General features: G+C 40.0%; 3 protein-coding genes and 1 long non-coding RNA gene across 10 annotated transcripts; all 4 read left to right on the top strand.

The window, feature by feature from the left end:
• The first annotated feature begins 17,575 nt into the window (after window positions 1-17,575).
• On the top strand, window positions 17,576-21,239 carry LOC128146891 (uncharacterized). Its single transcript, XR_008236880.1, has 3 exons — window positions 17,576-17,644; window positions 18,744-18,931; window positions 21,185-21,239. It is a non-coding gene; the product is annotated as an uncharacterized LOC128146891 (long non-coding RNA).
• Window positions 21,240-27,977: 6,738 nt separating this feature from the next.
• Window positions 27,978-59,314, top strand: LOC128147260 (pulmonary surfactant-associated protein A-like). Of its 7 annotated transcripts, none has more exons than XM_052799698.1 (6): window positions 27,978-28,248; window positions 43,626-43,711; window positions 44,352-44,477; window positions 52,397-52,541; window positions 53,414-53,491; window positions 54,223-54,784. In XM_052799698.1, exons 4-6 carry the CDS (start codon window positions 52,412-52,414, stop codon window positions 54,597-54,599), a joined length of 585 nt encoding a protein of 194 aa, XP_052655658.1. In that variant the 5' UTR covers window positions 27,978-28,248; window positions 43,626-43,711; window positions 44,352-44,477; window positions 52,397-52,411; the 3' UTR covers window positions 54,600-54,784. The 7 variants fall into 7 exon arrangements, with proteins under 7 accessions (XP_052655658.1, XP_052655659.1, XP_052655660.1 ...); XM_052799699.1 differs by lacking the exon at window positions 27,978-28,248 and adding an exon at window positions 40,666-41,545; XM_052799700.1 differs by lacking the exon at window positions 27,978-28,248 and adding an exon at window positions 40,666-41,651.
• On the top strand, window positions 31,056-34,929 carry SFTPD (surfactant protein D). The gene is made up of 4 exons (XM_052798456.1): window positions 31,056-31,134; window positions 32,526-32,633; window positions 33,262-33,351; window positions 34,378-34,929. The coding sequence occupies exons 1-4, from the start codon at window positions 31,056-31,058 to the stop codon at window positions 34,716-34,718; spliced, it is 618 nt and encodes a 205-aa protein (XP_052654416.1). The 3' UTR covers window positions 34,719-34,929.
• Window positions 59,315-64,402: 5,088 nt separating the features above from the next.
• LOC128147309 (pulmonary surfactant-associated protein A-like) lies at window positions 64,403-66,487 on the top strand. Its single transcript, XM_052799770.1, has 3 exons — window positions 64,403-64,524; window positions 65,248-65,325; window positions 65,965-66,487. Exons 1-3 carry the CDS (start codon window positions 64,455-64,457, stop codon window positions 66,339-66,341), a joined length of 525 nt encoding a protein of 174 aa, XP_052655730.1. The 5' UTR covers window positions 64,403-64,454; the 3' UTR covers window positions 66,342-66,487.
• The last annotated feature ends 4,895 nt before the right edge of the window (window positions 66,488-71,382 follow it).

The raw sequence follows: 71,382 nt of genomic DNA, 5'->3' as shown, positions 1-71,382 counted from the left end.
AGCAAAAGCAATCCCACGAATGGGTTTACCTTTGCCTGAGGCAGGAGTAACCCAGACTGTCTTCCCTAACATATTTTTTATGTGCACTACAGGGACTTTATCCCCTTCTACAGTATGTAAAAATTCTGACTGGGCAGGGCCACCCCGATTGGCAGATCCTCTGGTGTTGACTAACCAGGTGGCTTTTGCTAAATGTGTATCCCAATGTTTGAAAGTTCCACCCCCCATTGCTCTCAATGTAGTCTTTAACAGTCCATTGTATCGCTCAATTTTCCCAGAGGCTGGTGCATGATAGGGGATATGATACACCCACTCAATGCCATGCTCTTTGGCCCAGGTGTCTATGAGGTTGTTTCGGAAATGAGTCCCGTTGTCTGACTCAATTCGTTCTGGGGTGCCATGTCGCCACAAGACCTGCTTTTCTAGGCCCAGGATAGTGTTCCGGGCGGTGGCATGGGGCACAGAATATGTTTCCAGCCATCCAGTGGTTGCTTCCACCATCGTGAGCACATAGCACTTGCCTTGGCGAGTTTGTGGGAGTGTGATATAGTCAATCTGCCAGGCTTCTCCATATTTATATTTCAGCCATCGCCCTCCATACCACAGGGGCTTTAACCGCTTGGCTTGCTTAATTGCAGCACATGTTTCACATTCATGGATAACCTGTGCAATAGTGTCCATGGTCAAGTCCACCCCTCGGTCACGAGCCCATCTATATGTTGCATCTCTTCCCTGATGGCCTGAAGCATCATGGGCCCACCGAGCCATAAATAGCTCACCCTTATGTTGCCAGTCCAGGTCCACCTGAGCCACTTCAATCTTGGCAGCCTGATCCGCCTGTTGGTTGTTTTGATGTTCTTCAGTGGCCCGACTCTTGGGTATGTGAGCATCTACATGACGTACTTTTACAACCAGATTCTCTAGCCGGGATGCAATATCTTGCCACAGTGCGGCAGCCCAGATGGGTTTACCTCTGCGCTGCCAGTTGCTCTGCTTCCATTGCTGTAGCCAGTCCCACAGGACATTTGCCAACATCCATGAGTCAGTATAGAGATAGAGCACTGGCCACTTTTCCTTTTCAGCAATATCTAATGCTAGCTGGATGGCTTTCACCTCTGCAAACTGACTCGATTCACCTTCTCCTTCAGCAGTTTCTGCAATTTGTCGTGTAGGACTCCATACGGCAGCTTTCCACCTCCAATGCTTTCCCACGATGTGACAGGATCCGTCAGTGAACAGGGCATATTGCCTCTCATTTTCTGGCAGTTTATTATACAGCGGGGCCTCTTCAGCATGTGCCACCTCCTCCTCTGGCGACATTCCAAAATCTTTGCCTTCTGGCCAGTCCGTGATCACTTCCAAAATTCCTGGGCGACTGGGGTTTCCTATGCAAGCCCGTTGTGTGATCAGTGCAATCCACTTACTCCACGTGGCATTAGTCGCGTGATGTGTAGAGGAGACCCTCCCTTTGAACATCCAGCCCAGCACTGGCAGTCGGGGTGCTAAGAGGAGCTGTGTTTCAGTACCAACCACTTCTGAGGCAGCTTGAACTCCTTCATATGCTGCCAATATCTCTTTTTCAGTTGGAGTATAGCGAGCTTCGGATCCCCGATATCCTCGACTCCAAAACCCCAGGGGTCGGCCTCGGGTCTCCCCAGGTGCTTTCTGCCAGAGGCTCCAGGTAGGGCCATTCTCCCCAGCTGCAGTATAAAGCACATTTTTAACATCTTGTCCTGCCCGGACTGGTCCAAGGGCTACTGCGTGAACAATCTCCCGTTTAATTTGTTCAAAGGCTTGTTGTTGCTCAGGGCCCCATTTAAAATCATTCTTCTTTCGGGTCACTTGATAGAGAGGGCTTACAATCAGACTGTAATTTGGAATATGCATTCTCCAAAACCCCACGACACCTAAGAAGGCCTGTGTTTCCTTTTTATTAGTTGGTGGAGACATAGCTGCTATTTTGTTAATCACATCCATTGGGATCTGACGACGCCCATCTTGCCATTTTATTCCTAAAAACTGGATCTCCCGTGCAGGTCCCTTGACCTTACTTTCTTTTATGGCAAAACCGGCTTTCAGAAGGATTTGGATTATTTTCTTCCCTTTCTCAAAGACTTCTTCTGCCGTGTTGCCCCATACGATGATGTCATCAATGTATTGCAGGTGTTCCGGAGCTTCACCTTTTTCCAGTGCAGTCTGGATTAGTCCATGGCAAATGGTGGGGCTGTGTTTCCACCCCTGGGGCAATCGATTCCAAGTGTACTGGACACCCCTCCAAGTAAAGGCAAATTGTGGATGACACTCTGCTGCCAGAGGGATTGAGAAAAACGCATTAGCAATGTCAATTGTAGCATACCACTTGGCTGCCTTTGACTCTAGTTCGTATTGAAGTTCTAGCATATCTGGAACGGCAGCACTCAGCGGTGGCGTAACTTCATTCAGGCCGCGATAGTCAACTGTTAGTCTCCACTCGCCATTAGACTTTCGCACGGGCCACATGGGACTATTAAAAGGTGAGCGAGTTTTGCTGATCACTCCTTGGCTCTCCAGTTGGCGAATCAACTTGTGGATGGGAATCAGAGAGTCTCGGTTGGTGTGATATTGCCGCCGGTGCACTGTCGTGGTAGCAATTGGTACTTGTTGTTCTTCAACCCTCAGCAACCCCACAATCGAAGGGTCTTGAGAGAGACCAGGCAGGGTAGACAGCTGTTCCGTGCCCTCCATCTCCAAAGCAGCTATACCAAAAGCCCATCGATACCCCTTTGGGTCCTTAAAATACCCTCTCCTGAGATAGTCTATGCCAAGGATGCACGGAGCCTCTGGACCAGTCACAATGGGGTGTTTCTGCCATTCATTCCCAGTTAGGCTTACTTCAGCTTCCAATACAGTTAACTCTTGGGATCCCCCTGTCACACCAGAAATAGAAATGGGTTCTGCCCCTTCATAACTTGATGGCATTAAAGTACACTGTGCGCCGGTGTCTACTAGAGCCTTATACTCCTGTGGGTCTAACGTGCCAGGCCATCGAATCCACACAGTCCAATAGACCCGGTTATCCCTTTCCTCCACCTGGCTGGAGGCAGGGCCCCTCTAATTCTGGTCAGAGTATCCAGTATTCACTTCTCGTAAAATTGGCTCAGAAGTCCCTTCAAGAGGATCAGAAATAAGATCAGCCCTTCTACTCTGTTTGGAAACCGGAGCGGCATTTTTCCTGGTAGAATCCCCTTTTGTGGTGTTTTTTCCTCGCAGCTCACGAACCCGTGCATTTAGGACCGAGGTAGGTTTTCCATCCCATTTCCTCATGTCCTCTCCATGATCACATAAGTAAAACCACAGGGCACCTCGCGGTGTGTACCTTCTATATTCTCTCTCTTGGGCAGAGGAGCGCTCACTCCTAATAGCTGAGACATTGGTCCTTACAGGTGGGCAACAGGACATATCCTCTTTGAATTGCTGGAAATCCTCGGACAGCTTCTCCACAGCCGAAATGCAGGCTTGTAGGGAGGAGGAGAGATTTTCTTCGTATTGACGGAGTTGGCGAGCCACTTCATCCACTGTTGGTGCCTCTTCGTCTTTCCAGGTCATTATTGCCAGTGAGTTGGCATAGGACGATGGTGCGCTCCGTACAAACTTCCGCCACATGGGTCGTGTGCATTGGACTTCGTCTGGATCTTTGGGTAATTGTGGGTTGTCCGGATCATGATGAATTGTCTCTAGCACAGCTAATTCCCTCAGATATTGGATACCTTTTTCCATGGTTGTCCACTTGCTTGATTGACATATAACATCTTCCTTAAAGGGGTACCTTTCCTTCACACTTGACAGGAGTCGCCTCCAGAGGCTGATGGCTTGTGTCCCTCTTCCAATTGCCTTGTCAATGCCACCTTCCCTGGCAAGCGATCCCAGCTGCTTGGCTTCCCTACCTTCTAATTCCAAGCTATTAGCCCCATTGTCCCAGCATCGGAGGAGCCAGGTGATAATATGCTCACCTATACGGCGGCCAAAATCTTTTCGCATATCCCGCAGCTCACTCAAGGATAGGGACCGGGTTATTACCTCTGGTTCTGCCTCTTCCTCCTGTTCCCGTGATGACCCTGGTTCGCCTTCATCCTTCGCTAAGCGAACTGATTTTTTTGTGTATTTCTTTTTATGTACGGGGGCAACTGATACTGGTGCAGGTTGGTCCGCTGGTTCAGTTGCAGTACCGCTCGCCGGGTCTTGGATAACCGCAGTGTCTGTTGCCGAGGTTTGGGTAGCTGCCGTGCTCGTCACCGGGGCTGGAGGGGCCGCAGTGCCTGTCGCTGAGGTTTGGGTAGCCACAGTGCTTGTCGCCGGGGCTGGAGGGGCCGCAGTGCCTGTTGCCGAGGTTTGAGTGACCGCAGTGCTCATCGTTTTGTTGTTAGGTCCAGAGACCTTCTCTTCCCCTTGAGGGTACTGAGTGGTGTCAAACAGGGCTCAATAGGCATGGGCCAGGCCCCAGCACATTGCAGTAATTTGTATCTCTCCGGAGCTGCCAGGGTGACAGCATACCTTTTCCAAATATTTTACTAGTTCTTCTGGATTCTGCACTTGTTCAGGTGTGAATTTCCAAAACATTGGAGGTGCCCACTTTTCTAGGTACTTGCCCATACTACCCCACACACCCTGCCACTCATAATTATCCAGCCTTGGGGCAGATCTCTGGGTGATCTTCTTAAATAGTTGTTTAACCTTAAATGAGAGCTGAACCACATTCAGAAGCATGCTAATTCCTAGCAGTAGGGCTAGGACCGTGCTGGTCCCAACATCCCAAGAGTATTCAAATTTTTCAAAATTCTCAAACACCATTGTAACTGGACTGAAGGAGAAAGGAGAGGGGAAGAAAGGTATCCCACCCATAGACTGATTTTCCAAGGAGGAAAGGTAAATGGTATAATTATTAATAGTTTCCCACAGATGGCTTCCACAGTATAAAGTTGACAATGCTGAGTGCAAGTACCGGATTAATCCCACAGCCGACGACTTTATCATACCATAAACCAGCGTTATACAATACATCAAAGCGAAAACCTTAATCCACCTCCCTCGGATGATAAGCAGCAGAAGAGGGACTACATACAGCAAGCGAGGTGATACATAACAGAACTTTAAAAACCAGAGCAACAACTCTAAGAACACATAAATCAACATAATGACCAGCGACTATTAGACCGATATAATGAAAGCTTATAACAAATTTGTTTTAACAAGCTCTGGTCAGGTTTGTCGTTATCTCAACCCTTCGAGCCCCACGTTGGGCGCCAAAAAGGACTGTCGTGGTTTAACCCCAGCCAGCAACTAAACACCACGCAGCCACTCACTCACTCCCCCCCACCCAGTGGGATGGGGGAGAAAATCAGGAAAAGAAGCAAAACCCGTGGGTTGAGATAAGAACGGTTTAATAGAACAGAAAAGAAGAAACTAATAATGATAATGATAACACTAATAAAATGACAACAGCAATAATGAAAGGATTGGAATGTACAAATGATGCGCAGTGCAATTGCTCACCACCCGCCGACCGACACCCAGCCAGTCCCCGAGCGGCGAATCCCTGACCCCACTTCCCCGTTCCTATACTGGATGGGACGTCACATGGTATGGAATACACCGTTGGCCAGTTTGGGTCAGGTGCCCTGGCTGTGTCCCGTGCCAACTTCTTGTGCCCCTCCAGCTTTCTCACTGGCTGGGCATGAGAAGCTGAAAAATCCTTGACATTAGTCTAAACACTACTGAGCAACAACTGAAAACATCAGTGTTATCAACATTCTTCGCTCTGAACTCAAAACATAGCACTGTACCAGCTACTAGGAAGACAGTTAACTCTATCCTAGCTGAAACCAGGACACCAGGTAAGCATGAATATCATATTGTATATTATGCTTTGGCTGGAATATACTTCACTTAAGGCGTAATGTTTAATTCATCTCTAATATTGTCAATGACAGTAGAAACATCTTTCCTGTTTATTAAACAGAAAAGGCTTAATTTTACCAGTACACCAGGGTAACAACCCACAATTGATTGAAGAGGCAGTGATAAGTGCTGAATCAAAATCTAAATATCCTACAGCACAAATTACTCCAATTCCTATGTGATGCTTTCCCTGCCTATAGATAAGCAGGTCATAAGCTCATTCAAGTGGAGTCCTGTTTCTTCAGTTACCAATTTGTTCTGATAGCTGCCTTCATTTGAGAAAGCTGTCCCACATCTCCTGCCTTAACAAAGTCATCCTGCTGGCTGAACAATAATAGACCAAACAATCCTGACTGCTGCCAGAATTCAGCAAGGCACAGATGGAAGTTACAGTCATCAGATGTTTGAGCAGCAGAATACCCTGCTTCTAGTCATTTGTAGTGAAGTGTTTCACCTTGGGGATTACTTTATCCATTTGATCTCTTCAGTTTTGGCTTGAAATGGAACCCTGGTGATGACTTTTTATAGTTAATGGTCCATCAGATATCACTAGGACTGCCCTTAACTTGCAACCATGGGAAAAAAAAATTATGTGTTAAGATGAAAATATGAATTCTGTCCTTTTTCAGATAAAAAGCTGCATCTGATAAAGTGTTATGGAAGTACTGAGCAAAATACTGTCTGTCCTGTGAGTAAAACCCTGAGGCTGGAACTGACTGAATCATAACAAATGTTTCACTAACTGCCAAAATACCTGTAGGAAGCATGACCTTGTTGGGTAACTGAGCACATGTAATTTTGAATAAAGTCAATAATATTATGTGCATTACTTGAAAAAGGTTGAACAAAATACTGTAATGTACCGACCCTCTGCAGGCTATGTAGGGTAAGGGGGAATTTCAAGCAAATGTGAGGGGTAAAAAGAAACAATGGAAAGGGTTTGATGGAAAGGGTTTTATTGAATCTGAGGCCTTGACTGGAGAGGAGGGGATCAAGAGAGGGTTTATAAGCAGTGGGAGGGGAAGCTGGTGAATGACCCAAGGAGTATGGACACTGCCCAAAAGTTCTTGGCCTCAATATGGCTTAGTGAGCCAACATCGGTGAGCTATTTCAGTAGGATGAACTGTCATCTGTACATCTCTCTCTCTTTTTCTCTCATTCTCTGCCTGGAAGAAAGAATACTCTTTTAGTTGCCCTATGTGATCTTTTTGCTTTTGCCAGTCTCTGCTGTAAGGGAAAATAAAGAATTGAAAAGCAGTGTCCTTTCTGTGGAACAGGTAGCAACAATCCTGTAATATCTATTTGAAATCTATTGGTAACTAGAAATAGGAATTTGATGGTCTTTCTCTTAGAGTTTAAGAAAAGGTGCTGGACTGCCAAGATTAACTCTCGATACTAGTGTTTGTCTTCCCGTGTTCCTTCTGAAATGTATTTTCTGAAAGAATTCCTGTTACGATAAGCTCAACTTTCTTACTTCCTAATTACTACTCTTAGTAAGGCCAGGTTATAGGTTGGTTTGTTGTTTGGAAAGGTATAGAATTAAGATTTCTTAAAGGCTGTCAGAGGCTGAAAAATACAGAAACAGTTCCAGCAGGGATACATTTGATCAGAACAGTGTTGAAGTCTGTTCTTAAGGGTCAGCCCTTGTGATATTCCAGAGTAATGAGATTCTGTCAAAGTCTAAGCTGTCTAGCAACTTACTTTAATATCTATATACACATACATATATAAATATGTATACATATGTATGCATCATTTTTATCTTAATCTTTGTGCATCTTTAGAATGGGGTGTGAAGGGGAGGAGGAGGGTGGGACAGGAAGGGGGGCACCCTGTTGAATCCCAGAGCAACCTGTGTTTTGCACAGAAAGAGGGTAACAAGAAAAGAACTGGTTTAAATGCAGAGTAGCAAAACCACATCTGTTGAAGTACATTGTACTGAGGACGATTTTTAGAAGATCCCATGACCTTTGTAAATAATTGGTCTTCATTACGGAAAAGCCAGGTGTGTGTACAGGTGACAAAAAGTGAATCATCAGGACAACCTGCAGCAGATGAAGCAGCAGTCAATTCAGTGTGCTTTTTCCTTCTTTACTGTGTCAACACTAAACTTTCTGTTGTTTGTGATCTCTTTTGTGGTCATAGCTTCAAGTATGGTAGGTGCCATTCTTGCTTACTGTAAACTGGCACAGCTGAGAAACCAAAGCTCCCATCACTTAATGCATAATGTACATATATACATGTGTATGTATGAAGAGACAGATTCTAAGGGAAGGGTTTAAGTTAAGGATCCTCTAAAACTCAATTTCAAAATGACTTATCTTTCATGTCTCTCTTAATTTTGTTGTTTACAGATGAAGCAATACATAATTTGCTTTGAACAACGTTTTTTTTCCTTAAAGCATTTGCATTTTAGATATTAAATGTAGAGCTTTTTTTATGCAGCCATTGCAGTATGTGCTCGTATCTTATTTTGAACACTAGCACTGGTTTTTAATTCTTCACCTCTCCTGACAGCAGTACAAAGTGCAGCTCTAGATTTATGCTGTTAATACAGAAAACTTGAGACATAAATGACTGTTAGGGCTGGTGCAAAATTATCGGTGTGACAAGCATGCGGTTGTGACTACAGAGCGTAAATATTGCAAAAATGGTAGTTTTAAAGCATGTGCATGAGGCTGCAAATACAGCAATTCATTTTCTTAAAAATAGCTGCCTACCTAAAGATTGTGGTTGCACAAATATCTCTATAGCATGGAAATGACAGGATGCGAGTACAAGCGTTCAAATGTTAAAAATGTGCAGCCATTTTACTACAAATCATAAATACCTTGGAGGCCAAGTTCAACAAAGTGACTCTTTGTACAGACATGAAGTAAGGAATGCTCAAACATGAGGAAGTGTTCAAACATTTATGATTTAATGGGACCTATCTGAAAGACCAAAGAATAAAAATGTCTGTATGAGTTGAAACTTTTGTTTGTATGTATGCAAATAAATCCTATTGTAGATGTGTAGCATGCCTTTAGGGTTTTTGTAGTACTGAAACACACGTACCTTATTTTGCATCAGGATACTCTGATTGCAAGTAAACAGCCAAATGAACCACCAGTTTCACATCCTCCTGTCCTGGTGCAATTCCTAAATGATAACTGCCAGCTCTAATCCAACTCAGACTTTCCAAAAATAGGAACCAGATGTTTGTGTACTAATTAGAAAATGAATAAATGTAATGGATGGCCTTAAAGGAGAAAAGATAGATTTGGATGTGCAATTATTTATTTTATGTTTATTCATGGCTCTGACTTCTTTTTAAGTTGATCCAAAGGATTAGTATTTTATATCATGTAGCGCTATAAACCTGTTGTTGTGGTTTAACCCCAGCCAGCAGCTAAGCACCACGCAGCTGCTCACTGCCTTCCTCCCCCACCCAGTGGGATGGGGGAGAAAATCGGGAAAAGAAGTAAAACTCATGGGTTGAGATAAGAACGGTTTAATAGAACAGAAAAGAAGAAACTAATAATGATAATACTAATAAAATTACAACAGTAATAATAAAAGGATTGGAATATACAAATGATGCACAGTGCAATTGCTCACCACCTGCCGATTGACACCCAGTCAGTCCCCAAGCGGCGATCCCCGTCCCCCACTTCCCCCCAGTTTATATACTGGGTATGATGTCACATGGTATGGAATACCCTGTTGGCCACTTTGGGTCAGCTGCCCTGGCTGTGTCCCCTCCCATCTTCTTGTGCCCCTCCAGCTTTCTCGCTGGCTGGGCATCAGAAGCTGAAAAATACTTGACTTTAGACTAAACATTACTCAGCAACAACTGTGAAAAAATCAGTGTATTATCAACATTCTTCTCATACCTAACTCAAAAACATAGCACTGTACCAGCTACTTGGAAGACAATTACCTCTATCCCAGCTGAAACCAGGGCACCTGTTTTAAATTGTTGCTCAAGAATGAAAGATTTGGATATCCTTAAATGTGATACATGTTAAACTCTTAGAAAAAAAGCAAAAGCAACGTTCAAAACCCAGAGAGAAACTAGGTATGTTGCAGGCCAGTATACCTGTGGCATAGCACAAGAGGTGGCTTAGGGGAACAAGGGCTCCTGAGGTGGGACTCCAGCAGAGCCCTGCTCAGCCCAGGGAGCCTGGCTGTGGCTGAAGATACACTTGGAGAGGGTGAGGGCAGGCGTTGGGTTAGAGGTAGTATCTCCAAGCTTGTGATGAATACATGGGAAAGAGGCCTGAGGCTGACCTGTTGCCAGACCAGGGAGTAAGAGTGTGACCAGTGTTCCTGGTCCTGTTAACTGTATGACACCCTCAAGTGAAGAGCTGGTTGCAGCTGCAACAGGATTTGATAAGATAATGCTTCAGAAGCACCTCCCTCAGTGTGGCGTTTAGGCAGGAAAGGCAGTGACAATCAGAAGGAAATGTTGCTGAGCAAATTATAAAACCAAAAAAAATTGCTGCTATTTGGAGTATTTAGATTAGGTGCAACAGTAGTGCTACTTTTTTTGTTTGTTTTCTTTTGATATGCAAAAAAAGAAGAATCTGGAAGAAGAGAGATTCGGTGTTGTCAAAATCAGATCAGTTAAACTTAATTGCACCATAAGCCCATGAAACACTAGTGAAAAAAGGACAGTTTTGAACTGGACCATGAGAAGAGTTAGAAGGGCCACATTGGTGTAGATCTTGCAGGCATAATATGTACAAATTAAAATACATAGCTGGCAGATTTCTTTTCTCATCATCATGAATATTCTTTTTTGTGTCTGGAAATTTTTTGCAGACTTTTATTTGAGAACCATTTCTGATTAACGTAAAGCTGGCTGCCAGAGTTTTAGTGCCTGCCAACCTGCTACAAAACTAAGGTAAGCTCTAGACTTCAACCTTGTTGTCACGGCAGTGGTGTAGCTGCTTAGATGCCAAAGTGTGTTTCTTTAGACTAGAGTCTCCTCAGTGTTTCTTTAACGTCAGTGAATTCACAAATGGCATAACATAGGTAAGAAATTCAGAGCATACTCCATTTTTGTTAGAACACTAGCCTACTCTTGCAAAGTGTCTTTCAACATTTTAAAGCAGGATTAGAGAGTCTCCAGGTTTCATTGAAAATACTATCCCTGAAAAGAAAACACTTTTAAGTCTAAATCAGATATGAGAGTAACATAAGGAAGGAATAGGAGGAGTTTAAGATCTGATCTACACCTAAATCTAACAAACATGTTAAAAATAAATTCAGGCTTGTCATTTAAGCCAGATTTTAGAAGGAAGATGGTATTGTATTTAGAGTCTCCATAACCAGATATATGAGGGCAACCTTTAAAGCACTAGCTCCCCTGAAGTCATAGGGAATGACTTGGGGTCAACATTCTCCTCTGACACATAGTATGAGAAGACCTGACCTTTCGGTACTTGAGTGGCTCTGGCTTCCTATAGTGCCAAGACTTTTATTCCTTTTAAACTGTTTTAAGGAAAATCAGCTTCCCTGTCACTTTTCAAAACCTTGATCTTAGGCCACATTATTACTGAAACTGAGTTAGTAACTTAGCATGTCCTGCTTTTGCTAATTGGGGATCAAGGAATAAATCATTGCCATTTAGAAATATGTGGAAATACTCGGCTAGAAGACACTGCAGAAGTCCTATAATGACTATCTGTGGTAGGCAGCCTTATGAAGTTCTAATAATATTTTGTTTATTCAGCTCTGATTGATAGTTTTTGAGCCCTGGGCTATAAATCAGTGAAATCATAAAACCTGACATTTTGATTACAGCGAAAAAATCATGTGTGAAACGGAAAAGAAGCATCATCAGTTCTGTCACTTCTCTGCTGTAGATATGGGCATCTCTGTGGAATGTCCTCCACAGCAGCCCATAATTAGCTATCCATTTTATATAATAGGTGATAAAATGACAGCTGGGAGTGGGGAAAAAACACTGGGAATTCTAGATGTGGTCTGAAGAATATGAACTGAGGTGAATATATTGCAGAAGAAAAATCTTTTCTGATTGTATTTCAGATTTTGGATTTACTGCTAAGTTCAGCATCATGCAAATTGAGAGAGGCATGATTCAGCATTGTTACAGTCCATGGAAATATTTTCCTTGCTTTTATTAGACTTTTGATCAGTCCTAAATGTAGAATTTGGGTGGGCTTAAGCAATAGCTTGCAGTAACTTACACAGACATTGTTTCTGGTATTATCAAATACCCTGGAAGCCTGATTATAATATACATTTGGTCTCTATTATGCCATGAAGTAGGCATATCAGTTAATTAGCTATCAGCTGCGATTCCTTTGTTTGTACAATGTAATTGCTTACCATGAAAAAAATTTTTAGATTACTTGTTTAGATTAATTACTTAAATGTGCCTAAAGTAAAGTGGCATAGGGGAGAAATTTGAAATCATTCTACTAATTGCTTAACAGGCTAATGGAAGGTTGATCTCCAAAATTACTTCTGCTTAAAACTTCTGCAAAGCAACAAAAGTTACAGAGTAAATAACTGTGTGCTCTCTCTGCCTCTAGTTTTCATTTTGTCTTTTTCCAATGAAGCGCATTCAGAGAAGGTGATTTTTTTTTTTTTATAATTCAGAGTCTGTATTTATGTAGATGACATTCTGATGACATATCTAGTGTCATAATGCTGAATTTAACATAACATGTGGCATCCATTAAATGTGCCTGAAGTAATTCATATTTCTGGCCTCCTGTTTTACAGAAGATATGTTTATGTGCACCTTATTATTGAGAGTTTACAATTCTGGACTTGACTTACTTTGGTGTCATTCACACAAAGCAGCTTATCTGTGTGTATCTACCTCTTTTCACGGTCGGGAAGATAAATGTACATTTGATAGATCCAGTCTGTATGTTTTTTGCCTCCTGATTACAAAACCCTAAGCTTAGTAAATTGGATTTTTGTGCAGTTCTGTTTGAACAAACTCAGTGAATCCAAAGCAACTGTGGGCTCAGATGCAATTGGGCATTAGCTATAGCTAACGAGTAAACCAGCAAAAAGGGATTTCAAGAGACAGGATTGTAAGGGCTGAATTTTGCTTTCAAGGAGAAGCTTTAATGGTTTAGGAGAAATACCCCCATAATTATCAGTTAAAGCCCTTGCCAAACTCATCACCTTACATTCAAAGAATAAAGGCTTCCAAGCATGTTGGACACCTGCCCCATTTCTGAAGTCCTCTTATTTTAGGGGACATCACAGACCCTTAACTATGAGCAAGAGAAAATGCATCTGGGAGTACTTACATGCCAAGGCTCTTACAGTGTAATGTGATAACTAAACCTTAGTTTACCGCTATGGATTTCCAAATTTTAGGTGATTTTTACAATTAACTTTTTTTTTTAAGGGCTTCTTTCTTAAAGGGGTTATTTAAGAGCTGTCCAGGAGCACTCATGCTATGTATTAAAAAGCAGCAAGTCAGAATGAAAAGTGGTAATCAATCCATCTTGATTTAATATAGTTACCTTATGGAGCATTAGCAGCTAAAGAGAGCCAACAGCTCTGACAGTAACTGTCATTAACTCTTCCAGACCAGACTGAGCAATGCTGCTGCATGCAATGCTGAGCACATCAGTCCCAGGAACTAGTGCTCCTGGTGACAGCTCCACCACTGCAAACCCACACCAGGCTGTGGCCCTGCTCAGAATGGAAAGCCAGGCAAAGACAGCAGAAATAGAAAGGAAATGGGGGTAAAAAGGGATCCAGGTACACACAAATGCCCATCTCCGATTTGTCTCGTTGGTAACTATGGTCAACTATTCTTCATTAAAATGATGTTTAGTATAGTCCTCCTCAGCCTGCCGAGTATGGATAGAAGGTTTGTGAGCATAGCTGATGTGAAGGTTTATAAAATCTTCTGATTCCCTGTGATTATGTGGTGAAAGGCTACATGAACATCAGAACACCATGCAAGATGCGAGTGGAAGATTCCATAAGTAAGTATTGTTCTATGGATCTTTCAATTCTAGGTTACCATATTTAAACATGCCCTGGTCTGGTAGTGAATTAGATCTGTTCCTGGTTGTGGTGGGTTGACCCTGACTGGATGCCAGGTGCCCACCAGAGCTGCCCCTCCTTAACTGGACAGGGGAGAGAAAATACAACAAAAGGCTCATGGGGCAAGATAAGGACTGTTTAATAAAGCAAAGGAAAACAAATGTGGACCTGTTGGAAGCATCATTTTGACTCCTACTAAATTCTGCAGAAATCTGATGTTTCCAGAGGGCTAAAGGAAAGAAATTTAACTTTAACTACAGAGGTCTGAAAATTTCCCACTACCAAGTTAAGGAAAAAAAAAAACAAAACCTCTAATGCAAATGTATGTGTCATAAGAGATTGAGTGCTCATAAAATGAAGCTGCTTGCAAGAAAATGCTATTAAGGCATTAAACCACTGAAAAAAACCTGTATAGAAGAGAGGGCTGCTGAAGGTTGTGAAAATGTCACGTAATCCATATCGCTGCCTGAAGGAAGGATAGAAGAATAGCGCTTTTAGAGCAAACCTTAAGGCAGTATGCTTTGCTTTCCATCTTCACTGAAGCTAGTTAGACAGAAAACTTTAAACCTCTCTGATTCAAGCAAGCAAGACTTTCCACCCCTTCCTCAGCTTTTTGACACAGGTGGTGGCTTTTTTGCTCATCTGTACTAGCAGGCAGCTGAAGAGGACAACATGGAAGATAAGGGAGCCACGATATCTGGTCACAGACAAGTAGCCTCGTGCATCAGCACCCTAGCTTCAGTGGCAGAAGAGGAGGCAGGTTTGCCACCCCCACCTAGCAAATCAGTCACTTCATTAGTCCTCCCCAAAAGAGCCTTCCGTAATTATATACTCTACCTCAGTTCTTGCAAAACTTTTTATTATTGGCTCTGAATATTATCAGTGTCTTCTCCAGTTATTTTCTAATTTACTTCACTACCAGATATCTAGAGTTTCTCTATGGCTTTGCATTGGTACTCGTTGTGGTTTTCCTGTAAGCAGCCTGGAGAGGATAGCAGAAATGTCTCTCAAATATGCCATACCTGCACACAATTCTTATGTTGCCATTGTCCTCTCGGTACAGATATTTGGGTAATATATTTTTCTCTTGTTTTCCACATTTTCCTCTTTAGAAATGTCATTGACAAGAGCATCTAATGCCATTCTATGCAAATATAAGGAGAAAGGAAATATATTTTTGCACTTTTCTTCCTAGCAGTATTCCTGAAAGCAGCAGAGGTGGCGAAGAGGATACTAAAGAAAGATAGGCAGGCCCAGATAAAACAGCAGCCATTTTCCAGCCAGAGGAGCCCCCAGCTTAGTTACTAATAGAGGCTAAAGTCAAGACATGCTTCTAATAAAGCCAGTATTAACTCACTATAATTATTTACCTTGCGGTAATGTTAATTCATCATCATGGCACTGCTACAAATAGAATATCATCACTTTACATTTTCCAGTAAATTCAATATATTCTGAAATTAAGGTAGTAAAACTTGTGATTCCACACAATAAGATGTAGCAATTGCTATTTCCACAGAAACCCCTCTTAATAAATGCAGTAATAGGGGTTAGTGCTGATTTTAATTTCAGAAGAGAGACAGAATTTTCTCCTGAAATGATAATTTATGTATTTCCAGTATATCTAGGTCAGTGCAGTTGTTTAGTGTATGTGGAAAATTGCCTACTGTGTACATTACCCTACGATGAAAGAAGAAATCTACTGTGTAGCACTGAAGTCTTTTCACTATTGTACGTCCTCCCATCAGGTAACTTTACAAAGCCCGATTGGGCAAACTTCCACAAAAAGCAATGCCTCTTTTCCACTTAAATAATTTTACTAAGGCCAAAAGGAAGGCTTAAAAAGCCATTACTCAGGCAATTACAGGAATTTATTCAAGGAGCATATAAATGCAAACATCTGAACTTTTTGAAATATATTCAGTTCTGGAATTCCAGTTAAGGTCCATAAGGATCAAATCTTGTACTTTGCTTTTGTAGTAGAAGGTTAGGGTTTCCTTATCATTGTTACAGCCTGTGTCTAGTGGTTTTAAGAGCAATCTGCAAATGTTTACAAAGCTATGAGACTAAAGTAATGATTACACTGTTTCTCTTCAACTCATTCTCTTCTTCTTCTCTGATTCAACCCATTGAATCATGAAGTGTTGAGGGTCTTGGAAAAAATGGACTGTGTGGACCAAAAAGGACAATGTTCAAAGACATTAGCGTAGGCTGGCATAGTCCAGCCTTTCCTTAAAGGAAACAAAAGACACAGAGAGTAGCCTACCATTACAGACAGAAGCCTTGTAAGGTAAACAAACATGTTATAAAAGTAGGGAAAAAAGGTCCACTTCCTCTTTTCAGGGTGAGATAAGGTCATTGTTTAGATAGGAGAAGCTGGTGTAGCATAGGTACAGCAGCTTCTTAGTCGCTTCCCTCATACAGATACGTTTTGAAAGGTGACTCAGATTGAGATTGGGTTTGCAAGTAATTTGGGCACCTGTGGGGTTGCAGGTTTTGTTTTGTCCTCAGCTGAGAGATAGAGCCAAGCTGTCGCATGGCTGGTAGTGATACACTGATGGCATAAACAATGGCAAATTAGTGTGTACAAGAAATACAAAATTCCTCTAAGAAAAAACATTTCCCAGAGTTTACTGCAGCTTCCTCGGAGATCTGACTGAAGTAATTCTCCAGGATCATAGTAACACCAGTGTGAAGTAAAGGCCATCTCAAAGGGTTTCTTGCTCCAGGACCCCTTTGATCCTGAACCCCCTAGATTTTTCAGAGAACTACAGAGCTGGAAACCCATTTAAACTTTTCGTTTGGAATAGCAGTACTCAGCTGAACTGACATCAAAGTACATTGGCAAATTAGCTATGCATTTCTATGCAGTGCTCTCACATGTGGGTCACTCAGGGAAATAACATGGCCTTGCTCAGCAGGCTCCTAGAAGCTGCCACTCTGCTATGCTGTGCTGAAAGTAATTTAGATCTATTGTGCTTCTGGGTCCTCCTCATTCTCCTGTTCCCAAAAGGCATGATTGCTGGTGGAAAAATATTCAAACTGATATTTTTGAGGGTGACTTGAGACTTCAAAAGCTCTTCATTGCCAAGCTGCTGGGCAGCTTGCTTCTCTAAGGAAGACAGCGGAGAGCAGTGCTATGGAATAAATAGCAGCTCGGCATAACCATTACCTGAAATAGATGATATACAGGCAGGAGAATTGCTTAGGCATGTAAGTAATAAAATCCTACAACTCAAGCTGGAAATCAATAAAAACAAATAGAGTGGTAAAAAGAGAACAATGGACAAATGCGTAAGTGAAAAGATGGATCCTGTTAGTAATTTCTGACTCCTTAATCAACAGGTCCCTGAGTTATTTGTCACTTGGTATAAATGTGTATGTTGCTTTATATGTTGTCAGTGTATCAAATTTAAGTAACATTTTGGACTATATTGCATAAATGATGTCCCCATTATGGTTGTACTCTATCACAGTAACAAATTCACTATTTTAGCATTCCTGCTTGGATTCCACACTGAAGTTCATCAGCTATATGACTTTCTTCCTTCATTCGTTTTGTCATCAGTGAAAATTAATTTTCTTGTATTCTGCTCTTCTTATCACTTTTAAGCAAACAGAAATCATCTGCTGGGTAGTGACTTACTGAAAGGAAATGAACATTCCTTCTCACTGCAAGGTAATATTAGCGACAATAAATCCTCCCATGACCTTATTTATCTATCATTTACTAGTCAATTCACAGTTATATGTGAAGAGCTGTGATGTATCCTATGATTATCTAGAAACAGGTTAGAAAACATTGGGAGAAAATGATGGTTGTTTTTTAGGGCTTCTCTCGTATGTATGAAAGCTGTTGGGGATCTATTCTATATTTTTCAGAATCATGTCTGTATATAGACATGCTATTTAAACCAACATGTTAAAATTAGGCTTCTTAAAAAAGTGGGTAAGTTTTCAAAAATTCTGGAAACCCACAGCTCTCATTGAGGTCAATGAAAACTTTGGGGTACCAGACTTTTAAAAAAGATGACAAATGTCTTCGGGCTGCAGCAAAAAGGAGCTCCAGAGACTTAATGGTGTAGACGTTGCCCATCTACTGGAGAAATTACTAACAGAAAATAGTCTGTGCCGGAAGATCCTGTTCTATTATATAGCTCCCTTTGCATTATAGTTTATATTCAAACTACTGGTCACGTAAAAATTATTCAGACTATACGAGAGAAGTGACTGAATGAGAGTAACAGTCATTCTTATTGCACTGGAGCTGCAACCCTCCTGTTGGATGGGACATGACTGAGAGGTATTTGAGAGCTAAGGGGTGCTGTCGGAACACATTAACAAACCCATTTTTGCATTTCTGTCAACATATCAAGATATTTTTGGCTCAGTCTCTTTGGAAAGATCTAGCGTTTCAAAATCTTGGGTCTGGAAAATCTTGATAACATCCAGATTTTTGGCAGCTACCTCTTAAGAGCAATTAGGATTCATTCCCTATTATTTTTCAAATACCGAGACACATTTTGTGGAAAGATACTCTACAAATGCAGCAGCTTTGATTTCTAATGAGTAGTAACGCTATTAAAGATTGATGACAACAGCTAGTTGTTTGGTTGGTGCCATAAATTAGCCAAACTGTGGGGAGGGGGTTGGAAACAAAACAAAACAAAAAATTAAAAAAAGAGGGTCCATTTTGGTTTTCATCCATAATGTGGGGAAATTGTGCGTGACATTTACAAAAGGCAAAACTTCATCTCTGTTGTCCTTGTATTCAAAAGAGTCAGGTCCAGAGGAGACACTGGGGAGAAACAGCTTGTTCTGTATTACTGTCCATCTACTACGTAACAGCCTATGGATGTGTCTCAAAGAAGCAAGTAAAGCTCGGAGCGTTTATCTAAGCAGGTTCAATCTGCAAAACGGCATCTGCCCCATGACCTTAAAAGTGGTTTTTAAGTAAAGAAGATGAGTAAGTGAAAACTTCCTATTAAGGAAGTTATTTGTACAATTCATGTTTATGTGTGACAAAGTGAATACAAGAGAACTTGTAAAATATTAGTGGAAAGTAGGTGATAGGAGCTACTGTACAAAGTAGTTATTGTAAGTATTTAATTTCTTTGCAAATATTAGATGTTTGATTGTTTTGTTTAGTTCAAAATTATCCCTGATATGTGCTTAATCCACAGTCCAAAAAGTCAATGGAAAGCTTTACAGTGCCTCAACTGTTGGTCAAGCAGCATATGTACTTTAATTAAATTCAGATTTTAAAAGTCAGCTAACTGTTGAAGCCAGACTAGTTCTTTCCTCTGGGTGATAATTTTGGGGGTTAATAATTGGAGAAGGTGTTCATTTGTAGATATTTCCCATTATCTCCAGCAGTTCAAAAGCATCTGGTTTACTAAGGCTTCTATATAATATAAGAAATTACAGAATAATTAACAAAAGAATATCCCAAAGAACACCAGAAAATAGTGAGGGAGTGATTACTGGAATGACATGGAAATGGATTTGGCATAGAAATACACATATTTGAAGTCTACCTTAAATTCTATAAAGATCAGGCAATTTAAATTCAGTGCAAAAGGTCACACAAAACTGAGAGTGACGCTAGCTACTGTTTTATTACATTGATTTTATTCAGGATACATAAATGTGTATTATTTAGTCATTAAATAAGTCTTGTGTTCCTTTGATATTGCTTCAGCATATTATACACATTTAGTTCAGAGTTAGTGCAGATGAGTGTGGAGTTAGTGCTGTGAAGTTAGTGCAACTCAAGCCCACTCTTCATGCTTTTCCATAGCTAGCACTGAGTTCAGAGAAGTTGGGTGTGTGGGCATGCTTTTCTGTGCCCATATTGGAGAGATTTTGTCAGCAGAGAAGGGAAGGAGGAGTTGAGGGAAAGGAGATCCCAGGTATTAAAAAAAAAAAAAAAAAAGAAAAACCCCCACCCAACTAACTGTCTTCTTGTTGAAAGATTCTTTTTACTGAAAATGACATAGTTCTGGCAGAGCATATAGAAAAATTTTTTGAGACAGCTGTCTAAAAGGCATGTGGAATCTGAATTTCCCAATTGCTTATAGTTACTAAAAAGCGCGGTAACACTGCCAGTATGGCACATCAATTCAAACAGTGCAGATGTACCACATCATATTGCAGTACTTCTTAGCCTGAGATGTTCATTGCTAAATTTAACGTCCAAAAGAGTGCAGCAATGGATAATGCAAGTGCTTTAGTAGAGTTGAAAAAGTGCATTCCTCCTCTTCATTGGTTTACTAAACAATCTGAAATATTGATCCTGGAGAAGAAACGTAGCTGTTTAGCATAAACATACGATTGGCTCATGTTGTTGTTGAACCTTAAATACCTTAAGAATGTTTCAAAAACAATGGTTTCTCTCCCGTTACCTCACACCAGTCCTGTTTAGCAAGAACTTGATCACACCTAAAGTGTTTGTCACTATCCCAACATTACAGGGCTCAGCTGTTAAGACAAGTATTGGAATATATGCTAAAGGAAGCATATGGCTTTGCAAATCAGGGAGGAATTTATTTAGTAATAGAATTTTATTTTAAAATTGCTCATTAATTCTTAAATCAGCTTTTGGTTACAAGTATTTGCTTAAGTTTATGCAACATAAATTGCATAAAAGTACAGCTCAACTTATTTCCTATGAATAATGTATTTGAACAAATATAGGCCTTTAATGTGTTTGCAGTTGATTTGTAGTCAGTTCGTACTTTTTATGCCTGAGCTCATTTTTTCAAGTTGTTTACTCATTTAGGTTAGAACTGGGATTTTACATATCTCCAAGTATTTACTATGCCATTTTCAGGATGTTTGATTTATTGCTTGAGGTGCTTTTTTCCTTTCCTTGAAAGTGTCTGGGAGTCCACCTGGCTAATAGGCTCCTGAAACTTTTACTGTGTTTGAGTTTACTGTGCAGGTAATGGAAAGAGAAGTCTAAACTGATGGAAAACATTTCTCTTCTTCTTGTGCGAATATTAATTCATGCAATGGTTGTGCTATCATCTAATAAACTCTTTTGCATTCCTCCTATATGACAATGCATGTGTTCAAATATTCATGACTAAATAAATAATAGTATGCATAGATTGGCATCACTCAGACTAAAGAAGTTAAATAAACCATGAGAAATATTCCAGGAGGAAATAATTTTATTGCAAAGTCACGTTTTCTGAAACAGGAATGTTTCTTTCAGATCAGTTTCTAAGAAACTGCTGGAAATGCTGCTGTTTCTGAACCTGGATGTCCTGGTGCAGCCCTGCTCACCCTCATGCTGGCCCTTTTGAGCTGGGACTGACTCAGGTACTTCTTTTGTTTCTTCTAACTGATCCATCTCAAATTGCAGTAACTTAAGTTTCTGCTCACCACTCAACCCGCTGCTCATCATTCAGTTGCCCAGAGTCTCCAGTCACACATGTCCTTTGAGAGAGACAGCTCAGGGATATCAAGCCCATGAAAATGAAATGGCTGGTTTCTGTTTCATTGCTTTGCCTAGGCAGCAGGATTTCAAGGCAGCGCAGGTCTGTGGGCTGCATGGGCACTGCCAGCTCTGTGGCCAAAGGGCTGCTCGTCCTCCTCGTGAAGAAGAGTTGCCATCCTTGCAGCCCCTGTCCTGGTGCGAGAGCCCCGTGGCTGTGACCAAGCGAGGCTCACCTCACCTCACTGAGACTTCAGACATTTCCAGGAGGTGTAGGAGGCAAATTGTGCTCCGGCCTCTCAGAGGTGGGAGTGTAAGGGAAAAAGAGAACAGCAGGCTTTGGCTGGGAAATGAGGCTTCCTATGTTCTGCTCTTACACCTGGTGTGTGTGGGGGTGTGTGTGCGCGCGTGCAAATGGTGCTGAAAAGGAGGCAGTTTTACTTTTGTGTTTGTATCCATTTCAATCAATGAGTGCTAAGTATATGCTGTACAGGGGAAGGAGCAGCAATTAACATAGCATGTTGCTTTGTCCCAAAGTGATATTAACTTGCAGTAAGGCCACGTTAGCAGAAAAAGCAATCAAGTCATAACAGGCAATCGGGGAGAGCTGAACATGGGAACACCGTCCATGGCAAAAGACCAGCATTTGAAATCCTCGTTACAAGCCGTAGGCTTCATTTAGGCTCAGGTCTGGGGCTATGCAGTTACTAGCGCAGCACAGCCTTGCTGGAGCAGTGCTAGCCCTGATGAGCACCTGTGTCACTCTCTACGTAAGAGATGAAATCAAAAACCATACAGCTCTTCAAAGCTTTCACACTGTCTTCTGAAAAAGCTACTTAGAAATGTGCTCTGCCATTTTTATCTGTGCTCTGCTTAGTACTCACAGCTGTGTTGAGTTATATTCTGCTGCGATTTTTCCAGTGCAATTTTCCTCTCCTGGTGGAGAGTTAAGCTAGTCCTTAACACGACTATCTAAAAAAACCAAAAACCCCCAACCCCATCCTGTCTGTAAGGATGCTGCCTATTAATATGCCTTGTAATTAGTACATCCTGCATCTATGTTCAAGAGGCAGAATTTCAGTTAACGTCTTTGGCTGGTAGGAGTTCCCTGTCAATGCGAGGGAGGGGGGAAAGCCAAATGGTGGGGGCTCTGCAGCTCTATTCCCCGGCCCCTCTGGTCTCTGAGAAAAATGACTCATGGATCAGTGGCCATCATCCTGTGAGGAGACTTAGTTGCCAAGACAACTGTTGCCAAGACAGACTAGTTTTCCTTGGGAACAATTTCAGTGCGTTATTTCTGTGCAGCAAACCATCTCCCATGTCTGTTGTTAGACCCATGTGAGAAGCTATTGGAGTTTTAGCTCCAGGTGGAAATTAGGAAACAGTAGGAAGGGAAAACAAGTCTAATTACCAAAAGGGAGTTTGTGGTCCTACATGGATCTGCACAAAGTTTGTGGTCCCTCAGGCTGTATGTGCACTCTGCAAACATGGGCCCCAAAACACAGCATTGGAAGCCTCTTCAAGCCATGAGATTAAAATGAATTCCCAAGCTTACATTTCTCTTTTAAAAAATTTAGTTGGGAATAGGATGAGGTCCTTGGGGATATTCTGTATTGTAGTACATAGCTATGTAAGTTTTTATGATTGAGTAGAGTGGCTGTGATCAGCAGCCTGCATGTGCTGGAAGCAACAGATTCCACCACCTCATCTGACCTGCGAAATGCTGGTGGATTTTGGAGCAATTGATGTGCCCTCAGAGGACTACTGTGTTCCCTTTGAAATTGCTTGTGAGTTTTATACCGCCTGAAAGATTGCCTTATCTTCACTTTGTTAATGGTATAGTGTTAATGGTATGTATGCAACAGTCAAGAATCCCTCTTGTTACAGAGGCTTTTAAAGTTTATGATTCAAAACTTTACCATTCCTATATTAGTTTTCAATTTTTTGCATGAAATACTTCTGGTTCAAGCAGAAAATGTCTTTGATTATTGTATAATATTAGATAATACCCAACTGAATGGATGTAAACTAGTTAAATGGATAAACTAATCTGAGAAATACAAAGCAAACAAATATAACACTGTTCTTCTTGTCCACCAGAGGTCACTTACAGGCTGCTTTATTCCTTATTGGCCGTGCTTTCACTTGCCTAGTTAGCATCTCTTGTTTCCCGTATTAAGTACTTCTGGATCAGCTGTGCAAACGCACCTCCTGAAGACCCTACTAATGACTTTGAATCTTTTCTAGAATCATTAACATTAGGAAACAGAAAGGCAAAATCCTGCTGAAACAAGAAAAATCATGAAAAAGTGTAGGGACTTCATTGATCCCATAATGTCAGTAGGTAATCTCAGTAACTACGCCATGCTTCACAAGCTTTGCTGTGCATATTAAATAATTTTCAGTGAGAACAGATTCTACTCTGTACTGCTAAATCTATGTGGGATTCTCATCTGGATTCTTATGTGTTCAATGTTCACAAAATGCTTCTCAATGTGCACCTAAATTGAGAAGCAAAATGTGACTACAGCTTCTGATTCTTCAACTGTATGTGATTCTCAGCTGTTGCATGCTTGCAGAGGCCTTTGCTTCACAAATTTTTGTTGCAACATGAAGAAAACCCTTGGGAAGTCTTTACTTGACCGATCAGTTGTCAAATGTGAACAACTCATCCAACTTTGGCAAAAGATGCCATTCTGCATCTTCTATGGCAGCTAGAGTGAAAAGCTGGTGTTTTATGAGCCCTTAAGCATCAAGGAAAGGCCTGAGTGAGTTTGAAGGAGTCTGAAGGGAAAATAACCCTATTCCATTCATGTTTCATTTACAGCAGATGAAATAAAAGCAAAGGAAGAGCAAGAAGGTTCCTATTCCTCCAAGATGAATGAAGGGCAGAAATTCCCCATTACCCCAACAGTTAGAGTTTGTGCTCTGAACTTTGTATGAATGGCATTTATTTTTGTTTTGTTACTTCTTGATGGTAAGATTTAACCTCTTCTTGCACAGAACAATGTAGCGCTGAACAGTATGGCACCATACACCCATGTAAGCATCAGCATATTTTTTGTTTGATTACCTGAGGAAATATTAAGGTGTAAACTGTGGTTTTATTGTGAAGCACTGTAATTTCTCTTTGTATGTGGGTATGCTAGAGCAGAAAAAACCCCTGTGAAATCCTCTGTCTCCCTAGCTCCCTAATTCTTCTCATATTGGGACAAGACTGTAGCTGCTCTCAAATATAAAAGTGTAAATATGTCATGATTTTACACTGTGCTTAGTTTTCCAGTTGCACTAAGCAATGCATTCTTTGCAGAAGTCAAACAGAAAGCTGGGTGAAAAGTGGCCTAGCGGCTGAATAAAAACTTCTCTTGAGTGATGGACAGCCCATACAGCGATACGTTACAAATGTATAAGGTAAGTTCCCTTAAATCTCTGTGAAGGTGAAGACAGAAGTTGTTTGACTTTATAGTCAAACTTCTACAATGTTAGTAAAGCAGAGCAGCTGACTAGGAATGGTAAGAATAGCATCTTGATGTTATCTTCTTTCTGAATCTCATGCTTTTAAAGCTCAGACTTCTTTTAGCTCAGGTGACAGGAAGCTCAGTCAGCAAATTGTCAAAAGCGGAGGAGAAACTCGGTACATGTGTTCTTAATAGTCAGCACCCCAAGTGAGGGATCCTGTGTGATTTGTGAACTTTGAATCTCAAATGGAACTTAGAGTTAAGCAGGTTGTTTGGGGTTTTTTGGTCTGGTCTGCTTCAGAACTGCCTCACTCCCTTACAGCTTCTGTAAAGATTATATGCTTGGTCTTGCAAACTCCAAAGTACAGACCCAGCATCTCTGCAAAGTCTGTTTTTAATAAGAAACAGGAATAGTTTTTGATTTATAAGCTTAGGTCCAGGCTAATATGCAGTCATTTAAAGTTTGAGGGAGGGGAAGGTGGTACAAAATTCCACTTTGTTCCTAGTTTGTCAGCTGTGTGGCCCAGGACGGAAAAATAAATTAAAGAATATCTGACTCTCATTAATGTCCACTGGAAACTCACTGGGATCTGCTTATTTAGGTCTTTATTTTTATACATAAACATTAACTCAGAGTATTATATATGCTGAAGCTTATGCTGTCTAATTTCTACCATGAATGAAGGGTGAGACTCTGTAATAATAATTACAGTATTATTCCTATTCCTACTTAACTGTGTTATTACTATGACATTGTTCCTAGTGTGTCCCACTATATAAATTCCCTCCTCTCTCACAAGACGTTGATACTTTTACCTTGCTCTTAATATAGAGAGCGGACACAGGACATCCAAAGATTTTATCCTTAATGAGGGCTGACTTGGGGTACTAGCCCAAAACAGGAAGCAATTGTTCATCTGCATAGTCTCTGTGGCAGGCTGACAAGTGAAAAGAAATAAGTGAAGAGCTTCAGCTCTGCTCCATCCTTCTTATTGTGCAGACATACGCATGCATAGTAGGTTACACAGGCAAGGGATAAATCACTACTAATTCAGAAGAAAAAGATCCTGCACAGGACAGCTTCCACCTTATATCTTTCTAAGAGCTCTAATTAAACTCACTGCATGAGCACCTATTAAGAATGGTGCTTCATAATGCCTGGTTTGAGGTTTTTCTGAAACAAGGTTATTCCTAGGTTTTGTTCCTCAAAAGTCTTTAATTCTGACTCTAGTTGTCTCAATGAAAAGTTTGAAATACTTTGTAAACTCCTGGTTTGGGGATAAGAGCACTCTGTTGGTTTGACATCAAAGTAAACCAATGAGCTAGCTGTGCATTTCTATCCACTGCTTTAGCCATATATTCTTTTGCAAGTGTCTAGAAGCTGTCACCCTGCTATGCTGTGATGAAAATAATTGGATATAGTTCCCACTTCTGTTATTCCCATATGATATTGCTGCTGGTGAAGAATACTCAAAACTGATGGCTCCAAAGGCAAGTTTGAAACTTTGAAAGCCAAGTGTTCTCACGTGCTGAGCTGCTTGCTTCTCCAGGGAAATCTGCAGAGACCTGCACCATACATTAAAGAGCAGCCAGACGTAAGACCATTCCCCCAAATGAATGATATGCAGAAAGAAGGTACATTCAAGGATCTAAATAGTGAGGAACTCGGTACTCAAATTGGGAACGAGGAGAACCAAATAATTCTGGAGGAAGGGAAGGCTGTATAGAAATAAGGAAATAGAAAATGAAATTACAAATCCAGTGAAGAAAGACATTTAATAATTAGTGAATACTAAGCCACCTGCCCTTACAATTTTTATTTGTCACTTGATGCAGGAATTTACAATAGTCCTGTAAGTTTGGGTACTGCATATAAACATGATGGGTTTGCCACAGCTTAGTAAAATTTCTACCGTGTGATGAACTGTTTCAGCAAGATGGTGTCCTGACCTAGCAAGAACCTAGGGGTGGGGAAATTGCTGAGAATCTGATCTGCTTCATGCTTCCACTTTTGCAGGCAAGCAACCTGCAGGGAACTTCAACAGACATTCGACAAACCAGACATTTTTGTGGGTTACAAAGTTACAAGATGAGCCCTGCATGCCATGTGTTGACAGCTTATAGATACCACATTTGGTTCTTGGCCAAAAAAGCAAAGGTCAGTGTGGAAATTTCAGCTTCCTATTTAAAAAAAATAGATCTCGAATTCCAAATCTCTGTTTAATGATGTTGGCTCTACAATGTTTTTATCAAATCATAGCTGACAAATAGCACTGCTCTGAACTGATGTTTTAATTTTGTTTTTACTGAGACTAAATTTATTTTAGCTCCTGAACAGGAAAGATACAAAGGCAGCCTCACAGCTTGCCGCATCTCTATCTGATGCCACCACATCAGAGAACAACAGCCCCAGAAATGGGATCGTGGGAACAAAAATCATTCCTGACACTGCTGCAGGGATGGAGAGTTTGAATTGGGTTTTTGCAGCTGGAGATGTCTAACAGACCTTCCTCTGCGTAAGGAAATTTTCTGCAAGCAGAATTGCCCAAGACATCTCTTCCTCAGCATTATATTTTATGTTATTAATTTTGTAGAGCTACCCATGGCAATATCCCCCACACTATTCTTGCTACTGTACTTTTCATGTCCACACAATGTACTATAGCCAGCTGGACAGTGCAAGCTCTATTGAGAAGTTTATTCTAATTACTAACTGTATCACTAGCATTATAAGAAGACAAGTAGTAAGTGATTTACTTTAAAGATATTCCTTCACTCCATGTTGTTTTTCCAAATCCTACATCCCATTTTTAAACATAAATGGGGATGTTTGAGTTGGCCAAGTTTTTTCCAGGGATAATTCAGACTACATTGCAGGAAAGGCAGTCACTGCAGTCAAGGAAGCCTCAAATATCCTTCCCTCTCCTAGGGTATTCAAAAATGAACCCATTGACTGAATAAAGAGGAAAAACCTTACAGTCAAAACTTTCAGTGCCTGCAGTTGTTCTGATTTTTTCATTGTTCATTTGCACTGTAACACAGTCAATGTCTGTCCAAGGCCAGGCAGAGAGAAAAGGGCTCACTCCCAGAATGTCATATGCAGTACCTGTAAATAGGGGTGGTGAGATTGAGGTAGGCAATCGTTAGGATTGTGCAAGACAGAGATAAGCCAGTAAGCAACCTCTTCCCAAATTAAAGCACAAAATTACAGCTTTTAGTAGAAATGTAGGGGATTTTTTTTTCTCCCGGCAGGCTTGTCCTCATGGTAAAAATCCAGCAGGTTTCTGTTCCGTTTCTTCTCTGCTACGTTCTGTTGTGCTGGCTGTCAGGGAAGCCAGTGGTGCGATAAGAGTTTCACTGTGTACTGATCAAGGAAAGGTGTTGGTAAGTAAAGATCTCTTTTGCTGTGATAAGTATTTGACCATACTGAGGCCATGCAACCCTTGCAGGTGCAGACATGCTGGTTAGAAAGGACTTTTGTAGGCTGCCCTACTGGACCACAGCAAGCTGATGAGGAGGACTGTTAGCAGGATGTAATCTATCGGTTTAATAGCATTCTGTTCCTGAGTATTCTCTGTATAAATGTAATATCTGCTTTTGAAGAGCAGTTTCCCTAGTACTTGACTTCAGTAGGGCTGTCCTGTGTTGTCAGACTCTCAGGTTTCGGGCTAATGACTCAGAGACGTCACCTCCAAGACTAGGTCTGGAACAAGGACTCCCTGCTGCCTTTTCCAGGATCCCTTCCCTGCTCTTACCTGCATTGGGTGAATCGTGTCCTAAAGCACTTTTTATGGAGGAACAAAAGTGTTACCTGAGATCTATGTCTTAAATAGGACCTCCAGAACTAGCTACCTCCTAAATATAAAAGTTTCATGGCACCTTTCAAGGCCTAATTCTGATCTCTGCTGAGAAAGTCTGCACCTGTGTAAGCCTTGGGACCTGAGGACTGTCATGCTGTTATTACATCCACTTAGTGTGATTCTGTATGTGGGATTCTCCATCTTCTCTGAATATAAATATGGATTCCAAAACCTGTGGGTTTTATTTCAGCTCCCTAAGATTTACTCCATTTTTGTGAGAAATTTGGAACATTTTGCTTTTTTATCTAAACCATTGTTGGTGCAAATTATAATTAGTCTCTTTGGGAAGTGATTTCATTGCTAGTAAACCCTGCCACCAATTTGCCAAAGGTAAACAGGCACTTTGGCTCTCCTAGAATAAAGGGTTGAGGTGGTCAACTTGGAAAACTTTGGAGGTAAATAGATCTTAGGTCCTGGCAGGCAAAGCCAACAAAGGCTTGTGTGAGGCTGAATCTCCATAGGGAGCGGACTTCTCTGAGAGCTTAACATTTTGTTTCCAAGTTTTCTGTTATAGTGCTATTATTTTAAGCTTGGTCTTGCTGCCTTCATGGGAGACAGCAGCAATATCAACTTCCCTGGTACTGGATAATTAACATAGTATAAATACTCAGCAGAAGGAAATCCTTAGAGGGCTGTTAAGGACTGGCTTGAGTCCATGAAGCTGGATAAGAAATATAAACCAGGATTCAAGTTTTGCTATACTAGTTAGCTAAATACCTTTCCTTACTTTATTTTCATGTATGCTATTGCCCCAGATTTTGATGGGAGCCTAATGGAGGCAGCACAAAGAAGTATAAATAAAAGTGGTGCTTCTTAAACTCTGCTTTTTATCCTAATGATAATGTTCTCACAGTAATATGCTAGTGATTATACTTTATATTGTACTTTATCAGATGAAACATGACAGGGGAAGCTGCTCTCTGTGGATAACCTTTTCTGAAGCTTAAAATAAAGAGAAATAATTAAGGTGACTAGCAAAATTCACGCTGGATTTAATTTCTGTCCTTACCTCAATCTGTCAACCAAATGGTGCTTCCTTAGGCTTGTCTTTCATTTTGACTGGTAGAACTGGGAGAAAATAAGGCCAATTGACTTTAGTATGTGGCTTATTTAACATAAAAGTTTGTCAGCTCTTGTTTCTGGTAGTTTCATTTTGGTTTTTCAGTTAAACACATATTGAAATCAAGGAAAATTACTGTGGTGCAACTTGTCAGAACATCACGCAGAGCTTTACCTTATGATGTTACTGCCTGTTAGTGTTCTGCTCAGAGAGGGCAGCAAAGTATTGCAGATCTGGGATCCAAGAGGACTTCGGCTCTGAGGTGTAATACTGAGGAAGAAATGTATCTTATTAATATACAAGGTCTGAAAGCAGAAATTGGGAGGCAATCAGATCATTACTACTTAAACGCACTAGTAGTGGAAATGCTATCAAGAGAAACAGCTTAATCACTCTAAGCTTTAGACATACAGCAATCCTGATAGCTGTGGAAAGAAGAGTCTCAGCAGAAACACAATAGCTGGAGAGTTCAGGATTCATCCCAGACTGGAATACTGTATGACTCATTTGGCATGAAGAGAAATGCTTTAAATTTAGACATACAATGAACAAAACATTGAAATGGATTTGCAGCATGGTGAGATTGATGACTATATTGCTATATTAAGTATTTTCATTACAGCTTGAGATTTTCAGATTCTTATAAGCTTGGTTGTTTCTTTTCTGGTTTCCATACATAAAGATACAATCAGAGGCTAGATGAAATGGTTCAGACATTATCTCTTGTTCTTGGTCTTTTGCCTGAAGACAGGAGTGTATTTCCTAGGCAATGTAGGCAACTCTTTCCTAGGCAACCCTTTAAAATTATGTAAATGAAGGAATTTATGAAATGACTGCTTGATTTGTCACAGATCTGGGGGCTTAGCAATGACTCTTCTTCAGCCTTTCAGTGCCTTGGTACTTTGGCTTTCACTGTTGATGGTAACAAGATGGTGCAAGTAATTTCTCAAGAGATACTGTGTTGCATTAGGAAAAGCACAAGGTCCATCACTGTTCTTAAATTAACTTGGGAGGAAATGACACAGGCTGCAATTTACCACATCATGAGCATCAGCAGAGTAAAGTCATATAGCTCCGCACCCCTTCCAAGGGGTGTCTGGCCTGGAGAAAGCACAACTTTGAAGCCATAGTTGTGTGTAAAGCCTGTGAAAATTAACCTGAAATTGGGGCAAGGAGTTGAAGAGCACGGAGAGGCTGAACAGCTGGTAGCAGTGACCTCTTTAGCCATCTCCCTTTTGTCCTCCTGTGCTCATGTATCAGCACCCTAGAAAATGGTGTCTGAAACCACTGCGGAGGCTTTACCTGGCACAGAAGCGCAGCAGGGGTTCCCTGCCCACGAGTGTTGTGCTGGTACCAGATAAACCAGAAGAGAAAGTTTATTCCTGCCCAGTAATTCAGTGCAGTGCTCCTGCAGTCAATGGCTTACCAGGCAGAGATGGAAGAGATGCTCCCAAGGGTGAAAAGGAAGAACCATGTACAGAGCTATGAACATTTAGCAATACTGTATTTTTGATACTCCTTATCATCTCTTTAGTCTTGTTTCATGCCGCCTTCATTCTTTCATTTTGTCTTTTTAATTCTCTCCTTTTCTTCTACCCTATTAACCTTTTGTAGGCTCCACACAATTTCAGGAAGCTGAAAATGCTTTCTGCATTTATAATGCTACTCTAGATACCTGGCTTTTAATAAATAAATACAGTACATTTTCACAGCAGCCCATAAAACACAGTTGTAATGAGATTTTAATCTGATTGTACCATTTGTACTCTGAATCACTTAGAGAGTTTCCTACAATACCCTACTAAATGATTATTGCTTTTTCTTTCCAGGGGCCAGCTCTCAAAACCAGAAATCATGCTTGCTATAGTTGGCTCCTAATCTGATGGTCATACCTTGATTGTTTCATACTCACTAAGTCCCAATAACAGAATTCCCCCAAGGCATGATTTGTCAGTTAGGTGACTTTTTTCATGCACTGCTGCAAACAGCAAATAGATCAGCAAGTGCTTTCTGTCATGTGGCAGAACCAAGTCATCTGCTCTCCCAAGCTGCCAAATCATAGTTTCTGTCCAAACTTAATAAGTACATATGGAATCGTATACTTTCTTACTGTATCCTGTCTGTGTTATCATGTTATCCTCCATGCATCCTGGAATTAGATAACTGCTTTTCCACCTCCAAGCAAACTCCCATTGTTATCAATACCACTTGATATGAACTATGACATAAAATTTGAGTAGCATATATTGATATTCTGTATAGACATTTTCTGGTCCACATACCCTCAGTATGTCTTCTGCAATTATATGGTTGAAATAAGCAAAGCCAGCACTATCTGTTTCAACAAACTGCTTCAGAGGTATCCTTAATCTTATGATTTAGCTCATTTTCTAGATCATATACTGTACTGTGTGATTGGATTACAGCTGAAGTATATTGGCTTTCTGGTTTTAGAGCATGGGTACCTCTGCAATGACATGAGACAGCATTTATTTCATTGGATTTTCAGTGCTGTAAGTAGGTGTAGTAAAGAATTTTTCATCAAAAAGTAATGCATTTCCTAGCAAATGAAGCTTTCCACAGGAACAATTCAATCTTCCTGAGATGCTTTTATTTTCCGGGGGGGGGGGGGGAGAAAAAAAAAGAGTCAGTGTTTAGTACTCTCTCTAAGCACTAAGAAAACATAGTGGGAGAAAAACTTAGAAAACATTTAAACAATTTTATTTTAAATCAAACTCTAGGAGAAGAATTGAGAGGTCTGCAGGGTTTCCCTGGAAAAGCAGGACCTCCAGAAATAAAAGATGATTTGGGATCACAAGGAGAGAAAGGAGAAAAAGGAGAACGTGGAAGTAAGAAATAAATTTCTCATGTTTCTATAATCTGGCTTTCAAGCTTTTAGTATATTTTCCAAAAAATATTTGTGTTAATATCTGGTATCCTTACAACATCATTTGAGGAAAGGTGTGATTTCCAGAAGTATAAGGAGTGGAAAGATAAGTTGTCTGTTACATAGGAGATGAGTTGACCAACATAACTGGGGGGTGAAAAGTGTCTGGAATGAGTCACTAGTTTATTGTTGAGAGTGAAACAACAAACCTTCTATCACATTATAAACAACATATTTTTCTTTCATTCTTTGCCTGTTCGTGTGGGTTTTGCTTCAACTTTAATTCATTTAAAAATGTTTACATCTGTGTTTTGCCTTTGAGAACTGGGCTTTTCCCTCTGAATAGAAGATGACTTTGGCAGCCCTGAGAATTCAAAGCCCACCCAAGTATTCATCCCAGTCAGGGATAAGGCTCTCCCACTGGGACAAATTTCCATGGAACAAACCTGCAATGTGACCTGTGGTTTCTGCTCTGGAAACCGAATAGCGCTTTCACATGGCATCAGGTTACAGGAAAGCTAAACATCTCAGAGACAGTTGTTGTGTAGTCATTTTTATATAAATTACTAAATAACATCCTTAACTCCTAGTTCTAGTAGCCAATGACCTGCACAGACAAGTAACTGCTTTGGAAAGAAAAGTACAGGTTTTGGAGGCTGAACTAAATAGATACAAAAAAGGTAAGGTCTAATCGTTGATTAGTTTTCTTTTTGGCCTGGTAAAATGATGGACATGCTTGTGCTGGAGAAGGGACTGAAAACAGTAGGCTGAAATAAATATTACAAATTTCTCTTGTGTTGCTCATGGGAGACAGTCATTAATTAAATGCTGTCTCACTGAATACATCCTTCCTGAACTGACCTGCCCACAAGAACGTTGTGCTGCTACCATTCCCACATCATCAGGGGAAAATTTAACTATGTACATGGCCCAGTTTTTGTATCATTGTAGATGATGTGGCAGACTCCTTTCACACTAATCCCAGAAACCCATTAAAGACAATAAGATAAAATAACTTGCTCATTAAAGACAGCAACTGTGTTTCAAAAGAATCGCTGTTAGTAGTTTTATCTGCTAAATGAACAAGAGCTTCACTTTCACTGGCTTTTTATGAAAGCCTGTCAAGCATGTGAGCTATATATTCCTAATTCTCCAAGATAATTTTATATTTTCTGGAGAAATACTCAGTTTCCCAGGCTTGCTAAAGCTGTCTCTGTCTCCTCTTTCCACTCTGTTGCTTTGAACCCTGAGTTCTGTTACAGTCCTGTGACTGTTTGGTTCCTGTGATAAAGCTGATGGGTACAGAAGATCTCCTAATTGCAGCTCAGTTCCTTTGTATGATTTTAATTGATCTGTGATTTTTGCATTGAAATCTGCCAAGCTATTTTGTCATGCTTGCAATTTGAGTGTGAATTCCTTCAGATCCTGATTCAAGAGCTGTAATGCTATATGAACTGGAAATGAAAAACATTACTACAAGACTTGTGATCCAGCTTCTTGTGAAATTCCCATTTTCTTTAAGTGTGGGCTTGATATTTCTGGGTGTCTATTTTGTTTGACTTCTATTGGATTCTGCCTACGACTTCAAGAAATAGTCTTTTTATAGCTGGTATTAGCTACTTCTGAAGTACAATTGTGATATGGAGAAATTACTATAACATGATCAGTTTTTGGTATAATACAATTATGTTCACTTTTGTTTCTAGCTTTGATTTTAAAGAACATCAAGAGTATTGGTAAAAAAATATTTGTCTCAACTGAAAAGGAAGATACTTTTGACAATGGAAAATTCTTTTGTGCAAAAGCTGGAAGTGCATTTGCCTCTCCTAGGAAGGAGGCTGAGAATACAACTTTAAAAGACTTAATAACACCTTCGAAGCAGGCTTATATGGGGATATCTGCTGAACAGACTAAAAGCACATTCATGTACCTGAATGAAGAGGCTGTAACTTACAGAAACTGGAATGCTGGAGAACCAAATAATCTAAAAAATGAAGACTGTGCAGTAATGCAAGACTCTGGAAAATGGAATGAAGTTGATTGTTGAAATTCATGTGCCTTAATTATTTGTGAATTCTTGAGCTGATGAATCTAAGAAAACCCAAAGCTTTTGCTCTCAATTATGTATGTGGTTGATATAGAAGTTTGTTCCCATAAAGGTGGCCTGAGATAACCAGAACCAGAGTGTATTTATAATTGTTTTCTCTTTCACTTTCAGTTTTGAATCTCCTAATAAAATACAGATTTAATTTTTTCAATCATTATGAATTAAATTGTGTTTATCATATTGATAGTAAGGCTAATAATTTATGGCATGCTCAGCAGGCTGGTTGTTATACCTTCCTATGGGTTCCTCATAAATGCAGCATGAGGGAAGCATTTTTTAATAATCTTGAAACTAATGAAAAATTTTTATATATTCTGTCTTTAAGCTGAGCTGTAAACTTGGAGATATTACTCTCTACATGTTGCTTCTGATACGTTCTTTTATCATGTAGATAATGGACAGTGCATACAGTCTATGTTATTTCAGTATTTAGTGATAGCTTTTCTCCCAATGCGCTTTTACTCTAGTTCTAAAATTGACTGTTAATGATCACTTAGAGCCTAAAGTGGTATTTGTCGTCTGGGTACAGAGGTCCATTGCACACAAGTGATTACTGACATGCAAATAATTTCTTTTTTGAAGTTTCAGCTATTTTCTTGCTGTTTTTTCCATGTGATAGGAAAATGAAATGTGCTGTAACTACAAAGAGGAATAAAACAGTAAAATGTCCAGCCAGATTGCTTTGTGTGTGGTAGAACAATCACAAGAGAACAAGATCTTTGTTGGCAATCTATAGGCATCATTTGAAGTTCAGGAGATACAGATCAAGATTTAAATGCAGTAGAAAGCAGAATATTTTTGTGTTAAATTAAACACAAGAGTCTACTGGTGAAGTGTACTCCAAGTGGAATTTAGCTCATGCAGAAAAACAGCAAAAGGCCTTATTTACGTGAACAGGTCCTTAACGTGAAAGAAGTGATACCATAGGTTTTTATGATTTTCTTGATGGGAGCTTCTTTCACCTCAGGTGAAATACAGACTGGATTAACTAGGAATAGCTGAATACCATGACAACAAAGCCCAATACTAAAAGTTCAACAATTAAGAAAACTGTTTACATGCAGACTTTAAATTTTTGACCATGGAAGAATAGATTTTCAATTCCTCTACCACTTAGTTTAAGACATGTAAGTACCTCTACGGAGAGAAGGTCTCTGTCTACACTGGCAAGTTATGTGGACCCACAGGAACATAGGAACATATCTGTACAGAGGAGCATTTGGTGTCCAGCTCTTCTGTTTTATAGCTGTTATTTTCATTGCCTAATTCCATGTCTACCTTTGTAAGTAATGGCATTTCTTTTCTCTGCACCAGCTTATACAGGTACAGCAAAAAAGCAATTACTGAAATTGGTGAAGGGCATGAATTTTCTAGAGTATGATTTATCTGCTGATCTGCATCATGTTCTCCTTGTCATTACTGGCAATGTATCTTTGCAGTTCTCAAGTGAACTGCATTCCTTTTCTTCATTAATTGCTGCCCTGTAGCTATAAAAACAAGAACTTTTTAAATTTTGCCTGGGAGTTTTTAATCAGTATTTATTATATGAAAACACAGGATATGGTGCAATATTTAAAAGATAGATTTGGGTTAATTTAGGACAAGAAAGAGACATTCTAGAGAGTAGGTACAATCCTGTTGTGCTTCCAGGTTTAGGGATCAGTGGTAATTCAGTCTCCAATGCATTTATTTGGAATGATTAGGTAAGTCTACTTTGAGATTGTATCAAAAAAACCCTGTGATATGTTTTGTGACCATTTCATTTGGAGCTGGACTAACAGCAATGACGTGTTATGCCCCCAGTGCATCATCCAGTAGGTTACAATGACTAAACTGCTGGTTTGAAACAGATTTGGAGTAGTATTTTGCAGATGTGAACAGTTGTGTTCTTTTAACTGAATTTTTTTAGAAATACTATTCCTAATTGCCATATCAGTCACTCTCTCAAGAGTCTAGCTCTGAAATATAATTTAGACTAATTTTTACATGATTTTTCCAAGCAAACCTCCAATACGGTTTGTTAGAAATTTATGAAGTTTCTTGTAACCTTATGTTAAGATTTTTTGTCTTTGGAGAGCACTACACTTCAAATGGGATCTATACAAACTGCAAAACTCTTTGCAGGTAAGTGCAAAAATATTCTTGTGCTAAAAACATTGGGAGTTCACGAAGGCAGAATGGGAGAACATTCATATTGTATGCTCAGTTTCGTACAGTCCAGTTACCAGATAACTAACTTTTCTACCAGGCTGTGTACGTGAAAGGTGTATTTGGCCCCAGCAAGGATGGTGTATATAGCAAATCCGAGCTGCTTTACGTAAACGTCCGGTCAGGTCATCTCTTGGGTCCTTAAGCTCTCAGGCTTCAGTGTGGTATCACTTCTGTTCCCAGCATTCCCCATCTTGTAGGTTTACCCTGGTGTAAACCATCTCAAGGAAAACGGTTTCCCAGCTGAAACACTTCCTGTGCAGAAGGGAAACCAAACTCTGCTCCGTATTACACTGATGAAAATCTATCCCTAGTGGAGTTGCCCTAGAAATGCAGCTGTGTAAGTGAAAGTATTGCTCTATTGGTCTGGGCTTACCCAGTAAACTGTCCTGTCCTGAACCACTGCTCGGAGGAGCAGAATAGCAGTGCTCAGATCTGTGAGCTTTGGCAGGCCGTTGCGTGGGAGCAGGCTGATCTTCTGACTGGACAAAAGTCCACAGGGCAGAAACAAGACCTGGAAATAGAAAATGAGCTTTTATTGAGTCATATTACTTGAAACTTTTAAACTTGGCAAAGTATTGCTGAGTGCCCTAAGTTCTGACCTTTCTCACCATGCATGTTAGGGAGACCTTTTTTAAGGGACACCCTTCTTTAGTAGGTGCTGAAAAGAGAGGAGTTTGAAATTGTGTTCTATTACCTTCCAAGAGGCTTAAATCAGCATCCCTGATGACCACTTAATTTTGGATTAATTATAAACTAATCTGTAGTTGCTGTTATGCCCCTGATTAGAACTATCTCATTTGGTGCTAATATGACCTCCACAGAGCTTCTGAGTAATTCAGGATGAAAGCAGCACTTATTAATCAGCTGCTGGGTTTATCTTTCTAAAACACAATTTCAGGCTAAGTACCAGCTTAGGAAGACCTATTTTGTCACATGTGAAAAACCACAGTCTCTGAAAAGCTCTTTTCCTTCTCTCTATTTTTCAAGCAGCAATTTTCAGGGGGATCTACAAGGTGGAAACAGGAAGTTATTTCAGTCAGTAGCAACTTGTACTTACTGCTTTATTTTTTTAATTATAACACATAAATACAGGGGAAGGGGTGGTTAACTTATGCCCAGAGCAGAGGAGAAACATGCCCTTTGCTCTGGTTGTTTTCTGTTGTGAAGGCATCACCCTCTTGTGTGAAACATGCAGAGGAGAACTGTTGCCCAGGGAAGTCTGTGGCTTTAGCGCTACCAAAGTGGCTCTACCCTTTGCCCTAGCACCTGGAGATATAAGGAAAGAAAAATAATTCCTGGATTGTAGTTTGGCCAGTAATGCCCAGGAGAAGAAATAATGCAGGAGAGCGTGGAAACCTAGGTGCACCTCGTATCTCTTTTAAGCTCTCTGCCAAACCTCTCAGCACTAGCAGCATGACTGGATCCTCTGTGTTATCTCTAGGGAATGACTTTATCCTGAGGCACCTACAGTTAACATCTTCTTTCTTTTATGGTCTGTGACCTTAGTGATGGTTCAGACATCGGTAGCTTGAGCTGTTTAGATCAGTGCTTCAGGGCAGACTGTTGTGAGAGCTTTTTCCTGGCTGTGTGCTCTGGTTTGTTTGTGTCTTCAACTAGCAGCACAGTTTGTCCCACAGAGCTGAGCTTGTGCATTAATCCTGCAAGAGGCTTCTGGCAGCTTTGCAGTGGGAGGAAGACTCTACAATGTCTAACTGGTTGGCATCCTCTTCCAGGGTGTTCAAATACAGATAAAACTTCAAGCAGCTGGACTAAGTATACAGAATGCGAGAGCAGTAGTCAACCCACATTAAGGTGTCTGATTTCAGAGACTCTGGGCGTGCTAACGTTGGGCTTCATGGAAATAGGGCCTGCATCAGCTCAGTGGTGCAGCAGACTGAATTTCAGTGTTTCGTTGCAGCCTTAACAGAAAATATTACTACAGAGCTGCAAAAGGTGCATGAGTATGTATACTGTCTCACAACATTCAAAACCCCAAAGCGGCCCTCTGTTCCTGCATTGCTTTGCCTTAGTTTGGTCTCTTTCTTACCCTGTTGTTTGGATACTCATGGCAACTGTATCATGATGAGTCCCAGTTGTTCACACCCCTAACTGTCCTACTCCTTCTCACAGCTTGTACTTGAACATATTTGAGAGATGTACTAAAGGCAGTGAGAAGGGGAGGGAGGGATTAAACCATCTGGTCCTGCTGCCTTGTTGCAGCTTTCCCCATCAGGCTTTCTGCGCTCTCTTGGGAGACCTCTGCACAGAGCATCTTTTCCCCTTCCTCCCGTCTGCATTGCTGGGCTACAACTCTTGGCCACCTTTGCCTCGTGCTTGAGATATGTACAAAGAAAGGCTCTATGCAACCTTCCCCCCTGCCCCAAGAACTATTCCCAAGCATGGTTTTGATTCAAACTTTTGTTTTGATACAACAAGGGAAGCTGAACTACTACAACCTGCTCTAGCTGAGATGGGCACAGCACTTCGTCACCAGATTTAGTTGGAAAACCTGAAACCTCTTAAGCAACATTGTAATGAATATATTGGTTACTGTCTTGCTTATCTCCTACCTTGCACTTTATGGATCCAATGACACCCGTGCAAGGGTGTCCCACTCAGAATTGGTTTGATCAATGCTACTTTGTTACAGATCACCACCTTTTAACCCCTCTATCCCCTTATGCTCTCTCCACCCTGCTTAAGCAGCTATATGCATTCACAGAAGCAAGGTAAAGAGGGTAAAGACAGGAAAAGAGAAAGGCAGGAGGAAGAAGTGATGCACTTTTTTAAACCTTTTTACCTCTTTACCTTTTATTATAGAGAGCTACAGCTAAACTGAAAAAAAAAAGGGGGGGGGGTATTAATGGTACTTCCTAAGCCTGCTAAGTAGATCTTTTATTTGTGCATCAAAAACTAGTAGAGCAAATATTATCTTGAAGCCTCAGATTGCCCTCTATGTGCTGTTATTTTCTAGTTCCTGGTATTTAGCTTGAAGCTGCAATTGCCAGCATCTGGAGAATCTCAGCTTTCTTTTTCAAGACTAAAGTGCATTTCTAGTTTTCATGACTAATGGTGAAAAAAGGTTAAAAGCCTTTCAATTGCAAAGCTCTACAAACAAAGTGAAAATGTTTGTTTCCTTTTAATCTTGTGTTTTAAAGTCTATTTTAAAGCAGAACCTGTATTTTTAACAAATGGGGATTAAGTGTTGGGAACAGTACAGCAGGATTCTGGTGAGAAAAGCTGCCAGCTCATGGCACAATAGCTGTTATAAAAGCTATTTAAGAAATGTTTCAAATGTTGTCTAGAACACTTAAGTGTATTATATATCAATTTGCTGAATATTGTACCCAACACTCCATCTCGAGTTACCAGAAGCTCTCCAGTGGTTTTGAATGCTGCAGCCCTAAAGTTTATCTTTGTCAAATGCCCTCAGTATAGTTCTGAATTTGGCCTTTGTTCTAGCATATTGTGTGAGTTGTTGTTGGAAAGTATAGTTTACATCATTCACCTCTGTTACAGTGGCACAATATGTTACTCTGGAAAGGTAAAAGAACATAAAAAAATGGGAGTTATTAGGCAGTTGAGCCCCATTTGTGTGGAAACATAGCTGGGAAAATAGATGCTAGAGAAATGTAATGCTGTAGGGCATGGTGACACTGGTATTGAAACAGTCAGGAGCACAGTTGTTCTCTCCAGGTTTTGAAAACTAAATTTTAGAAGTTAAGTATTAACTTCAGCTTTAGAGGATTGTCCAGGATAACAGTGGAAGTGGACTGACCTTGTGAAAGGGGCACTCCGTGTACCCAGCAGGCTGGGCTCTGCACAGGGCTGAACACATGTCTGAGAAGACACGGTTAGGAAAAACCTATGCTACACTTGTTTTCTAGCTTGAACCCCTGCGACAGTCTGGTAAGACAGACAAGCAACGAGACTACTTTAAAAATAAGCATATTTGAGGTGCTCTTGTGTAGATTTCCACTCCTGACAAACAAGCATATTCCTGCCTGCCAGTTGCTGATGTTGCAGGCATGTCTCTGTCACAGTCCACTCCCTTACAAACCAGAGGTTATAAGATATCACAGCCCACTTTTATAGAGGGAATGCTACAACCTGCTTCCCTCTCAGGAACGTAGGCAAGAATATTCAGAGAACAGGAAAGTATATAACTGGTGATAGATGTGAGAAAGCACCAAGGGTTTCAGGAGATGAGAGTAAGGCAGGAAAAGAAAACTATTATTAGCAGGACAACAGCTGCTCCAGTGATTTAACATACTTTTCTGAGGCTATTGGCCTAAACCTTTAGGTAAACTTCACTGTACTTGGGGTGTGTGAACTACACTGATGTGAAAAGGCTTGATTCAGTTCAGTACTTTTTTGGAAGCTCATGTCTCTGCTAAAATGAATGGGAAAAAAACAGTCAACAAAAAGGGTATCAATAGCTGTGCTGCTGTTTGTATTTCCAGAACAGTACGGATAAGCCAGCAATCTGTAACATCTTTCGTAGTCGCTGCTGCGGAGATAATATCTGAACAAGATAATGGCTATGTAGTTGCACGGTACGTACATACGTTGCGATCTGAGACAAGATGAACAGAAGTTGCTGTTTGTGCTTTTGCATTTCGGATGGAAAAAGTATGGAGATACACATAGTCCATTATACAGGTATGCATATATTTGTCATGCTTAGCAGAATGGATTTGAAATCTCTAGGCCAGGCTGTAGTTCATATTGCTTCACTAAGGATGGGATAACTGCTCTTTAACCAGGCAGTGAGCTGCTCGAACATACAGGGGCTGGATTTCTGCATGCCAGCCTCCTAGAATGATTCCTCAAATCAGAGCAGTGAATGCCAAACCAAATTTAAACATAAATAAATAAATAAAATTTAACAGGTAGCTGAAATGGTTGTTAGTAATTTTGTAGAGTTTCTCTTGTCTTACTAAGAAAAATAATGTTTAAACTTCAAAACTGCATATAAAGCTGCTATAAAGGCTGTAAGGAGTGACCCCCATGGAATAACAAAATTGTATTTTATTAGTTAAGTAGTTGACATTCATGGTTATTACATTTCTCAGAATTATTAAACATTCTCTTTGATTTGTCATGCAAGCTAAGTCTGCTGTGTTTTAATAACCTACTAAAGAGTTTTAGTTTTAATCATTCTGGCCTCAAGCAATATTCAAGATCTCCCAGTGTCTCCAGAGAGAATCTGAGGTTGTAGGGCTCTGTTCATTCCCTTTTGTTGTCTTTCTATTTCTCTGGGTCTTCACCTATTCCTTGTTTTTATCTACTAGGGGCTTTAATTAGCTAGCTAAGAAAGGAAATGCACTGCAGAGCTGAAAGAAAACAGCTGGGAGTGTATTCATGCAACTTGCACTACAGGCTGCAGTGGCTTGTACCTTGGCTTAAGGAAAATGCTAAGAAGTGACTGTTATCCTAACCAGCAACTGAAGAGCCCACCTTTTTCCCTCTTGATATCTGATTTGAGAGAAGAATTTCCTCCCAGTGATTTCTCAGACCTTCCTTCTCTAAGTTTTCCCATTCCTTATTGTGTTTCAGCTTTCTCCTCAACCTTTTACGTGCCTAAGGAAGTTTCCAAAGGACAATTAAGTACCCAATTCCCTTTGCAGGTCACTGGAAATTAGAAGATTTTAGAAGTGCAGTGTTATGTTTTAGACTCAAAGTAAGTTTCATATTCCTACCTTATTGTGTAGTGTTCCCTGAATCATTCCATTCAGTACAAAAATACTCACAAATGAATGAATATATCTGGTTCATTGTGCTAATCTTTCCAGTTCTAGGTATCAGTTTTCATGCTTTATAATCAGAACAAAAGACTCTAAGTATAGCTCAGACCGTAACAATAACAAGCAAAATGGTATAACAGGACTATAGTATTAGCGACAATGATGTAAGGATATAAACATGGTAAATGTTTGCAGGGAGAGGTCATACTTTTTATTAGGGCACCAGACATACGCCTAAAGCTTCTGTTTTGGACGTGAAGAATTCTGTGATCAAATCTTGCTGGTTTTACTATGTCAAGATGGTGAAAATATGAGTTCTCATTCTTCAGGGAGCATCTCAAAATATATGCTGAAGGATTGCAACAAGTGTTGCAAACAATGCTAATTTGGTATGAAATAAGCCATGGTTCTATTGAAAGAATTTGCTCAATTTTAACTTATTTCCTTACCCAACTGCTAATTATGAAGTAAACTTTTCCTCCAATTACATCCTCTGTATTATCTCTGTTAGTAGATGGTAGTTTTGGTCAAATCTCACTCTATAGGAAAATCCAAAGGATTTTCAACAAGCTGTGTCTATTTTTTTTAAGCATTTGTCTTGCAAAGTCTTTCAGAGAATTTAGCAAGGAAATTGGCTTGTAATTGAAGAAGAAAACTATAAACATCTTTCAAAATATCAAAACCCTTTTTAGTCTAAGAGTTTTGAAAACTTAGTAATAAACCAAATTACTGCAGAAAACTACAAAATAACTCTCTTTAGTATTCAGGCTCCAGAATATCCTGTTCTGGATGCCCAGCTACAGTCAGGGAATGCTCAGGGTGGAAGCAAAAGGGTTTTAATAAATATATGCACGTAGCTGAGCTTTTCTTTTCTCTTCTTCTCTTACAGGAATCTTCCAAAAATATTTCTACACTGAAGCCTCTGCAATGACTGCACCTTGCATAGTTCTAAGTCAGCTCAGGTATCAACGAAAGGTATAGAGATTAATCTGCTTTCTTGGACACTTCAGTCTATGGCCTTTCCTTGGTATCTCAGTGCTCTAGCTATCCTGCCAGCAATATCCAGCATGGCTAGTTTGAAGCTGCCGGGGATTTACGGGCAGAAGGTGTAGCGCTGTCAACTGGGGCAACGCGCCTTTGCTGAGTTACACTGCTGCTGCAAGGCAGAGCGCGATGCAGCAGCTGAGCACAGCAAGGGCTGGGGCCCCGAAACGCCTCTTGCTGCTGCTGACTGATCCCTCCTGGCCCCGGGGAGCGAGATCCGCTCCTCCGGAGATGAAGCTCAAAACCGCTGCGCGAAATTGCAGGAGCTGGATGGACACATGGCTGTGCTTCACCAGCCCAGTCAGGTGCTCTGCTTCTCATGGAAACTGAAATAATGAAGTCCCTTAATATCTATCTGCTACCAAAGAGAAATAAAGTAGTTCCTCTATGCTTTTGCACTAATTAGAATCTAAACATGCGCCATTACAAAAGAAACAGATTCCATATATTAAATACTATGTGCTTCAAACAAACAACACAATCAGCTTAAACATACAGAATTCTGTGTTCAATCTCCTGAAAAGTTCTGTGCAAGATGAAATTCTGTAATACCTATTGTCTTAATTTTCAGCTCATAACGGCAGTAACAACAACGATATGTGGTGTTTTCTGGGAATTCATTACCAGTTGGGGTCTCTTCAGTAAGATGCAAAGCAGCTTCATTTTACTGTGACCATCAGACCTTAACAGCAGCTTGGTGAGTTTATTATTTTCATTTGTAACCCTGTATTTTCTGCCATGCATTTTCAGTAACAAGTTTCTCCCAAGGAGTTTGAGTTTCAATTGCAAATAAAATGTTGACCATGCTTTTGGATACACATGTTGTAACACTTATCAGCGAGACATTAGATGGGCCATTTCCCAGCAATAACAACATAATAACAGCTTAGCAGGACTTTTTTGCTATCTGCAGGCTAGATTATCTTTATTTTAAATTGATAACAAGGGCCAGGTGGCTGCTTATAAGAGCAAGATATAAATTACAAGCATATGTTTCCAAGGCAATGTTGGCCAGTGGCTGTTCAAGCATAAATTGCTTCCTATTACTACTTCTGATAGGAGGGACATGGTACAGTTGATCTCCATGGGAACACAGTATAGTAGGACACCTCTATGATTACTCTTTGCACTACTTCCAGTAAAAAAAGGCAATATGTACTCCATCATGACACTACTAATTGATATTGCAGTGGGTAATTTTGTTGTGGTGTTGACCAAGGATTAGGAATCATCTCCCATACTGTTGTGTAGTAGTCCCATAGAGGGCTATGTGCTTAGCATGGAAGATGTAAGGAGGAATTATAGTCAGTAATATGGCCTACAGGATAGAAAAGTGAACTGATACTTTGGCAAAAATGGGCTTCCTCAATGATCCTAGGGATAGCATCTCTCTAAACTTCAGTTTCTCTAGCTGTGAAACAGGTAAGATACAGACCTTCTGGAAATCATTATTAGGTTGTGAAGTTAGAATGAGATTGTTTCTGGGTTTCTGTTTGTTTCTAAAAAGACAAGACAAAAGCTGATTACAGTATGGTTAAATTTTTACTAAACCTGGAGAGAGAACATGGGAAGGGAGAAGGGGAGAGTACTTGTCCTGCCTGAAGGAAGGAAGAAAGAAGGCTGTGTCTCAAAATCTGCCATGTTATGTCAAAGCAGGAGCTGCTTGCTGCATTTGTTTTAATGTGCTCTAGTAGATTTTCTCTCTTTTTTTTTTTTCAAGGCATAGAAATAATGGTTCAGTCAAAATGACTTTTCTAGCTTACCATTTTCATACAATCCAAGAGGCTGCTTTAATGATGTCCTGGAGGATGGCTATGAATCTGTAGTTTAAATCAATTGCTTCAAGTATATGAGAAAGAAAGAACTGGATAGAATCTGAAAACAAAAGACAAGTAGTTCTTCTGTTAACATAGTTTTAAGGTTCTAAGTGTTTGGTAGGTTTCATGATTTAACCCCAGCCAGCAACTAAGCACCACACAGCCGCTCACTCACTTCCCCCCCACCCAGTGGAATGGGGGAGAGAATTGGAAAAAAAAAGTAAAACTCGTGGGTTAAGAAGAGTTTAATAGGTCATAAAGGAAGAAAATAATAATGATAAGAACAATAAAATGACAATATTAATAATAAAAGGATTGGAATATACAAAACAAGTGATGCACAATGCAATTGCTCACCACTCGCTGACTGATGCCCAGTTAGTTCCCGAGCAGTGATCCCCCCCAGGCCAACTTCCCCCAGTTTATATACTGGGCATGATGTCACATGGTATGGAATATCCCTTTGGCCAGTTTGGGTCAGCTGCCCTGGCTGTGTCCCCTCCCAACCTCTTGTGCCCCTCCAGCCTCCTTGACTTTTGACTAAACACTAGTTAGCAACAACTGAAAACATCAGTGTGTTACCAACATTCTTCTCATGCTGAACCCAGAACATAACACTATACCAGCTACTAGAAAGAAAATTAACTTTATCCCAGCCAAAACCAGGACAGCAGGAAAGAACCATGCCTGTTTATTTTTAACTAAAGCTCTGAAAAACCTGGTCATCCCTTTTCTTGATAGTATAGTTTGAATTTGCTTTTCCTAGAATGGAAAATAGATTGAAAGGGTTGTGGAGTTTTTTAATTGAATTGCTTGAAGGCTTTTGTTTCTTTTTTTGTCTGAAGCTTACATTTTCTATACTTTGCAAGAACAATGTTATGCAAGGGCTGTTCAGTACAGTCTGGTGGAGCCAGGTCTTTAAAATCTGATACTCCAAGCTCTGTTCCCCATCTCTGCTGTCCTCTCTTTAGGAACCTCATCATCTATATTCATCATTCCTTCTCCACCATCCACCTGCTTACACTTAAACATAGAAATCTCTGCTCTGGAATCCATTCTTCAAAGTAACAGTGTATTATTAAGCTGACAGCATGTCACTGATACTGTGTTTGTTCATAAATATAAATATATCTCATCAGCAATGACATTCTTCCTGTAAGATGCTTACCCTCAAGTTAAAGTGGCATAAATCTAGAGTACACACAGCAATAATACAAATTTTAAGACCTATCCACAGCAGAACTTGTATTCTTTCAGTATTAGCAGTGTAGTAAGAAGGTACCATACTCTCTACATTTTTCATCCTATTCCTGCATCAATGCACTGTAAACTACCATAAAAATTATTTTATCAGTGTTTCTTATTTTCCAAAGGCAGGGGGACTGTTGACCTTCCCATATTTATTGCTTGGATTTGTCTCAATAAAATTAGACTACAGGTGGAGAGGAGGCAGTGCTTTACCCATTGGATTGTTCATTACTTACTTAATTGGTGACATATGTTTAGTTCCCTATATTTCTGATGAGGGCTTAAGCTGATGCCAATGAGTCTTCTTAAAACTGACTATAAGCACCTAAGGCTGGATGATTTTAAGATCTGTAGCAGCAGAGCAAATAGATTACAGTGGAAATACTGGACAAATATAAAAAATGAATGTTGTTTTGAACAAGGTAAAGGATGGAGAATTGACCACACCTGCTTACCATGCAGATGCTGTGCCAAGGACAAGCTCAGAGATTCGATATCAGGAACTTGCAGCACAGTGACACATTTAAGATTAATGTCTCACAGACTGCTAAAATAAACTAGTATGGCTGTACAGCACTGCATTTTACGTGAAAGAGTGCAGCATAGCTTTATGCAGATTGGACTATGATAAGGTTGTTAGTAATCAGCTCATTTCAAAACAGTGTGCTGAGCAAAATGCAGAGTTCACCTTGTTTCCTGAAAATTAGAAGTTTGAAAGCTATATAAAATTGGCTTTAGTTTTGAAACCATCTTGGGAGTTATTAGTTTTCACATTACTTTTTTGAGGTTAGCATGCACAGCTGCTATACAAAGAAGCAGTCTTTCTGGGTACACGGTATCTTTGAAAATCAGATTCTTTTTTTTTTTCCCAAGTTTTCCTTTGCTAATAGTTGAGCAGGCCTTTGTGGCGTTTGGGTTTAATTTGCTGGCATTGATGACACGGCCTATTTAATGCATTAGTGGGAATCTTAATTGTTCTACTTCTTAATGACAAAAAGAAGGATGCAGTATCTGGGGCCCACTGAAACCATTAGAGCTCCCTGGCTAGGTTCTGTGGGTGTTATGCAGCTAAAGATCTTCAGCCATTACCACACAGGTTTACCTGTAAATTTCAGAATACCAAGCCTTGTAGCTATTCTCCAGGAGTGCCAGGTTGCAGAAAAAATATTTACTTTCTCTCTTCCTTATTCTAGTATATTTGTTTTCCCTAATTCTCTGCCACGTAACTAAGAAAAGTAAATCTAATGACTAAGTAAGTAACCTCTCATGTTGGATTATGGTTTAGATTTCTTATCAGCTTCCATTGTGTAAGTGTAATTTGACTCCTCATGGGAGAAGAACTGTTATCAAATTTATGTTTCTTTGAAAGTTTTGGTAAAAGATAGTAATTTATAAAGTTTTTCTACATCTTAAGCCATGTTTTGCTGATGCCACACTTTCCTGAATGGACAGATAGTGTGTAGCTGGTGGGGCTTTACTGACTTCCCTGATTAATGTTTTCAATTCTTTAATTAATTTTTTTTTAAAGTATAAACTGTGTTAGGTGGAAGAAATAGTACAAATCTGCAAAGATTTATCATGTTGTTCATATATTAAAGTTGCATGTATATGCATGGGGAGGATGTACGTGGGTAGAGATACCACAGAACAGAATTAACCATTACAACTCTTGCAGAATTGCCTGGAAACTGCATCTATATGAGATTGTGTTCTGGTAAGCTAGATTCCCAAGAACTTGGGCACCTAATCATTTAAAATACTGATTCTCAAAGTCTGGATCCATTAAGTTCCATCTTGCAATTGCAAAAATTTCTTAGAGCTGTAGGTACCCTGGAGGTCTGCTGCCATTCAGAAACAGAATTACCCATGTCTTAATTGTGCTGAATTGCCTGGTATCTGTGCTATTCCCAAACTGCAGGAGGATTCAGAAACAAAGTATTTTACCTACGGGATACTATCTAATGCACATCTTCTATGCTTAACACCAGTTCTTTTCATCTACCTCATCTGGACTACAGGAAGAAATAGTTGCAACAACTGGTGGGACTAGAGGTTTTGTAATTCAAAGCTTTGCTGCATATCAGGTAGAGGAAGGACTTGAAGATAGATTGTTTATAACATACATTTGTGAGTGTTAATTGATCATTTGCTGAAAAGGACACTGATGTCCCCTCAGTTTAGTTTTGATTGGATTGTTTTTTTTTTTTTTTTGAGAGGGAAGACAGACCATGCTGAGCACTTTTAACTGCAAAACAAGGCTCACAGTTGTGAATCAAAGTGAATTTAAGTGACAGAGTTTCTTCATTCAGTCAGGGGTTCCTAAACATATCTCCCCCATGGTATTTTCTCTTAGTTAGGTCAGCCAGTTGATATGAGACATATCTTTATTGTTGAACAAGGAGCCTAAAGATGTTAGCTTGCAGCTGTCAGTTCTGCTGGGTAGAAAGACACTATCATCATGAGCATGACAACAAAACTTCAGTAGTTTTAGTGAAATGCAAATGAAAAGTAGAAACCCTTCTACCCTTAAGAGATCACAGCATAAAGTGGCAAAACAGAGAAAAGCTGTGAAGCAGAGGTATTTCCATCTTACAGGTGAGGGACTGATGTGCTGGCTTGCCGAGGTTCATAAAACAAATCTCAGCTAGGATCAAACATGAATGTCCTTACAGTAGAAAGCATCAGAACTAGAAGGAAGTTGCTCATGCGATGCCAATCTTTATTGCTGGGAAACCAGAGGACCTGGTTTCTGGTTTACTTGAACATGTCCATTTGAGGATTTTTTGTGTGTATACAGACTTTTCCAGGATCCATCTCTGACCAAGTGAAGATCAGCTGTACTCTACATGCAAAAGAGACCAGATGCTCACAGAAACATTAAACATACACACAGCTAGAAAATGATATTAAGGTAAGGTAAGTACATCAGCTACAGAGATGGGAAGCAAAGTTTAGAATTCTGATTATCAGGTCAGACTCTCATACCTACCTCTGGAAGGTAACGTGCTTCCCTAATGAACAAGAGCACCTTTCTTTCTACAAAAGCCACTGCTGGTCATATGCTTTTTTAATTTTTTAAAACAAGAAAAAATTGTTACAGTTTCAGTTGGAATCACCAAAAGTTTCTTTACATTTTGTATGTGTCTACAACTCTGGAGTTATCTGTTAGTTCTAGATTGCTTTTTCTCCAATTTTGGCTTTCTATTCTTATAAAAGAAAAAGAAATTTCTCAACCCTTAAAATTGTTCTCAGTATTTGCATAACAAGTGTGTAAGCAAAACTCAAAAGGCTCATTCGTGCCCTTATTATCCAGTCTCCACTTCAGTGTCATTTAACAAACAAACATGACACTATATAAAGGGGACTTGTGCAAACTGCTCTTTCACTTCACTTTGAAGCAGAAGGGTAAGTTGAATTTCCTTTTAATAAATCACAAGGAACTTCAGCTAGAAGGCAAACTTGTTCCTTTTCATTTCCATGGTCATATATACATTTTTAAATTAAGTTTTCCTTTATTAGTATTTTTTACTTTGCCTATATTAGTGAGGAGATGCCTGAAGGACACCAGATTGTAATGACTGATGAAGGTCATTAGAACCAGATTAAAACTGAAGAGCTGTTTTTTCCATTTTGCTATATAACTAACTGACCAGGACTCTGCCTCTGCATCATAATCCAATTATGAGGGGGATGCAGTAGTCCATTCAAATGTAATTCCCTGAACAATCAGCACCAGATGAAGAGCACCTTTTGTAATTGCATTTTTTTATCTCAGGGACATAAGTATTCCTAGCCATCCAAGGTAGGTTTCTGTTACAGACTTTAACAATCTGCTGAGTCATTGGCCAGCATTGTCAGAGGCGTCCGCTAGCCTTCAATATAGTAAAGGGTAAACAACTTGAGACACTTCAGATGCAACACAAGAACCTCAACAGCACTTTTAATATAGCACATGTGTTCTCAGGTGGATTTGAAATTTCCACTTCTTAAAGTGGAAATTCTTGACCATGAGGAATCGACACTGCTATTACTTAAACAGATTCTATATGCAGCAAAATGCTGAAATTTGACATAATTGAATATTCTTATGTTCAAGGGTATGTCCCACTGAATTGATGGTTATGAGACATTCCTCTAGAAAAACAAGTACACTTTGCCCTTAAAAATAGTTCGTATTGGTGCAGATTTAGAATAATGTCAAAAGCCTTCTATGATAGAGTCAGTCTGGAAGATGTAAATAATACCTTTTTTTTCAAAGCTTAGTCCAGTTTTAGTGTATCCATTTAATAATAAACTAATATTTTGATGCTGCTTGGCATATATGCTTTGAAACAAACATCTTGTTTTAGCTGATGAGCCAAGGTGTTAATAATCTTGCAGCATTCAAGCTAACCAAGATTTTATTCTCAACTTTAAGTGGAGCTGGATTCAGAACATATTTTTCAATTAAAATGATCTTGTCAATTCTGAATTTTTTTAAGGATGGAAGTTTTTAAGAGAGTGTAGTACATGATCCTCTCTAATTCATGCTAAAAGAAAAGTGAAGTCATGGGTGTTAAGTTAATTAAGTTACCTGTTTTGTATGAGAGTCAACCCATCAGGGTCTTCTCATTAGAAAGGGATACCTATTCTGGCATCTTGAACCTTTCTTTATCTCTCATTATTTTAAGTGAATAATGCCAACAACTGGCTATCTCTATACCATAGTGTCTTATAGTCCATCAATCAGTTCAGGTTTTGTAACTGCACAGCATTACCAATGCTGCATTGTAAACCCATGATCTGTAGTTTCAGAGTGCTTTTTAGTCATGATATCTCAGCACTGAGATTATAACCCTACTTAATGTTATAGCTGAAAGGATAAAATAAGATGAACAGGCCTATTGCCAACCAGAAAAAATGCATTTTCTACAAGACTAAATCTGACGTTTTCAAGCTTCTGGAATTTTGTTCAAAACAAGATAGGAATGTCAATTGAGCTATAAAATTTTGCCCATGTGTAAAAGACTATCAGTCTGCTTATTTCAAATAAATGTGCTTAAATAGTACAGTGCTTAAAGAGAGTGCTAACTAGCTCCAAACCATCACAACCACCACTGTAACAGATTGTGCCTTTTAGGTTAGTAGCATGTGCATCTATGTTTCATTGAGTGATTATAGTCCCTACAGACAACTAATGGCTTAAGCATGATCAGTTACATCTGAGCCCATCATTTCTCAAGGATTAATCCAACAACAAATAGTCAGTGATAGCAAAAAGGATGATTTGTCTTCACTACTCCCAAACATGTAGCTGTCATTCTGTAATAAGCATATCAATCTATATCAGTCTAGAAACAGTTTTGTGTATAAGCTATGCAATGGTAGCAAAATAAATCTGGGAAATCTCTTATACCTGAACTATAGACTTTATTTAAACAAGGAAAGAATGTAAATTTCAAGAAGGGACAAATGGGGGGGGGGGGGGAGAGAAAATTATTCAATTATATAAGCCAATGCCTACAATTCCTTACAGAATCACTGCCTGACAAATATGTGGGTTTTCTTACAGCTGACTTGGGCAATCATGTTGTCTTACTCATTCTACATGCTCACAGCAGTAGCTGCTTTTCTAGTGACTTGCCATGCACTGTGTAAATGTCCAGGACCTGGACTGTCTGGGAGAGATGGTCTAAAAGGACAGCCACATCCACCACGTAAGTAAACTTCCCTTTTTTTGCAACAAATCCATGTCATGAAGGCTATATGAATAAAAACAGTTAACACAGAAGGGCACATGCCCTCAAGAAAGCAGCTGTGTTTAGCAGAGGAGGGAAAACTGAATGGAGGAAATGGTCAGTTTAATTTTTTTTTTCCTAAAAGATAGGCCTCATCTCTCTTCTGGCAGAAGAGGGAAAATAAACAGGTTAAACGTATAAATATATATAAATACATATATAATCTTTGTAGTGCTTTTCCATTGACTTTCCAAAGGGAATTGCTTCTTTCACAGCAGAAGCTTTTTCTTTTTTTTTCAAGTAGGAAGAAAATGTTTATTCCAGTATTTACAAGTGTAATTAAAAAGCTTCTGGCACGTTTCTCTAGTATTCAAAGATAGTATGTACAAAAGTAGTCTGGTAAGGAACACACTTGGCACTGTATAATTTTCCTTCTATGTAGAAATGCTTTCTTCAGGTCTGTTACCAAGGTTAAAGCACTATCAAAGTTATTCATAGATGTAACATTTCAGTTTGAGACTATTCGAATTAAACAAATTCTGTTTGGCAAAGCCACTTTCACAGACACGACAAACATAAGGCTTCAACCTAGAAAAATTAATTTTCTTCTGTGCAGAGGGGGATTACCAGCATTTCAGAGGTTAGAGGGTTTTATTTGTTTGCTTTAATATAGGTTAATAACAGTGTGGAGAACACTGGAAAAATATTTATTTTACCCCAGATGATGTTAAAAAAAAAATACATTGTGTGCTAGTTAGTTTTAGAAAATGATTAGTTTTATCCAAGGAGTTGTTCCTATCACAGCAGAGCCTAGTTTTGCTTGATTGTATAACTTATTTTTATCTGTGTAGGTCTATCTGATTCTCAGGACACCAAATTCTACGATGTTTTAGTAAATTTGAAACACCGACTTTCCAGACTTGAAGGCGGTAATTTTTCCCGTTTTTACTTTTTCAGCTTACAATTGGTTTTAAGTGTAGTAGGCAAAATTAATTATAGAATCATGACTTGCAGGGAAGAAATCACACTTGAAAATTGTACTATATCCCAAACCTTCATTTTCTCACCCAAAACAAGGAAGATCAGGACTCATTTTCCCTGGAGAAGCAGATTTCTCTCAGGAACACTAATGCACATTTATTCAAATCTGATTTATTAAAAAAAAATTCCAAGGGGTGTTGCACTTTCCACATGGATTCATGGGACCTTGTCAGCCTTGTGCCACATTACTAGAATTTTTATCTATCAGCACCCAGATTGCTAAAGGTGGTAGATTGTTTTCTACTGAGAAGGAAGTAACAAAAATTATCATTTCTGTTTCACTTGCTCAAATTTGAAGCAAATTGATCCTCTTTAGAGAGTACACACAATATAATAGGGCTGATATAGTGTATGCAGCAAATGTCAGTGGAGCATCCTTGTCTTGGAGAAGGCAATGACAGATGGTCACAAGCAGCATAACAATATACTTAGTGAACAACTAGTGAATTGGTAAAATATTGAACATCTTTATTCCTCTTCATCCTTTACTCTCGTTCTTGCCCTCTATACCACTTTTAAATTTCTCTTCATCTCTTGATTTCTCTTTCTTTGCTTTCTCATCAATATGCCATAGGAAATTGAAAAAGGTAACTAGATTTTTTTTCTTCTCATGTTTTAGTGCTTGCTTTGAAAGAGAAAATAAGAGAAGTAGGAGAGAAAATGCTTGCCAGCAATGGGAAGCTAGTTGATTTTGCATCTGCACTACAATCCTGTGAAGAAGCTGGAGGAACTCTTGCAACTCCCACAAATGAGGAAGAGAATAAAGCTATTTTGGGTATTGTGAAACAGTATAACCAATATGCTTACTTGGGCATTAAAGAGGGTGAGATTTCAGGTCAATTTAAGTATATAAATGGCATGCCTCTGAATTATACCAATTGGCACCGATATGAGCCTAATGGCAAAGGGAGAGAAAAATGCGTGGAGATGTACACTGATGGGAGCTGGAATGACAAAAAATGCAACCAGTATCGCCTCACAATCTGTGAATTTTGAAGAATGGCCTTTCAGCCACCTCAAAGCATGGAGACAATGAAATATCCCATGCATCAGGCTTATGCTATTTCTGCAATTATTCTATGTCAGAGAATCTAAAATTAATCATATTACAGCATTTCCTAACCTTAAGAAAATGCCAGATGTTGTAGGTGATTAACTTAATTAAAATGTGCCTAATCTGATGTGTTCATCTTTTTTGGAGGGTTGGGAATAGCTCAGAATTCATTTTTCATGGCAGACTGTCTCTGTGCACTGTGAAGATTCGAGGAAAATTCCAAGGCTTGACTTGGGATATTGGAAAAATCTGAAGTTAAAATTGCCCATGTCTTCACAGTGGAAGCATTTGCAAGTATTTAATAGTTTCTGCCTTAAGAGATGCACAGAGGTTGACTTCACTGGAGCAATTATGGCCTCAGGCTTTGTACACCTCTGAGTTATATAGGGCTTGTATTATGTCATGTTGAAACCTGCACCGGTTCGTTCAGCATCCATATTTAACTCTTGTTTTATAAAACTATTAACAGTACCTGTTACAATTAATTTCCTTAGTTTCAGAAGCTACTTTCTATAAAACACTAAGATAATAAGCATTTTATTGCTAAAACATCACATTCCCTCATAAAACTATGCCCATTGCAGTGTTAGAATGCCACCTGTCTTCTCCCAAACCACTGAAAAACCACATACTATTTGGGGGGAGCAGGTAAGATGGGAAGTTCAATCAGTTCAAACACAAGCTATTTCTCTGCTGATGTCATGCCAAGCAACCACACAGTCAGACCATGACTCAAATCCGCTAGGATCAAGAAGCATCTTTTCACAAAATGTTTCCACCACTACTCGGTTTGGGTAGCCGGTGAGCAGTGGGAGCTCAGTAAAGTACCACAAGTAGCAAATTCTCACACGCTTACCTTGCAGTGAGGAAGTCCTAGGCTCATCCATTATCATTTTCACACCACCTGAGGGGGAAAAAAAAAAAAGGAAGCACTGGAGTTAAAATACGCACCTAAACACTTCATCTTTTCCTCCTCCCCCACATTTGGCTCTGCACAGGGAGCCCATAGGAACCTGGACTTGAGTCTGGGTGGTGTTGTCCCTTGCCTCTAGCCTACACTGAGGAAGAGATGGGATCTATTCACATGGTCATTTCAAGCCCCCTCAAGTAGCAAAGCTTTAGCATCTTCAGATGCAGGAGATAAGGGGATACTTTTGGCAGCGGAGGATTCATGTCCAGCATTGCATACAGCACTCCAGCTGATCTGAGAGTGGACAGCGACTTTAAAATGGGAAAAGTACACCCAGGACCATGTGAACCTGCTTTACAAAATAGCTCCCTTTGAGACCTATGACCATGATACCATTTTGGCCAAAAATTTCAAATAGGAAGGGGATAGATCATGCCATGAAAAAAATTCTGACTTTCAGGTTACTTTGGGAAAATATAAGGCTAAACTAATACCTTTTCATTTTCCTAGGCTTAGCTCTGACCAGCTGCACTAAATCTGCTAGAAAGAGTTGAAGGTTTACTTAAAACTACCTCTACCTCTCATGTTTTAATTATTAGTATTTTAATGAATAAACCTTGTTAGCAATTTTTTAATCTTTCGACCATACAGATTCTTTGTTAGAACAAGGTGATTACCTGGCATAAGAAGGCATCATGTTGAAGAAAGAGACCAAAAAAAAAAATCATTCTACTAACATGATCTTTTATTACCTGAACCAAATTCACATATTCATTTAGATAGATCTCCAACTGGATCTGGAATATTCTATTCCTTTAGTTAATCAACAACTCATTTCCACCACATTTGTGGTTACAAAGTGACTATACAAATTTCTTGTTAAAATCCTTAACATGTAAAATCTTATAAATGGCTTAACACAATGTATCACCTATCTCTAAACAGATTTAGACTTCAAGACACTTGGGTGCTTTCTATCCAGCTAAGAAAAATAATATTATTTTTTCAGTCAAAGGCTAATTTTTGTTACATCAATAAGCAAAGCATCTAGGCTAGGTCTCAGAGTCCAATTTCTTTCTGCTTAAGCCATCACTATTGGGGGGGGGGGGTGGAATCAAACACACACATGCTGCTTAAAAATAAAAACTCAGATCCCATCAAAGAACTGCTAGGCAGCACTTTCCCCTCTATGGTTCACACAGATCTGTAACATTTCAGGTAACTGAACGAAGCTCCTCAGTTATTTTCATAAAATATCTCCATATAACATCATACTCAGTTCTTCTCTTGCTGTGCTCTAGCCTTCCCCTTACACCATTCTGAAGCAGCCCTCCTTGTTCTGTGGCTGAAGTCTTCACTATGCCTCATACATAAAACTGAGGATATCAAGGGGACATCTGCCAGGTTTCTGCCGCCTTTATAAAAAGCTATGTCCACATTCTTTTGTATGACCTTTTATCTCCTAACTTCAATGAACTTCGGGGGGGGGGGGGGGAAGTCCAGTGTCAACCATCATATGTGGAAGAAATAAAATTCCCTAATAAAAGCAATATTCTATGGACAGACTTGGAATGTGTTTGTATCTCATGGGAGTCATATGCGGTAATTAAAATCCTGGTGAAGGTACATACTCAGTAGAACGTTCTTGATTATTCTTTGTCGTTCCACAGAGGAACAGAAAAAAGTATCCATAAATCATTATTTTGTTCTTTTAGATGGCTTTGTGTGCATGTATAACCCTATCAATTTAAACCCTCAAATGCTGTTTAAAACACTTATAAGCATTTCAGTCTATTTTTTGCGAAGGATCCAAATTCTGCATTTGTGTATTAATGGATATTTTTTAAATGGACAGAGAGGTCAAGCACAAGAAGAAACAGAATAAATTGTTTCTCTGTTCTGTTACTGTAGGATAAATAATTTTGATAGAATCTTTCCTTAAAAATCTAATCAGCAAAAATAATCCTTGGTGCATAATGAGCAGACCAGGAAAAATCCAGGTTAGTCTTTTTTCTTAATTTAGAATAACTTGCCACAGAAAAGCAACCTAACAGTAAGATCTTTAATTCAGAAAATAACTCATTCACTTCTCAAATGCTATAAAAGCATATTTTGAGAATTAAGTTCTTAGTATATGTTAATAGGTCACAAAACTTCAGTCCCTTCTGAAGCAAATGGATTGCATATCACATAAGAGAAATTTAATACAATTGTTATTGCAGTATATTTAAAAGTGAGAGGTTTGTCTGACCATAAAAGTGATGGATATTGATTTCAGAGAATTCTCTCTGGTCTAGAGTGATATCCTCTTTTATAACTGTATAATTTAATTAGGTGTTTTAGCTTAGAAATACTATTAGCAATTTTGAGCACTTAGAACCTTTCCCCTGCCAATCCCTACCATATGTAAAGAAATTGACCTTTGATTACAGCAAATAAGTATTTTTCTGTGGCTTCCTGATTTTTGTAGAAATTTGATTAAAAAAACCCACCAAGCCCCATGGTTCTTGGGAAAATTGAGTTCAAATTAAACCTTATGTGAACATAGTAACTGGCAGGATGTGACACAGGCTGGCAGGGCTACCTTATCTTGTATAAACTGTGACCAGTGCCTCCTTTATTTAATTTTTTTTTTTTTTTTAATTTTGAAGCCAAATTTAAAGAATAATTACATTATTCCTCTGTTCTTTTCCAGAGGAAAGTACATGTGTGTTCACAAAATACCAGTACCTGCTGCCACAATATGCTAGCAGTGCTGCAAATACAAAGTAGGGTAAAGATTAATCACACATTTTACATTTATTTGCAGCTTTTCTTTAGAAGTACAATAAGTGCAAATAGGAAAAGAAATATTTGCCACCAGGAAATTTGTTAGCTGGTTTTGAAACCACACTGAAGTGGTAGAAAGACTAATGGCTCTATTACAATGTTTATGAACCAGAGGAAAAAAATGTTCTTGGGAGTGTTGTGTAATGGTATAATAGACATGTTTGTCTGGACCTCAAAACGTCAAATTACAAGTGATTTTCTACCAGAAGTTGAAATGTACTGTTATAAAATCATATTAACCTACAGTTATACAAACATACCTGGGTTTAAAGCACAATCAATACAGGATGCTTGGAAATTAGAGTAAGCATCTTTAAAAATTATAAGTGGACTTCAATTTGGTTTGAAGTCCCTGTTAGGAACCCAGGGTTTGGCAGAATTTGGCTCAAGGGTGAAAAGCCAGGTGCGATGTCAGGTGAAACCTGGAATGAAACCTTCACCCATCTCTGCCCTTGTGGCTCAGGAGCCAAAAGCAACTGCACAGCAAGGGCACCTTAACCCTTGAGGAGGCTGCAGTGATGGTAATTATGGTAGTAAAGACTGCAGTGACCCATTTAACCTTCTTCTACAGATCATGGAGGAAAACTGCAGAATATATAGAATAATAGTTTCATCTGGTTCATGAATATGAGGGTTTTTCTCTCTCCCATTAGAATGCTATTTTGCTCTTAACTATTGAAGAGATGAGATATTTTCTTGCTTTCTATTTGTTATAAACACAAAACCCTATTTCTTTCTGTGTTTTTCAGCTGAGCTGCACCAAGTGACATATCAGAGACATCTAGTGACCTCCACTTGGATCCTTCACACTTAACTTGTCAGTGGAACAAGATGATGGTAGCATTTACAAGCACTGATCACACTGTCTACAGGTAAAATTAAGACTTTCTGCTCTAAAATGCTGCTCATAATTAAAAAAAAAAAGCCATGTTGAAGTTTGTCATAGCAAGTGTCCATATCTTACTGAATTCTTTGCTGCCTGTTTTTAAAGCTCAGCAAAAATAGCCTCAGCCCTCCTCTGAGAAGGGGAGACACTAGGTTCCATAAGCTGTGCTCTTTCTGATATTCCCAGGCATAAGGGAGCTGCTGGGGACAGTCTGACAATTATTTGGAAGGGAAAAGGAAATGCAGAAAGCACAGGACTAGGTGGTAGCAAGGTAGGATGGAAACATCAGCAGACCAGCACAAAATCAATGTAAACAGAAAATATAAGTAAGTGGGGTTGGGGCCATTTAAAAACAAACAGAGAATAAGAAAAGAATTTTCAAGGTTATTTGAGGATGACTAGCACTGTGAAAAAAAAAAACTTTCAGCAGGTTAAGTATACAAAGGAAAGGCTAACCAACAGGCTCACCGAAGGAACACACAACTACTTTCATAAACTGAAATTCAACTCTAGTGTCTATATTTCCCATGTGCCACAGGACAAACTGTCAGGGACGACGGCCGGCTTGGCTGAAAAGGGAGCTTTTGCTGGGACTCAGGAAAAGAAGGAGAGTTTACCGTCTTTGGAAGAAAGGGCAGGCAACTCAGGAAGAGTACAGGGATCTTTTTAGGTCATGCAGAGAGAAAATTAGAAAGGCAAAAGCTCAGCTAGAATTCAATCTGGCCACTGTCATAAGAGATAACAAAAAAAATGTTTTTACAAATATGTTAACAACAAAAAGAGAGCCAAGGAGAATATCCATCCTTTATTGGATGCAGAGGGGAACATTGCCACCAAAGATGAGGAAAAGGTTGAGGTACTTACTTAATGCCTTCTTTGCCTTAGTCTTTAATAGTGAGACCAGTTATCCTCAGGGTACTCAGCCCCCTGAGCTGGAAGACAGGGACAGAGAGCAGAATATACCCCCCCATAATCCAGGAGGAAGTAGTTCATGACCTGCTACACTGTCTGGACACTCACAAATCTATGGGACCAGATGGGATCCATCCGAGAGTACTGAGGGAGCTGGCAGAGGAGCTTGCCAAGCCACTCTCCATCATTTATCAGCGATCCTGGTCAACAGGGGAAGTCCCAGACAACTGGAGGCTTGCCAATGTGACACCCATTTACAAGAAGGGGCAGAAGGAGGATCCAGGGAACTACAGGCCTGTCAGCCTGACCTCAGTACCGGGGAAGATTATGGAACAGTTCGTCTTGAGTGCACTCACATGGCATGTGCAGGACAACCAGGGGATCAGGCCCAGTCAGCATGGGTTCATGAAAGGCAGGTCCTGCTTGACCAACCTGATCTCCTTCTATGACCAGGTGACCCGCCTAGTGGATGAGGGAAAGGCTGTGGATGTTATCTACATGGACTTCAGCAAGGCCTTTGACACTGTCTCTCATGGCATACTCCTTGAGAAGCTGGCGTCTCGTGGCCTGGATAAGTGCACTATTCACTGGGTGAAAAACTGGCTGGATGGCCGAGCCCAGAGGGTCGTGGTGAATGGGGTGAAATCCACTTGGGGGCAGGTCACAAGTGGTGTTCCCCAGGGCTTAGTATTGGGGGCAGTTCTCTTTATCAATGATCTGGACAAGATTGAGTGCACCCTCAGCAAGTTTGCAGACGACACCAAGTTGGGAGGCAGGGTCGATCTGCTTGAGGGTAGGGAGGCTCTACAGAGAGACGGGGACAGGCTGGATCGATGGGCTGAGGCCAATCATATGAAGTTCAACAAGGCCAAGTGCCAGGTCCTGCACTTCGGTCACAGCAGCCCCATGCAGCGCTACAGGCTTAGGGAAGAGTGGCTGGAAAGCTGTCCAGCACAGAAAGACCTGGGGGTGCTGGCTGACAGCCAGCTGAATATGAGCCAGCAGTGTGCCCAGGTGGCCAAGGCGGCCAACGGCATCCTGGCCTGTATCAGGAACAGTGTGGCCAGCAGGAGCAGGGAGGTGGTTGTTCCCCTGTACTCAGCACTGGTGAGGCCGCACCTCGAGTACTGTGTTCAGTTTTGGGCCCCTCACTACAGGAAAGACATTGAGCTGCTTGAGCATGTCCAGAGAAGGGCAACCAAGTTGGTGAGGGGCCTGGAGCACAAGTCTTATGAGGAGCAGCTGAGGGAACTGGGGTTGTTCAGCCTGGAGAAAAGGAGGCTGAGGGGAGACCTTATCGCTCTCTACAACTACCTGAAAGGAGGTTGTAGTGAGGTGGGTGCTGGTCTCTTCTGTCAGGTGGCTGGAGATAAAGGATGAGAGGAAATGGTCTCAAGTTGCACCAGGGGAGGTTAAGATTAGATATTAGAAAAAATTTCTTTACTGAAAGGGTTGTCAGGCATTGGAACAGGCTGCCCAGGGAAGTGGTGGAGTCACCATCCCTGGAGGTGTTCAAAAAGCACGTAGACAAGGCACTTCAGGACGCAGTTTAGTGGGCATGGTGGTGTTGCATTGATGGTTGGACTTGATCTTAAAGTTCTTTTCCAACCTAAATGATTCTATGATTTCTTGAAGCAGCTAAGAAAGCAGTGTTGACTAATTTTTGTCCTTAACATGTTTTGCATTTACCTGCCTACATTATGCAACACAGCCTACTCTCAGAATATCCTTTATTTGCTTCACTAGCACTGAAATTATAAAACTTCTTAATGATAGATGTGGAAACCCAGAAAAGTTGCCTCAATACTCAAAAATCATTTGTCCTTTATGAGATCTGTATCATTGAACCTTCCTGCACTTCTGTAATATGTGGCTCAAAGCAAGATCAGAAAATAGTTTACAAGTTATAACAGTTACACAGGATATTCCATTAGGCAATCATAACCAAGCATAGTTGAAGTGTAACTATTTTGAAATATCTATTTTAGCTTGCTCCATCTTATCAATATGCTGATAAAAATCAAGATAAGAAAAGTTTAGAATTTATCAAATCTACATCAGTTCTTCTCAGGAGTCTATCACATAAGAAAACTTCTGTCTCCCTCCAGGTTTCCCAAGCCATCAGTCAGCATGTGAAACCCACTTAACAGAGGCCAAGCCTCATTCTCTTCTCACACTTTCCTAACCTGCAGTTACTTCCAGACAGAGTTGAAGTGCTGAAGTTGTTTTCACCACAGATGCAAAGGCCCAGATACTGCCAGTTTCCTACAGTTCATCTGGACCCCAGATGTCCAAGAAGAGCTTGTCTCAAGTTCTGGGTTTGGGTTTTTCTCTCCATGAAACAATTGGAAAGCCTCAGCCAAAAGAATGTTAAAAGCATTAAGTCAAACACTCAAAAGCTAAGAAACTTGAAATTTAACAAGAAACTTTAAACAAAGGTTACTCATGCAAATTTAAAACAGCCCTCTTCTGTCAAGGTACATGCATTAGAGTACTGCTTATTTATTTTTCACAGGACTGGTGCCTTTTCCAGGGGACTCAAACAATGCTGCAGGAATTAATCAGGCTTCGGTGGGCACACCACTAGTGACAAAGGACTCTACATCAGTTGTTGAAGTATGAAAGTGCAGAGTACAGGTGCAGAGTGCCTGTGGAGGTGACCTAGGCTTACTTAGATCCAGTAGCATCTTAGGCTAATATGGATATTGCTCACATTCCCCATCTAATCTCAAAGCACCTATTCCTCAACTGACTCAGCTGTTAGCCTTGTTGCAACACCAGGATGATGTGACCATATCTTATTTCTTTGAACTTGAGCACAGCCTGAAACTCCTTTCCTAAAAGTTTCCATTAGACAGAAACAGCTCTCAGCTGAGAATAACTTAAAAATGCATGGCAATGCATTTCCATTTCAGCAATGCACCACAACTTGAGGACTCTGTACTTACAGAACTGGTTTAGAGAAGCTTTTTCCTTCACTGAAAGGTCATTGTTCTGTTGGATAAAACTGTTATTTATGCTATATAAACTTCCCCTGGAGTATTCTGCAAGTTATTTAAGTGTGTGCTTCTGTGGCTGTTACCTCTACATATGCTGCAGATGCACCCTTGTCTTTTGGCTTTGCTGCTACAATTATAAGATTCTGTTTAGTTACAGGACTTCAGTAATCATCACTGGTAAGTCCTCTGTCTGTAATGAAACTGATGGTGGGGTTCCTGGTGCATATTATAGTTCAGGTGAACTTGTCTTGGCTTATCTTCAGAGACATTTACAATTTAACATTTACACAGCTGTTCTGTGGAAACATTAGATATTTTGAATATGTATTGTGAAATTGCTTTGTTCTGCTCCAGGGTTGGTTTTTTAAAACATGTGAAAGTTTCTACAAAGCGAGAAAGTACCCTCAAATATTTTCCTCACATTTTAAGTGTGTTTACCTCTTGAAGAAAACCGCCCCCCATCATTCAAGTTAAAGTTCAATAAATTTCTATTCATATGCAAATTCATATCATATTATATGCTCTTTGTATTTCCTGTAGGTAACAAGATGAATCTCAAGTTACATGCCCTATAAATTAGACCATTTAATGAGTCTCTTATTTCATATTGAAGCTCCTAGGTAAGTTGAACATCTTTAAATATGTTTTCTTTTAAATTATGTTGAATCCTATTAAACTGTATCAGAAACCTTTCCATTTTAGATTTTTCTTTGTGTCTCAACATTTTTATTAAAACTTTCACCTACTTTTACAGAGAATATCACCTGAGGTGAAGATACTTTAAGAGATGGCTGCCGTAATGGAAGAATAAGCATTAACAATTGTTTCACTCTTAAACCAATTGATAAAGACAGCATATCCCAGTTTATCTTAACCTGGCTTTCTCTTACTAAAGCAGGCATGTATCTATTGCTCCCCTGTAAAATTAAGGCCAAACCTATAGCTTTTTGCATGGGAAAAATGGCATATAATGATATCTGCTGTATAAAAAGGAGCTTTGAAGGGGGTGTTTTGGTTTTCTGCTATGAAGACTCTTGTAGACTAGCAGACTGAGTCTTTTGGAATAATATTGTAATTATTGGAAATAACCTAACTTTGTAACTACATCAATGACATTCATGTCACTGAGGGCAAAGCTCAAGGTGCATAAAATTTCAAACCCAGACAGCAAAATTCTGAAACATGTTTGGTTTTTCTTTTTTTTAATGCAGGACTCTACACCAGAGAGTAAAACAGTCTGTTTTACATTTGGCTGTAAATAATGCTGTCTCCACAGTTGTTCCACAAAATCTTAGCAGTAGCTTTTTCTCTGCTCCTGTACTGTGCTCAAGGTAAACCTGCAGTAATTTCTCCACCACCTGGTTTCAGGAACTTGTCTGAAGATCAGATAGATGAAAGATTTATGCTAGGTACATACAGTTACCATCTCCATTTTTATCTAGATGTACCATTGTGTTCTATTTTTATGCTTTGTAAACTCAGTGCTATCTTCTATAATCTGATGTGGGTTCTACTTGATAGAAAATAAACAGATCTTTATTAATTCCTTGTATGAAGGAAGATGCTTAAATTTCTCCTACTTAATGATGCAATGGTTCAATTCATAGAGAAAAGGATATCATTTTCCATAACACAGGGCACAAGAAACTTGTTGCTAGGTGTTAGGTTGAAGCTGCAAGCAAGTGCTTGAACAGCCTGAAGGATTCTGTCAACAATCCCTAGACACAGTTAAAAATCAACTAAACCTACTGCACAAGTGCCAGTGTTTTGCCTGGACTGGCTCAATCACTTAGAGTGAAGACTAACGCAGTTTGCTAATTCAAGTTTTCCATAAACCTCACTGCTCTACAGGTAGTTTCCAGGAATGTATTCCCTATCCTTACAAAGATCAATGTGTGAAAAGATCCCCTATTTAAAACACAGCAGTAAACTAAAACAGGTCAAACATACATTTTCAAAGTTCACATTAATTTCACATGATTACCTCCACTTTATCTTGAAAGCCAAGATTCAAACTGTAATGCAAAGCACCTAACAGCTGGTTTTGTTCATAGGTTCAGATCTGCTGGTTGATAGTGAAATGGAAGGTGTTATCTGTCAAATAGAACATCGGATTTCCAGACTTGAAAGAGGTAATTTATCTGCTTTTACTTTCTGCTGTAGCTGGATTAGTAGGCATAAGGATGAGCAACAAAATGGCTTCTTAGGAAAAAGGCAGAATTTTCTGCAGTTTTGTTATATTCCATTTATATTTTGTTCACTGGTAGATCGGGGGCAGAGGGGTGGGCGGGGTGAAGGGAAATGCTCCATGGGCACCTCATGCTCCTAGAAAACTGAACACTAAAAACACACCAAAACAATCACAGCCAGATCGCATCTAAGATCCTATTCACTCAAGGACTGACATACACCCTTGTATACTGCAAACCATCTCAGAGCGTCTCAAATAAAATAATAATACACTTTTTCCAAATGTAGAATTCCTCATTTCCTTCCCTCCTTCTCAAACCTCTTCTGTGTTTCTCCTATTTCATTGTCTGTATATTTATGTGTTCATTCCCTTTTTCCCTTCCCCTCATCTTTTCGTAATTCTCCAGGCTTTTGGGGTTTGTCTTTTTTCTTTTTTTATCTTTGATTTCAAGTTTTCCTCTCCTTTACCTTTTCCTGGGTTTAATCTAAAGTTATGGAGAAAACCAGCAGGAATTACAGTTGGCAGCAAAGTGAGCACAAAACAATGCATAAAAATTAACAGCTTTCACCTCATCTTGCAGTCCTCCACTTCCTAAAGATGATAACAGCATCTGGCAGAAAAATATTTGCTACCAGTGAGAAAAAAGCTGATTTCCATACTACATTGACAAAATGCAAAGAGGCTGGAGGGTCTATTGCCACTCCAAGGAACCCAGATGAGAATGATGCCATTCTGTACTTTGTGAAAACTTTTAATACCTATGCCTACCTGGGGATAAAGGAATGTCTAATTCCAAGCAGATTCCAGTCCCTGGGCAGTACACAGCTGAGCTATACTAACTGGCATTTAAATGAACCTTCTGGCAAAGGGGAAGAGGAATGTGTGGAGATGTACACTGATGGCACTTGGAATGACAAAAGCTGCAACAAGAATCGCCTTATTGTCTGTCAGTTCTAGTGCTTCCCCCTGCTGCTCTCTGCCAGGCTCCCTGGAATATGCTTGCTTATTCCTTGTCTCTTCATCTGTAGCTAGTGAACTCAGATAATACAGCATGAAAAATAAAAGTCACTTTTTCCTAGCCTGATTTGTATTTTAAACAAATGCCAGCCATAAAGAGATTACTTATAATGAAAGCAGTTGGCCATGTTGTCTGTTCTGTTATTCACTGCCCACTGAGTTTGAAACAACTGCCTATGGGTTCCTACTGCTCTGTTAACCTGCTGATTTATTACAAGAGTGAAAAGTAGATTTCTTGGGCACTACCTAAAGTGACTTGCAGCTACGAGACCTTCCAGCACCCTTTTACATGCAAGGTAGAGGCTTGTGGGTATTTTGATCCATTTCTGTAAGTTTCCCTCAAACCTATCCACACTGACTCCTGCTACCACTGCTGTTGTTCAGCCTGCATTTCTTTGACCATCTTCACCCATAACAGATCCCCTGAAAGAAGAAATAAGCAGTGCTGCTAGGGTGGTACAGAGCTATGAGCACAATGGGGACTCACCCACCTTACATTTCCCATGGGAAAGCTTTAGAGTCAGCAGGTCTTTAGCCTTCATATACCTGAAAAGTGGTGGCCAGAAGCCACCTGTCCTAAGTCCCTCCAGCAACTCCTAATCCCTTTCCTGACTCAAAGCCATAGCAGCACAAGAAGCCCGAGGTGCCATGCCATGTGGGATGTGTGTGGAAGAAAACACACAGGAGCCAACAGGAGTTATAGTGCCCATGTGGTTTAGGGAGATCAGTAGAGCCATGACAAGGCCTTTTTTTTTTTAAGCTAGGTAGTAGAGAGATTCAGATGCAGCTAATTTATGGGCACCACAGAGCTGCTTGGCAAACCCCCATTGGGATTCCCATGGGGCTAAGCTTGGTGGGTGCCTATATTTCTGAAGAAGCCTATACTCTGTGCTCATTGCAGAAGCTGCTCAGGGCCTGCACCCTCCAGCTCAAGCTAAACAATTAAGACAAAGCTTTCTGAACAACTTTGTTACTGGACTCCAGTCACCTACTGAAGCTGAGTATTCCCAAGTTTAGATTCACAATTGTGCAGTGTAACAGGCACATCCAGAGATGTCTTTTTTCCTTCCACTGGGGCAGTTGACTTCAACATAACTTAGGCAATGAAGGCTCTGCATAAGCTCCATGACATGGTGCAAAGGCTGGTTGAGCATCTGGGCATGCCTCCATATAGATAAAGCCAAATGCCTGGCTATCAGTCACACTCACATGTGCCTTATCAGTTCTAACTTAGTCATGGAGAGCTGAGCAAGGAAACATCCAGCTCTAGAGCCAGACTAGCTCCTCTCACCCTCTGTGACAGGGAGACAGAATAGTCAAAGTATGAAGGTAACTGGGGAGGGAACATGAGTTCACAGCTGGTGTGAATGCAGGGGCCAGCAAAGGGGCTGCTGGGAGCCTCACAGCCATGCACATTGCTATAATTCCAGAGCAGCAACTGGCCACACACAACATTCCTGCACTGGCTTAAATTCAATTACTCAAATATTTTGAGTACACATTCTCACCACCTGCTCTGTGACAAGGCATGGATCTTCCTGGCCTCCATTCAGCCCTCTGCTCAATGTCATGGCCTGTGAATCATTCTTGCTGTTATTCTCTGCAAACTAAGCAATTTCTCTTACAGGTATTTACTTAGGATGATTAATGCAACAGGGCTAATGTCAAACCAAGACACCTTTCTGCTTGAATAATTTGGTGCCTGCAGGTGGTCTACCTCCACAGGTTACTTAATTATTCACTCCAGCAATATTCAAATCCTTCATCACAATAACACATATTAAATAGGACCACGTTTCCCTGTTCCAGGAGCTGTAAAGTTATCCCAACATATGCAAAGAGAAAACACTCATAAGCAAAGTCCTCAGTTTATCCAATGCATCTGTTTGGCACCTAAGGAGATCTACAAGCTGTTAACTAATGCCCTGTTTCTGGACACACAGCCAAAATTTAAACTACTGAATCCTATATCATGTAAGGTCTAGATAGACTGTTATGTTGCTATGTTAACCCAGTTGAAACAGGTATGTAGAAGGGAAATGAGGACTCAGGAGTCCAGAGGCACCATTTCACTTTCGAACTCTATTCTTAGTCACAAATGTTTTACAGCTCACCAGTATCTGCCTGCACCCATCAGCTCACCTGCCCACAGTCTTAAGCCTTGCGTGACTCCTGTTGTGAAACTATCTCCGGCACAAGCATGAGGAAACAGGAACACAGGCATCACCTTGTACAGTAGTTTTCCACTCATCGTATTCCAATAAAGTTTAGGGCATTTGCAATGATTAACATCAGTCTGAGAATGAAGTTGGACCCCCTCCCCAAACATTTAAAGCCATGGTAAATTTATTTTATCCTGCTTATCTCCAGGGGATTACAGAGTTATCTCAAAATTTGAGCTAATGGCAGGTGTAAGAAAGTGGCTGCTTTCGGTGTCAGTCTAATGACTATGTGCCACAGCAGAAATGTTCCCCCACCGTCCCATGTTTGGGCTTTTTCCCCTCTAGACTCCCAGGGAAGAAGGTAAAGGACTTAATGTGTTACTCCACAGCTACAGATGCTAGCCCTGCTCAGACACTTAAGCTACTTGTGGTACTAGATGAGGACATAAAACCTAAAACAAAGCAAATATTTCTCACCCTGCCTGAAGCTGCTTCCTCCAGCAACCCCGCTGACAGCAGGCAGGTCTGAAACAGGCAGTCTTGACCTAAAAAGCAGATTAGTTCAGCATTTGGGCACCTAATTTATTTCTTAAATCTGAATGAGAGGGCAGCAGAACATGCTTTGATTTGTAGAAAGACAGGATTCCCCAAGACTGGCAACTGTTTACTTTGAAGCTTTTTTCTGAAACATTTATGAACTTATTTTAAAAGCCTAATCCACCCTATCCTAACCTTAAATACTAGTTGTGTCTTATAAGACTGCCACCATTTGCCATGTATTTACCTGTACTTGTGCATGTACTGGACCATCCAGGTTGCTGACAAGCCAAACTGTGATGTTGTTCAATTTTCAGCCAATGGAGAGCACCCCTTCCAGAGGTGAGAGTAATGACTCCACTACCAGGATGAAGTAAGACTAAAATCTTACTCATCTTAAGAGTTAGTAAAAAACAGAATAAGCAGATTTCTTAAAAGCTTTAAAAGGAACTTGGTTTTAGCAAGATCAATGAAATTAGTGTCAAGTATCAAGAGACGGAAGTCACATGTCTAGTTTGAGGGGAAAAGTGTTACTGATTCTGCCTTGTACAGTGAAAAACAATTATTTCATTTCTTTTCCCCCAGACAAATGTTCAGAAAATTGTTTTTAATTCTATAAAAATATCCATCATGTGAAAAATTATTCTTAACAGTTATTTTCTGTAATAATACCCTAGTTCATATTTCCTGTGTTTAAGGGTTTAAAAAACCTATTGCCAGTTAGGTGACTTTGTGGTCTAAAGGGACACGCTTGAAGTCTGATCTTTGGTTTCTGTAGGTGCAAACATACACCCCTTTGGATATACCCATTCCAAGACAGATAGTTGCATAGACTTCATTGTCCCCACCAATGGGTTTTTAACCCCGGCTGCAGCTTGACATCTTTCCCTGTCATCAGACAAGTGCTGGATGCAGCACCGTGCACAGGTAAGAGGGCCAGTTCTCAGGGACTGTGTAATGCCACCTCCACAACAGCGTGGAGCAGAGCCAGAGCTGGCTTAACAAAGCCTCTGAGAAGGTTTCTGGGTGCTTTTTATTCCACATAGATACTGCAGCAGCTTCACTGTAGCCATGATTTTTCAAATATTTAAATAAAGGTAAGCTTGTAAGTAGCAAGTGGGCTGTTGAACATACATAGTTGGGAGAGAGTTGGATCTGCAACAACCTTAGGGGCATCAGCCTTCATGCTCTGAAGGCTGCATGTGCTACTCATTAAATAACTCAGATTCTGACTAGTTATTATTATCAGATTATTCACTTCTGAGTAAATAAGATGATTTACAAGGAAAGCCCAAGTGGTTTTCTGGCAAAAAAGGGCCATCATTTCTCACTACAAGTGACTGCCTCCTAAAGCAGCTTGTGCACATGTGAACAGCCAGCTATTGTTTTGCTGATCCTGAGCAAACTGTGGTCAAGGCAGAACAGCTTCATCCTTTCTTTGGAAAGGATTGTGCCACTTTAAGAACACCAAGTGGGAGGTGATATACACTGTACAAACAAGTACCTGTGCACACTGCTGCGCTCACCTGAGCCTCTGCTCAGCACACAGCCCTCACCCTCCCTGGTTTGTCCCACAGGTTGAACACCTTCTCCAACACGCACCCTTGCTGCCTGACAGCAGAGGATGGACACCCAAACGGAGCAATTTGATTTTATCTGCAGGACTTGCAAGACACCTTGAGGGTGCTGAGAAGGTAAGAGTAGACAGAAAAGAGCTGAATGCCTACAGGACCACACCAGCTTTAGAGAAAGCCAGAACTTATTTCAGGTATTCGAGTTGAGAAAGATGCAAACATTCAACTCAAATTCAACCGCTCGCTGGCCTTTCTGCAGAAATAAGGGGAATGATTTCTAATTTGGTTAAGAGTTTGTCAGCATAGAAGGGATGAAGAGGAAAATACAGAGCTGCTATTCATGTAATTTATTTTAAGTTCACTAATATCAAGATAGTTTGCTAAATGGTTATAGAGCTATGTCTGCAAGCGCACTACATAAGGCAATCCTTTATTTCCTTTTAAAGTAAGCAGACCTTCAGCTTATATAAGTTTATTCAAAAGTGTTTAAAGTCTAAATATTTCAGAACAGGAAATGTCTATTTGACTTATAGATGTATAAAACCCCTCTCTGCAATACATTCAAGAGTCAGAAAACTAATAGACATATGCCAGGAACTCTAAGATAAACACATAAAGCCATCTTATTAAATGAAATACAGAAATCAGAATTTACATGTCCAGAAAAAAGTGATTTATGCATACTGTAAACAGCTGAGAAACAGTTCT

This window comes from Harpia harpyja, chromosome 10 (genome assembly GCF_026419915.1).
Source record: "Harpia harpyja isolate bHarHar1 chromosome 10, bHarHar1 primary haplotype, whole genome shotgun sequence".
Lineage (NCBI taxonomy): Eukaryota > Metazoa > Chordata > Aves > Accipitriformes > Accipitridae > Harpia > Harpia harpyja.
This window is presented reverse-complemented; position numbering and strand designations above follow the sequence as displayed.

Bases quoted from the DNA above. Each gene is read 5' to 3' on its own strand.
- LOC128147309 (XM_052799770.1), top strand. From the start codon at position 64,455: ATGCTGTCTCCACAGTTGTTCCACAAAATCTTAGCAGTAGCTTTTTCT. The intron at 64,525-65,247 runs GTAAACCTGCAG...TTTTGTTCATAG, and splicing joins GCTCCTGTACTGTGCTCAAG to GTTCAGATCTGCTGGTTGAT. The intron at 65,326-65,964 runs GTAATTTATCTG...CTCATCTTGCAG, and splicing joins GATTTCCAGACTTGAAAGAG to TCCTCCACTTCCTAAAGATG.
- LOC128147260 (XM_052799697.1), top strand. From the start codon at position 52,379: ATGTGGGTTTTCTTACAGCTGACTTGGGCAATCATGTTGTCTTACTCA. The intron at 52,542-53,413 runs GTAAGTAAACTT...TTATCTGTGTAG, and splicing joins AGGACAGCCACATCCACCAC to GTCTATCTGATTCTCAGGAC. The intron at 53,492-54,222 runs GTAATTTTTCCC...CTCATGTTTTAG, and splicing joins ACTTTCCAGACTTGAAGGCG to TGCTTGCTTTGAAAGAGAAA.
- SFTPD (XM_052798456.1), top strand. From the start codon at position 31,056: ATGGTGTCTGAAACCACTGCGGAGGCTTTACCTGGCACAGAAGCGCAG. The intron at 31,135-32,525 runs GTACCAGATAAA...ATCAAACTCTAG, and splicing joins TGCCCACGAGTGTTGTGCTG to GAGAAGAATTGAGAGGTCTG. The intron at 32,634-33,261 runs GTAAGAAATAAA...CTTAACTCCTAG, and splicing joins AGAAAAAGGAGAACGTGGAA to TTCTAGTAGCCAATGACCTG.